The following is a 72,089-nucleotide window of genomic DNA, read 5'->3' as shown; positions in this document are numbered from 1 at the left end:
ATAGGAGGAGGTGGAGAATGAGGGAGAGGGGCAGGAAGGGAAAGCAGAGAAGGGAGAGGAGGAAAAGGGAAGAAAAAAGGAAAGAAAACATTCCTCTTTTATACATTCCCCTTTATGTTTTGCTTCATACTTATGCTTCCCTTTACAGTAAAATATCTCCAAAGAATTGTCTGTAATTCTCAGTCTTCCCCTTTTTGAGCCCATCAACACCACTGGACATAATAGATAGTTTCCTCTGTCTTGAGGCCCTTTCTTCACTGCCCCAGGGATGCTTCTCTCTTGCTTGAGTCTTCTGTCGCATGGCGTCTACTTCTCACTTTCCTTTGCTGTCTCCTCATCCCCTTTCTGAACTCCATGTGTTGCCTTGCTCCAGGCCTCAGTCCCTTACTTGTTCTCTTCTCAATCTACACTCACTCCCTGCATAAGCTTGGCTTTAAGTATCATGTATACCAGGACAACTTTCTAGTTTTATTTCCAGCACAGACCTTAATCCCAAATTCCAGAACTACCCTCTTGATTGCTCCACTTGGATGTCTGATAAGCATTTCAAACATGTTAAAACCAAACCACTGGTTTTTCCCTGAAACCTGTTCTACCTGTTGTCTTCCTCTTAATAAATGGTACAACTTTATCTTCCCAGCTGCTCAAGTCAGAACTATTGGGGTCGCCCCTGATGCTTCTCTTCCTCCTGTTCCCCATACCAAATCCATTAACAAATCTCATTAGCTCTACTTTCAAAATATGCTGCAGTATTCCTACCCTTGTCCCACCTCCACCACCACCACTCAGCACCACCATCTCTGCTCAGGACAACTGCAGTGGTCTCCTAACTGGATTCTCCCTCTCATCCTTACTCTCCTGTCATCTATTCTCCACTCAGCTGCCAGAAGGATCTTTTGAAAAAGTCAGGTCTTGTCATTCTTTTCCTCAAAATCCTTCCTACTTCACTCAGAATGGACGTGTCAGTCTTTACATGGCCTGGGGATGCTATCTGATTTGGCTCCACCCTATTCCTGTGGTCTCATCTCTTCCGTGCTCCCTTCCAGCCTCCCCTCACTCACTGTGCTTTAGCCTCACCCACTGCTAGTTCTGGAACAAGTCTTGCACTTGCCGTTCCCTCTGCCTGGAATGCTCCTTTTCCAGATATTAGCATGGCCTGCTCTCTAACTTCATTCACGTCTCTATTCAAATGTTACCACATTCTCAGAGAGACTTTTCCTGACCACTGTATTTGAAACAGCATCCTCCATTGCTTAGATGAAGGATGCTTAGATGAAACAGCATCCTCTTATCTTGATTTATTTTCTTCCTTGCACTTATTATAACCTAGCATTGTATGTTTATTGTCTATTTATTTTCTTTCCATACTAAAATAAGGGAAGGGATTTTGTCTGTTCCCAATCATGCTGTACTCCCAGTAGCTACTTGTATTTAGCACAGACTGGCACCAGATAAATATATTTTGAATAAAAGAATGAACAGGCACACAAATTGAGAGCTAAGCAAAGATTTTCATCCCAGCATTTTACATGAAAAAAAACTTGAAACAAGCTTCATGCCCTTCAATGAGAGAATGAAGAAATAAAATGCAGTCCAAGCAAAAAGAATGAAATGCTGTTCAGCTGTTCCAAGGAACAAACTAGAGTCATATATCCAGCTATCAAAATGGGTAGGTCTTAAAAACATAAAGTTGAGAGGAAAAAGTTATAAGGAAGATGAAATAAAGAGTATAATACTGAAGAACACTAGGATTGAGAAATGGGGAATAAAAGGAAGACATTTTAAAATAAAATAGATAATACAATACAAGAAAATAAAATAAAGGCTCTTCCATAACCAACAATGATAGAGTGTTATGAATTAAGTTGAACTGTATGTTTAAGGTTTAAAAATAATGTATGTGGAAAAAAATAAGAGTTGCCTTGGGAAGTACTTACTTAACTGGAAAATATGGGATGGGATTCCTAAGAGCTGTAGGTGAGAGCAGTGGGGTCTGATCCCATCAGGGAAGGCTTTGTGGAAGCAAGGAGACTTGATATGTTCCTTGAAGGATGAAAATGATTTAAACAACGTAAGCAAAGAGCAGTAGCAAGACATTCTAGTGGGCCCCAAAAGTCTGGAAGTAGGAAAGCTGGATATAGACCTATCAGCCTCAGGAGATGGCTCACAGTGTAGGGGAAGGGGTAGAAGACAAAAAGATAAAATTGAACACACTCACTAAGATCAGATGGTAGAATGCCTTGGCTAACACTAAGGAATTTGGACTTGATTCTAACATTGGTGATACTACTTTTGTGTAACACTTGCCCAGTGTCACACAACTATTAAAGTGGAAGCCAACATTTGACTTCCAGCAGTCTGATTCCAGAATTCTCACTTTTAACTGCCATGCTTAACTTCTTTCAGTGAGCAACAGGAATCCAGTCAAGGGTTTTGAGAATTGCAAGGTAATGGACAAGGGATTTTAGCAGGTGGGTTCACCAGAAGTGTGCAGAATGGCTTGTATGAGGCAAAGACTGGAGGCAAGCAGTCTGTGAGGAGGAAGGTATGACAATGTCCATGTGAGCTGATAAGACACTGACTAGCATGCTGCCAGGGAGATGGGACAGGGAGGGGCCAATGAGGTAGAACCAATAGGGTTGACTAATCAGACAGCTCACAGATTTGTTTTGTGGCCCTCCTGTGTGCTAGGCGTTGGTCTGGGCTCTGAGGACAGTGTAGTGAAAGAGAAGAACACAGATAATTGACTACTAGTAAGCATGCACACTACTGCCAGGTAAAAGGAATGCAAAGGTCCAACCTAAAGCAGAAGGAGGGTGGTCTTTGTATTTAATTAGAGCTCTTCTTATTAAAATAACAAATGTTAAGCATGAAGTAGTCTTAATGTTTCATACCCTTGAAAAAAATAATTCTGAAAAAAAAATCACTGGTTTAGAATTTCTTTCTATAACCAAAAAGGTAGAATATTTGCCTTTTAAAAATGGATTCCCTTTTCAAGTTAATTATCTTTATCTGAAAATGCAAAGAAGATGGCTTAATGGTCATCGAATTGACAGATGTAACTGGAACTCTAATCTGGTTCTGTGATGTACAATTATACAGAAATGTAAGATCTGAGTTTGTGGATATGAATGTGTTATCTTCAAGCAGGTTTTAGAAGCCAGAATGAGCAGAAATTTTAACTGGAAGGTCAAAAGTACAAATCAACAAAATTCATCCCCAGGCAGAGGTTGCACAAGACGTAGCAATTTTTTATGAATATTTATATATTCACATGAATCATACTTTACTTGCCTTATTTAGTAAGTTATTTGACCCTCTTAGGCATTCTTTCATTCATGAAATGTAATTGCACTGCCATCAAAATGACTATAATATCTGGTACCTATGCAGACATTTATCTTCAGTTTTTGTTTTTAACTTTTGTTTTAAGTTTAGGGGTGTTTTAAGTGTACACGGTGTATATGTACTGCATTTTCTTTATCCAGTCTATCATTGATGGGCATTTGGGTTGGTTCCAAGTCTTTGCTATTGTAAATAGTGCTGCAATAAACATATGTACAAAACCTGTAACATGTGCAGGTATGTTACATAGGTAAACTTGTGTCATGGGGGTTTGTTGTACAGATTATTTCATCACCCAGGTATAAAGCTTAGTACCCAATAGTTATTTTTCCTGATCCTCTCCCTTCTCCCACCCTCCACCCTTCAGTATGCCCCAGTGTGTGTTGTTCCCTTCTATGTGTCCGTGTGTTTTCATCATTTAGTTCCCATTTATAAGTAAGAACATGTGGTATTTGGTTGTCTGTTCCTGTGTTAGTTTGCTAAGGATCATGGCCTCCAGCTCCATCCATGTTCCTGCAAAGAACATGATCTTGTTCTTTTTTACTGCTGCATAGTTTTCCATGGTGTATATGTACCACATTTTCTTTATCCAGTCTATCATTCATGGGCATTTAGGTTGATTTCATGTCTTTGCTATTGTGAAGAATTCTGCAATGAACATATGCATACAGGTGTCTTTTTAAATTTTATTTTACTTTAAGTCTGGGATACATGTGCTGAACATGCAGGTTTGTTACATAGGTATACATGTGCCCATCATCTAGGTTTTAGCCCTGCATGCATTAGATATTTGTCCTAATGCTCTCCCTCCCTTTGCCCCCCACCCCAACAGGCCCCAGTGTGTGATGTTCCCCTCCCTGTGTCCATGTCTTCTCATTGTTCAACTCCCACTTATGAATGAGAACATGCAGTGTTTGCTTTTCTGTTCCTGTGTTAGTTTGCGGAGGACGATGGTTTCCAGCTTCATCCATGTCCCTGCAAAGGTCATGAACTCATTCTTTTTTATGGTTGCATAGTATTCCACGGTGTATATGTACTGCATTTTCTTTATCCAGTCTATCATTGATGGGCATTTGGGTTGGTTCCAAGTCTTTGCTATTGTAAATAGTGCTGCAATAAACATATGTACAAAAACCCTAGAAGAAAACCTAGGCAATACCATTCAGGACACAGACTTCATAGGCATAGACTTCATGACTAAAACACCAAAAGCAATCGCAACAAAAGGCAAAATTGATAAATGAGATCTAATTAAACTAAAGAGCTTCTGCTCAACAAAAGAAACTATCATCAGAGTGAACAGGCAACCTACAGAATGGGAGAAAATTTTTGCAATCTATCCATCTGACAAAGGTCAAGTATCCAGAATCTACAAGGAACTTAAACAAATTTACAAGAAAAAAACAAACAACCCCATCAAAAAGTGGGCAAAGGATATGAACAGACACTTCTCAAAAGAAGACATTTATGTGGCCAACAAACATATGAAAAAAAGCTCATCATCACTGGTCATTATAGAAATGCAAATCAAAACCACAGTAAGATGCCATCTCATGCCAGTTAAAATGGCATGTGTCTTTATAATAGAATGATTTATATTTCTTTGAGTATATACCCAGTAATGGGATTATTGAGTTGAATGGTATTTCTGTCTTTAGGTCTTTGAGGAATCACCACACTGTCTTCCACAATGGTTGAACTAATTTACACCCCCACCAACAGTGTATAAGCATTCCTTTTTCTCCACAATGTTGCCAAAATCTGTTATATTTGACTTTTTGTTAATAGCCATTTTGGCTGGTGTGAGATGGTATCTCATTGTGATTTTGATTTGCATTTCTCTAGTGATCAGTGATGTTTTGACCTTTTTGTCATCTGATTGTTGGCCACGTGTATGTCTTCTTTTGAAAAGTGTCTGATCATGTCCTTTGCCCACTTTTTAATGGGGTTGTTTTTTTCTTGTAAATTTGTTTAAGTTCCTTATAGATGATGGATATTAGGCCCTTTGTCATATACATAGTTTGCAAAAATTTTCTTCCGTCCCATAGGTTATCTATTTACTTTGTTGATAGTTTCTTTTGCTGTGCAGAAGCTCTTTAGTTTAATTAGATCTCATTTGTCAATTTTTGCTTTTGTTGCAATTGCTTTTGGTGTCTTTGTCATGAAATTTTTGCTCGTGCCTATGCCCTGAATGGTATTGCCTAGGTTGTCTTCCAGGGTTTTTATAATTTTGGGTTTTACATTTAAGTCTTTAATCCATCTTAAGTTAATTTTTGTATAGGGTGTAAGGAGGGGGTCCAGTTTCAATCTTCTGCATGGCTAGCTGGTTATTCCAGCACCATTTATTGAATAGGTAATCCTTTCCCCATTGCTTGTTTTTGTCAGGTTTGTCGAAGATCAGATAGTTGTAGGTTTATGGTCTTATTTCTGGGTTCTCTTTTCTGTTCCATTAGTTTAGATGTCTGTTTTTGTACAAGTACTATGCTGTTTTGGTTACTATAACCTGGTAGTATAGTTTGAAGTTGGGTAGTATGATGCCTCCAGCTTTGTTCTTTTTGCTTAGGATTGCCTTGGCTATTTGGGCTTTTTTTGCTTACATATGAATTTTAAATAGCTTTTTCTAGTTCTGTGAAGAATCTCAATGGTAGTTTAAAGGAATAGTATTGAATTTATAAATTGCTTTGGGCAGTATGGCCATCTTAACAATATTGTTTCTATCCATGAGCATGGAATGTTTCTCCATTTGTTTGTATCATCTCTTTTTCTTTGTGCAGTGGTTTGCAGTTCTCTTTGTAGAGATCTTTCACTCCTCTAGTTAGCTGTATTGCTAGATATTTTATTCTTTTGTGGCAGTTGTAAATGGGTGTTAGTTCCTGATTTGGCTCTTGACTTGACCATTGTTGGTGAATAAGAATGCTAGTGATTTTGGCGATTTTAGCACGTTGGTTTTGTATCCTGAGATTTTGCTGAAGGTGTTTATCAGCTTAAGAAGCTTTTGGGTGGAGACTATGAGGTTTTCTAGATATAGGAACATGCTGTCTGCTGAGATAATTTGACTCCCTCTCCTCCTATTTGGATGCCCTTTATTTCTTTCTCTTGCCTGACTGCCCTGGCCAATACTTCCAATACTATATTGCATGGGAGTGTTGAGAGAGGGCATTCTTGCCTTGCACTGGTTTTCAAAGGGAATGCCTCTAGCTTTTGCCCACTCAGTATGATGTTGACTGTGGGTTTTTCATATATGACTTTTATTATTTTGAGGTATGCTCCTTCAATACTTAGTTTATTGAGAGCTTTTAACATGAATGAATGTTGAATGTTGAATTTTGTTGAAAGCCTTTTCTGCATCTATTGAGATAATTATTTGGTTTTTGTCTTTAGGTCTGTTTATGTGATGAATCACATTTATTGATTTGCATATGCTGAGTCACCTTGCATCCTGGGGATAAAGCCTACTTGATCGTGGTGGATAAGCTTTTTGATGTACTGCTGAATTTAGTTTGCCAGTATTTTGTTGAGGATTTTTGCATTGATATTCATCAAGGATATTGGCCTGAAGTTTTCTTTTTTTGTTGTATCTCTGCCAGGGTTTTATATCAGGATGATGTGGGCCTTATAGAATGAGTTAGGGAGGAGTTCCTCCTCCTCAATTTTTGGGAATAGTTTCAGTAGGAATGGTACTAGCTCTTCTTTGTACACCTGTAGAGTTCAGCTGTGAATCTGTCTAGTCTTGGGCTTTTTTTGGTTGGTAGGCTATTTACTGCCTCAATTTGAGAGCTCATTACTGGTCTGTTCAGGGACTGAATTTCTTCCTGGTTCAGTGTTGGGAGGGTATACATGTCCAGGAAGGTAACAATTTCTTCCATATTTTCTAGTTTATATGCAAAAAGGTGTTCATAATATTTTCTGATGGTTGTTTGTATTGCTGTGGGATCAGTGCTAATATCTCCCTTGTTGTTTCTGATTGTGTTTATTTGGATCTTCTCTCTCTTCTTCTTTATTAGTCTAGCTAGTAGTATATTTTATTATTTTTTTTAAAAAAACCTAGCTCCTGGATTCATTGATCTTTTTAATGGCTTTTCATGCTTCAATCTTCTTCAGTTCAGTTCTGATTTTGGTTATTTCTTGTCTTCTGTTAGCTTTGGAATTTGTTTGCTCTGGGTCCTCTAGTTATTTTAGTTGTGATGTTAAGTTCTTAACTTGAGATCTTTCTAACTTTTTGATATGGGCATTTAGTGCCATAAATTTCCCTCTTAACACTACCTTAGCTGTGTCCCAGAGATTCTGATATGTAGTATCTTTGTTCTCATTAGTTTCAAGAAACTTCTTGATTTCTACCTTAACTTCATTATTCAAAAGTCATTCAGGAGCAGGTTATTCAATTTCCGTGTAATTGCATAGTTTTGGGTGAATTTCTTAGTCTTGATTTCTAATTTGATTCTGCTGTGGTCCAAGAAACTGTTATAATTTTAGTTCTTTTGCATTGCTGAGGAGTGTTTTACTTCCAATTATGTGATTGATTTTAGAGCATGTGGCATGTGGTAATTAGAAGAATGTATATTCTGTTGTTTTTGGGTGGAGAGCTCTGTAGATACCTATCAGGTCCATTTGATCCGGTGCTGAGTTTAGGTCCTGCATATCTATGTTAATTTTCTGTCTTGATGATCGATCATCAGTGAGGTTTTAAAATCTCCCACTATTATTGTGTGGGAATCTAAGTCTCTTTGAGGTCTTTAAGAACTTGCTTTATGAATCTGGGTGCTCCTGTGTTGGGTGTATATATATCTAGGACAGTTAGGTCTTCTTGTTGAATTGAACCCTTTACCATTATGTAATGCCCTTCTTTGTCTCTTTTGATCTTTGTTGGTTTAAAGTTTGTTTTGTCAAAAACTAGGATTGCAACTCCTACTTTTTTTCTGTTTACTATTTGCTTGGTAGATTTTTCTTCTTATTTTGAACCTATGTATTTCATTGCATGTAAGATGGATCTCTTGAAGACAGCATACCAGTGGGTCTTGGTTCTTTATCCAACTTGTCACTCTGTGTCTTTTAATTGGGGCCTTAAGCCCATTCACATTTAAGGTTAATATTGATATGTGTGGATTTGATCCTGTCATCATGATGCTAGCTGGTTATTTTGCACACTTGTTTATGGGGTTGCTTTGTAGTCTCACTGGTCTGTGTACCTCAGTGTGTTTTTGTAGTGGCTGATAACAGTCTTTCCTCTTCATATTTAGTGTTTCCTTCAGAAGCTCTTGTAAGGCAGGTCTGGTAGTAACAAATTCCAGCATTTGCTTGTCTGAAAAGATCTTATTTCTCCTTTGCTTATGAAGCTTAGTTTGGCCAGATATGAAATTCTGGCTTGGAAGTTCTTTAAAGAATGTTACTATTGATCACTGATCTCTTCTGGCTTGTGGGGTTTTAGCTGAGTGGTCTGTTGTTAGACTAATGGGCTTCACCTTGTAGGTGTCCTGGCCTTTCTCTCTAGCTTCTTTTAACATTTTTTCTTTCTTTTCAACCTTGGATATTCTGAGGATTATGAGTCTTGGAGATAATCTTCTCGTGAAGTATCTTACTGGGGTTCTCTGCATTTCCTGAATTTGCATGTTGCCCTCTCTAGCTAGGATGGGGAAATTCTCATGGATGATATTCTAACATGTTTTCCAAGTTGGTTCCATTCTTCCCATGTCTTTCAGGTACACCTCTAAGTCATAGATTCAGTCTATTTACATAATCCCATATTTCTCAGCGGTTTTGTTCATTCCTTTGCATTATTTTTTCTCTACTCTTGTCTGCCTGTCTTAGAAAGCCAGTCTTCAAGCTCTGAGATTCTTTCCTCCACTTGGTCTATTCTGCTATTAATACTTGCATTATGAAATTCTTATAGTGTGTTTTTCAGCTCTATCAGGTCAGTTACATTCTTCTCTATACTAGCTATTTTGTTTGTCAGCTTCTGCAATGTTTCATCATGATTTTTAGCTTCCTTGCATTGGGTTTCAATGTACTCCTGTAGCTCAATGAACTTATAACTCTTTATATTCTGGATTCTACTTCTGTCATTTCAGCCATCTCAGCCTCAGCCCAGTTCCAAACCCTTGCTGAAGAGGTGATGAGGTCATTTGGAGGAAAGAAGGCACTCTGGCTCTTTCAGTTTTCAGCATTCTTGTGCTGATTCTTTCTCATCTGTGAGGGCTTATCTACCCTTAATCTTTGAGGTTGCTGACCTGTGGATGGGTTTTTTTTTTCTTTTATCCTATTTGATGACCTTGAGGGTTTGATTTTTGTGTATGGTGTATTCAGCCAACTGGCTTCATTTCTGGGAGATTTTAGGGGGCCAATGCTCAGTCCCCAACTCCTGGACTGTGAGCTCTAACTCTGAGGGACTTGTATTGGGTCCTAACTTTTTCCTCTGGCTCCTCAAGGTTTGGAGTCCACTGTGCTTGGGGGTGGGCTGAGGTGCAGCAGCTTTAACAGAGTGCCAGTGGATGTGGGGGTGCCTGTCTCCCTGGGTGAATTTACCACAGTGGAGGAGGCAAGGCAGCTGGGGACTGTGTGTGCTGTTGCACTGGAGGTGGTGCTGGCTTGGGTCAAGATGCTGGCTGGCACAGGTCTGGGTGCCTTCTCTGCCCTGCAAACAGGAGTAATAGCTCAGGGAGTGGGAGAATCCCCTGTTCTCTGCACAGTGTTAGCACAAGGGCAGGGTACTGGCAGTGGTGGTGTTTCCTGGCTTGGTGCCCACCAAGGCTCTGTCTACAATGGTGGTCAGTGGAGGGTTGGGGACGCTGCACACCTGTGTGCTGGTTGGGCAAGTAAAGCAAAACCTGGCCATGCAGACGTGCATGAACGAAGTGATCTGGGGAGTAGCCATGGGCTCAGGGAAGTTCCAGTATGGGGAGGGAACATGTGGACTGGTGCACGGCTGTAGGGGCTGCCTTTCTGGAGCTCTCCAGCAAACTCTCTGTGGTCTGCCAGCATAGAAGCTATGTTGTGGGCCCCCAGGCATCCAAGACTTCCCTGTAAGCATATGTGGTCAGGCTGGGCCCTGGGAGTGGCCAACAGACCAAGGAGTGCTCAGGTCAGACCAGTCCCATCTGATGTGCAAGACCATTCTGCAGAGATCAGGTCAAATAGTTCCCCTAGGGCTAAAGTCTCTTATGGGAGCAATTTGAGCCTAGCGATATGGCTGTTCCTGGCTATGCTCCACTACAGACACTCCTGCACCAAACCACCTGTGCTCCACATCAGCTGGCTAGCTGCTCCACCACTTTGCTTGTCTCCTGGGGGCTCTACCCCAGAGAGATGTGGGCCAGCAATTGCTCAGTGCAATCAGCCCAGGTTGGAGGATCTGTGCCATGGACCTAAGCTAGGGGTTCCCTGTCTGGTGATGAGCAGTGGGGTTGTGTGGGACATGGGGGAGATGGACCAGCCTCCTTTCCTTGGGTCGACTGCAACTTGTTGGACGTGTGGATGATGCACTGATGCACTGAGGGTCTTTGATTCTTTGTTAGTCCAAGGGTAGCAAGGACAGTTCCACCACAGAGGCAGTGTCAGAGAAGCTTTCAGTTGTCCCTGGAAGCTCTGTCTGGGGAATTGCTGAGTTGCTGCTGGCTTGATAGCTCTGGTGGCGGGTGGCTAGATGCCCAGGACAAGGCCTGGAGGACCTACCTATTGAGGAGATACGGGAACAGGCACCCACATAACAGTCTGGCCACTTTTCTGTAGGGCTACTGTATGTAGTATGCTGGGAGTCCTCCCCAGTTCCTAGTCCTCTTGGAATTTCCAGTACCTGGAGGCATCACCAGTGAAGGCTATGAAACAGCAAAGATGGCAGCCTGTCCTTCCCTCTGGGAGCTCCAACCTAAGGACGTACAGACCTTTTGCCAGTCTGAACACACCTGTAGGATATGGCTGAAGACCCAGTTGGGAGGTCTCACCCAGTGAGGAGAAATGGGGTTGGGGATCTGCTTAAAAAAAGAAGTCTGGCCACATTTTCACAGAGCAGCTGTGCTGTGCTTGGGGTCTGCTTCAGGCCTCAGTCACCTTAGACATTCCAAAGCCCAAAGACTGGAATGGCCAAATTGCCCAAACAGCAAAGAAGGCAGCCCACCCCTCCCTCTGGGAGCTTTGTGCCAGGGAGGTTTGAAACCTCTGTCAGCTGGAGAACACTGGCTGGGGTGCCAGGAGGCCCCAGTCTTGAGGTCTTGTCAAGTGAGGAGGAACAGGATGGAGGACCCACTTAAAGAAGCAGTCTGGTCACGTTTTTGTAGAGCAGCTGTGCTGTGCTGGGGTACCACTTCCTCTCCTGGTTGGCTTGGACTCTCCAAAGCCCGAAGGCTGGAATGGCTAAGTCACCCAAACAGCAAAGATGGCAGCTTGCCCCTCTGCCTCTGGGAGCTCCACCCCAGGGGGTTTTCAAAACTCTGTTGGCTGGAGAACACTGGAGAGGGTGGCTGGAGATCACAAGTTGGGAAGTCTTATGTAGTGAGGAGGAACAGGATCAGGGAACCACTTTAAAAAGCAGTCTGGCCATGTTTTCATAGAGCAGCTGTTCTGCGCTGGGGGATCCCTTCTGCCTCTGGACAGCTTGGACTCTCTGAAGGCTGGAATGGCTGAGTCACCCAAAGAGCAAAGATGGCAGCCCACCCCTCCTCCAGGAAGCCCCTTCTTAGGGAGGTGCAGTGCCACTACTGGTGGCTGGCTGGAACTCCAAGCCAGTGGGACTTATCATGAGAGGAGTAGTGGAAGTGGAGCCTGCAGACTGTTGCTGCTCGGCCCACTCTTTCCTAGGAGTACAGAGGTATAACCTCCTGCTTTGCCAGAGTTGCAGCTGCTCTTGCCAGGAAGCCCAGAGAGTGCAAGTATCTAAAGCTCCCAGGTCTCCATGCATGCCCCTGACTAGAGCAGCTGCATTGCTGAGACTCCACATAGCTCTATGTGTCAGACTAAAGGCTCTGGTGGAGTGGGTTCACAATGGGATCTCCTGACCTGAGGGTTGCAAAGATCAGTGGGAGAAGCATGGGTTCCTGAGGTTGCATATTCAGTCACTGCTTCCCTGGGGAGGCGGGGTTCCCTTGGCTCCATGTTGCTCCTGGCGTGGGGCATCATCTTGTCTTGCTTTTCTCCAAGGCCCTGTATGGCATGAGAAATGGTTGGCCCTGTAAGGCATGGCCCTGTATGGCATGGGATGGTTCCCTATGCACCCAAGAAGTTCCTGGAACTCACTGAAAGGGCCAGGCTCAAAGAATCCCTTAGTCACAAATGAGGGACCCAGACAGAATAAATGTCTCCACAGATATTAGTGTGGGAGGATAATGGCTGAGACCAGATGCCTGCTTCCACCAGTATCTTGACCCAATGAAGCCTACCTTCCCCCAATGCCCCTTAGACACAGGAGGATACCCATCTGGATTGAGGAAATTAAGTTTCCACTGCCTGGCAAAATAAGGTCTCAATTAAAAATTTAAGTGAATTATAGAGAATATGGAGAAATAAACTTCGATTTGTAAATGGAAATATAATTCTAATACAGATCTATCTATATCTAAATGCTAGATACAGAGATCTATATCTCTGTATGCTGTATGCTCTGATCTATATGCTATACATAATTAATTTCTCTTTGTCCAGATGAATAGTAAGTGCCATCGGAGTAGGTATATCAGTAAAGGAATGTTTTGGCTAGAATAAAAGAAAACATAGGCTGGGTGTGGTGGCTCACACCTGTAATCCCAACACTTTGGAAGGCTGAGGTGGGCTGATTAGTTGAGTCCAGGAGTTCGAGACCAGCCTGGGCAACATGGGGAAATCCCGTCTCTACAAAAAATACAAAAATTAGCTGGGTGTTGTGGTGCATGCCTGTGGTCCCAGCTACTCAGGAGGCTGAGGCAGGAGAATCACTAAGCCCAGGAGATTGAGGCTGCAGTGAGCCAAGATCACACCACTGCACTCCAACCAGGGCGACAGAGTGAGACCCCATCTAAAAAACAAAAAACAAAAACATGACCCCTAAAACTTAAAGAATTGGAGGTTTTTATTTTTCACATGACAATAAGTTTGGTAGTGGGCAGTTGCTGACTGCTCAATGATGTCAGGGACAACGTCTTTATTGTTTTCTTCACGTCTGTATTATTTTCCCTTGTGGTTGCTCCAATGCTCCATCCATCATACCCGCATTCAAGGCAGAAAGAGAAAGGTCTGGCTGAAGCTGTACTTGTCTCCCTTTATGAGGAAAGTCATGGCTTTTCCAGAAGTCCCCCAGCAGACTTTTCTTTATATCTCATTGGCAAGTACTCAGCACCATGCACATCTCAAATGGTAATTGAGGATTTAAGGTGAAAATTGAATATAGTTAAAATTGCCCTTGAATAGTTCCTTAGGATTTTGCCATGTTGGAGAGCAGCCTGCTGGAAGCCTACACTTCTTTTAGAAGCCCACACTGTCATTTCTACCACAATGCTGGAACAGATCTTTATTTCAGCAGGTGAACTAGCTAGTATTAGGTGTTGTAGCATTTAAACAGTAGGATTTTTAAACAAAGGGATTACACTCAATGCAGCAAGATACTCTGACTCTGAGAGAAATATGGAACCCCCACCCCAAGCTCATTAAATAAACTGGCAGATAGAAATGACCTCGCTATTTAAATTGTTGTCCACATGCTATAAAGCACATGGTGTAGAGGAGTGGTTAAGAGTCTGTCCACTGGAAACAGACTGAAAGCCTGCTCCATCACTGACTAGGTTGTGCTGTGACCTTAGGCAACTTATTTAACCTCTCTGTGGCTCAGTTTCCCATCTGTGAAATGAGGAAAATAATGCAACCAACCTCATAGAGGTTATTGTGAGAAATAAATGAGTTAATAAAGGTAAAGCCCATGTGTCTGACTCATGCTAAATGCTATAGAACGTTTAGGTATTATTATTATTATTGTTCTTGTTATTCCACAGTTGCATATACTCCTGTTAAATATGCACAAGATGCTACTCTAGAGAGGAAAGCATTCAATCAAGATTTGTTGAATTAATAAATAAACTATAATATTTAAAGTATTTCACCCAATATCTGATTAATATTCAACCAACAGTTGTTACTAACACTGCCACTTCAGTGCCTTTGAACCTTAATGATCATGTCTCATGCGAAGGAATGCAGAAATGCACCACAGCTAGGGAGGAAGTACTAGATATTTAAAGGAAAATGAAATTCAATCCTTAATAATGCAAAAATTCATCACAAGGTGACCTGTGTAAATATTAAGGGTTTAAATAATTTGATTCCTCCATGCCTTGGTCAGATGAAAAAGTTGGATTAAGAGAGTTTTAAAAGTGGGTTCCCTAAGGGGTTAATAGGGTCCTTAAATAAATTTGGGAAACCTAGAGGTCAAGTTAAATGAATTACTGTTGTCTCTTTTTTTTTTCTGCTGCATTTATCAGAACCTTGAGGTAAATTTGCCTTATAAATCTCTGAAAGTGTACACAGAATGAAGTACTATACAAACTTGTTTGATGACAGAATCTTTTTTTTTCCCAATTGCTGTGAACATCCTGCAGGTCTCCTGTTCTATCAAATGCTAGATGCCTCTGAGGTACCCCATTCATTCAATTCTAAAATCTTCTGTATGACTAGTGAAGGTCAGTAGGTGGAGGATGCTTTTAACGTATAGTTATATAGTTCAAAAATCCTGAATGGTGCTTTGTAAATATCCACTCTGGGGCTGGAGCTGTTGTTGTCATCTTTGCCTGCACCTTGTAATCACCTAGGGAGATTTAAAAAATACTGATGCTCAGGTTGCATCCTCAGAGATTCTAATTTAATTGGTCTGGGTGTCACCTGGGCATTAGATTTTTCAAAAGATCCTCAAGTGATTTCTAATGTGCAGCCAGGGTTGAGAACCACTGGGCTAGGAGAAAGAATCTTTGGCTGGGACAGGTGATAACCAGGGTCAGAAATGCAAAGGACCATAGAGTTTGGGATGGGAAATAAAAGGGAAAGACAGAAAGAGGAGACATGAGGTGATGATGATGATTAAAATCTAGTGATGGTGTGGGTGTAAGCTGTGTGAGAGAAGAGATGAGACTGTCTGAGGGGATGGAGGATAGAGTGACCATGGAGAATGGAAGCTATATATAGAGGAGTACTTAGAACACCAACTGGGAAAGATCATACTCCCCTAAAGACAAACACACACAAAAATAATCTCAAAAACGAAAGCAAGCAGCCTGGTCTGAATGGATGGAAGCAGACCATATGAGCCAGAAGATCCACAGCTTCAGGATTGGAGTCACTCCAAGGAGACTTCCCTTAGGCAGAACCCCTAGTGTTAGAAGAAAGTCTTTGATTTACAGCTGAATTGACTGTCTCATGAGAGATCTTCCTTTAGATTTGCCTCCACTGAAGCCAGTGTATAACCTGTTTCCTTCCACCATAGTGAGGTTTATGGGCTGTGACAAAATTTTTCATAATTTATGTGAGTGCTTCCTGCTGGGCCTCCATTGGACCCAGTAAGAAAGGCGAGGAAGCTAGGAGGAAGTGAATGGGGACTGCATTTGCAGCACTCACTTAGCTGTAGGATAGGCTCAACAGGAAACGACCAGATATCCAAATCAGTGTCCAGAAGAGAACAGCAGCTGAAATCCCATCTAGACTGGCCTTGCTGTAAGTGAGTACATCTGATGGGGAACAACATGGCCCCAGATATTTCTAAGCCAAGAAAGGCAAATCTATGCACGCTGTCCCACATTGCCCACTCTGGCATGCGTGGCAGACATGAAGAATTGATCATGGTGCAATTTTATGATGAGGTTAAGCACAATCTCAGTGCGTTTCTCAACATGGAGCACCAAACAGCTATCACCAAGTGATCAGAGTTAGGACTCAACTCCCCTCCCCATCCTAGGCTGTATGTATGCACAGAGTGGTGTGGGTGGCAGGACTGTGGTAGGCAACAAGGTACCATTTATTTATTATTTATTTATTTATTCAATCATCCCGATATAAAAAAGATAAAACCTATGCCTAGCACTGTAGTAGACATTCGGGGATGCAACAGTAAGTAAAACAGGCGTGGTCCCTACACATTAAATAAACCGCTAAACAAACATAAATAAACATATTGTAGTGAAAGCTACTGAGAGTTTAGGAAGTTAATAATTAACATGTTCCTCTTCCCCTTATCTTGACTTAGAAACAGCTGAGACAGGCATAGGAGTTAAGGGGATGGAGGTACAATATCACTTTCATTACTAATAAGAAGAATATGGCTTAGGTCTGACCAACTGGGCTTGTTAATGTGCTACAGCTGAATTGTACTTATCACCCTTCTCTGCATAATCCCAGGCCACAGGAACTGATCTGTCCTGTCAGTCTGCTTGCAGGTGTAGAAGAGTACCGACCAGCAATTTCTTCAAGTGGGAAGGGCCAGGCCACGCATAGTCAGTTCCTTTCCCCAAACCCACCAATAAGAGAAGTGGTTGCTCCTCCGCTAGGGGCAAGGCAAGAGGTGAGGAGTGTTACATCAGTGGAGGGCCCCCTATTTGGAAACACAGGGAAAGGGGAATAAGTGATCCACCCTCCTCAACAAGGGCCGTGCCAGGAAAGTAAAGGGCACAATGAGGGATTATACGAGGGTACTTTTTTTAGGATCTAGATGTCAGGAAGGCTCCTTTGAGTGAGATATATCAAATGAGCCCTAAGCAATTTGGCTCCAGAATCCAACTTATTTGAGGTGGCTAGGTCATGCAGCGTTTGATGTTAAGAAGTTGAGTTTTTTCCTAAGAGCAATGGCACAATTTTGAAGAATTTAAGCAGGGGAGTGAAGTAATCAGCTTTGCATTTTCAAACAGCTATTAACTAGAGGAAGAATTGCCAGAATTAGAAAAAATACATATATAATATGTATTTACACACACACACACACACATATATATATGGTGCCCATACTAAAAAAAAACCTGTCCATTGTTTATCTCTAATTAAAGTTTAACTGAGTGTCCAGTATTTTATTTGGCAACCCTAGAGGAGAAGAAACAGAAAAACCAACTAAGATGTTGTCACAGGTGTTGGTGATAGAGAAGACGACATGCAGTGGGTTCCAGTTCTATATGGAAGTAGACTCTTAGAAATAGATTGATGTGGTAGGAGAGAGAGCCTGGGGTCAAGGGCCATGCAGACTCTGGAGAGCCTCTGGATGGACAGAGCTGCCAGTGCATCCAATGCCACTAAATGAAAATAAAATTAGTTTTAACATCTCAGTCTGTTGCTCTCCTCTTATAAAGTCATGCACCCTATATAGCCATCCTCATGACAACAGCTGTTTATTAACTGATTTCTATATAATGCAGCATTGAAACTAATACTGAGGGAAAGGGCCTTGTGTGCTGCCAAAAAAAGTAGCAAATAAACCATAGTTCTAGCAGTGTTGTGCCTAATATGACATTGCTTGTGACTGAGAAAATTATCGAAAGCCTCTGGGATCAGAAGACAATATAAATTAGTCCACAGATGGGAGGAATGCTGTTCTGGTCTTCTGACTGTGTCCCTTAACTTTTCGGTTATGTAAAATTTTATCAATATAACCTATCTTATCACATCACTGTTGTGAATATCATGAATTACAAATATAAAACATCTTTTATTAATATTCAGGTATTGTTGTGGACTGAATGTTTGTGTACCCCCACCCCAAATTTATATGCTAAAGCCCTAATTCCCAATGTGATATTATTTAGAGATGGGGACTTTGGGAGGTAATTAGGGTTACATAAATTCATGAGAGTGGGGCCCTCATGGTGGGATTAGTGACCTTGTAAGAAGGGGAGGAAAGATCCTTTGACTGTGCACCCTCTGTTCCCTGCACACACGGGAGAAAGGTGATATGAGGGCATAGTGAGAAGGTGGTCATCTGCAAGCCAGGAATAAACACTCCACCAGAAACCAAATTGACTAGAACCTTGATCTCGGACTTCTCGGCTCCAGAACTGTGCATAAAGAAATTTCTGTGGTTTAAGCCACTTAATCTATAGTATTTTGTTGTGGTAGCCCTAACAGAATAATATACGTACTAATTTTTTTTACAAAAATAATTAGGTATAAAGCAAGCAAGAATGTTAACACCAAAGCAAAAATCTCTTGCTTTACTTAATTGATTATTTATTTAGAGACAGATCTCTGTCTGTCACCCAGGCTGAAGTGCAATAGTGCAAGCATGGCTTACTGCACCCTGGAACTCCTGGGCCCAAGTGATCCTCCCACCTCAACCTCCTAAGTAGCTGGGGCTGCAGGCACACGCTACGATGACCAGCTTTTTTTTTTTTTTTTAATTTTTTAAATTTTAGAGGCAGGGTCTTGCTATGTTTCTTAGGCTGGTCTTAAACTTTTAACCTCAAGCAATCCTCCCACCTTGGCCTGTGAGTAGCTGGGATTACAGACCCAAGCTACTGTGCCTGGCTTCTTGCTATTTTCAGTCTGCCAGTGAATTTTCTGAATCTGTAAGCTAGGCCACCTCTAGCATATGTTCTCAAGTCTCCAGTCCTGGAGCAAATTATACTGTGTATATTTCCTTGCCTTTTCCTTTTCTACCTCCCAAACATTTACATTAAGGGCAGCCTTGAGAAGGCAATGTCACAAAAGGTGTGAGTGTGTGAGGAAGAAAGGAGCTTGGTTGCTAGGAAACCGGGGAGCCAGTACAGCCAAACAGCCACTAGGTGCTTAGGGATTATGTGGTTTGTGCTGACTGCATGTATGTGAGTAGCTGCGGCCTTTCTCTTTTAGCACCAACTAGAAATCTGCCACATCCAGACTTCTAGTCTGACTTCAGATATAAAAAGATGCTGAATAATGTAATGACTAGTGAGGCTTTCCATTGCGGTGGTCCCCCCTTATTCACAAGGAATACATTCCAAGACTCCCAATGGATGCATGTAACTGAAGGTAGTATCGAATTTAATATATACTGTTTTTTTCCTATACATATGTGTCTATGATAAAGTTTAATTTATAAATTAGACACAGTAAGAGGTTAACAACAATAACTAGTAATAAAATGGACCAATTAAAACAATATACTGTAATAAAAGTTATCTGAACATGCTTTCTCTCTCTCTCAAAATATCTTATTGCAGTGTACTCATCTATTTGCAGACTGCTATTGAACGTGGATAACTGAAACCGTGGAAAGCAAAACCACACAGATAAGGGAGGACTATTGTACAAAAGACAGAAACCCAACTACAGAAAAGAGAATTTGTTATATATAGCAACTGGGAAGTCTGGGAGTGGATACTGCTTCGGTTAGGACTGAATTCAGTAACGTGAATGTCATTAGCTCATTCTTTATCGTACCTGTTTTCCTCTGTGCAATAGTTTCATTCTTACCTATTTTATTTTTCTGACTCTAAGTGGGATCCCTTCAGGCAGTATGGAAGGGATAGTCTGGCTACAGAGCTCTAGGCTCCTATGTTTCCAGGAACCATCTCCAAGTAAAGAAAGAGCTTTTCTTTGCTAGGATTCGTATGTTAAATCCCAGAGAAGGGATCTGATTACTCGGTTGGGTCACAGGCTCTCCTATTGCACTAATTACTATGGCCAGAGTAGCTGGGTACTCTGATTTGCAGCCCCATTAAGAACTGCATGGAATACGGGAGGCAATTCTCCAAAGGAAAATGGGATGTGTTATAGGAAGATGAGAGAATTAACTGGGCAGGTCAAAACAGCAGATATCCACCGAAGTACTTGAAAAGACATCTACACAGTTAGCTCTGACTTTTATTCATATGTAACTTTAATCAAAATTACATATGAAGGATGCCCACTGATGCAGTTTTTAATAAAGAAAAAATGGAAACAACCCCAGTGTGTATTCATAGAGAAGCAGTAAATTACTGTAAATTCATATAGTATAATACTAAATAGGAATTTAATGACTGACACAGAATGTGGCTTTGATATAAATTAAGGAAAAAAAACACGTTGTAAAGCAGTGTTTAAAGTTTAAATTTTTTGTAAAAATGTTATTTCTCTGAATATTGCCCCAAATTGTTAAGAGTAGCTTTCTTGTAGGAAGTTACTATTGGATTCCCTTTTGGTGGGTTATAAACTCCTAAAATGTGATATTTTAGAATGAGCAATATTAATTTTGTAGTTAAACCAATAAAGATTAAATTTTAAAAATTCATTATAAATACTAAAAAAAAGTACAAATATTATCTCCCATTTTGTAGGTTTTCACTTTCTTGATAGTGTCCTTTAAGACACAAATATTTTACATTTCAGTGAAGTCCCATTTATCTATTTTTGCCTTTGTCACTTGTGCTTTTGGTGATGTATCTAAGAAACCTCTGCCTACTGGGAGGTCATGAAAATTTCCGCCTTTGTTTTATTCTGAATTTTATAGTTTTAGCTCTTAAATTTAGGTATTCGGCCTATTTTGAGTCAATATTTATATATGGTGTGAGGTACAGGTCTGTGTAGCAAAAAATTTGGCCTCACCCAGAGAGAGGACTAGCCTTTGCCCTCAGCTTCTGAGAGTTGATCTATGTAATACTCAATGGGAGTGTCTTTGTTTAGGGTGGCAGCTGGCCACACCAGATCTTAGGGTGAGGCTAGCTACACAAGAAAGACCAAATATGTGATTTAGGGTGGAGACTGGTCATGCTAGAAAGATCAACATGTGATTCAGAGTGTGAACTTTGGGTCACATGGTGTAAGTCAACTTAGAGACTGAATTCAATCATGTTGGCAGTCTGTCAATCATGTGTACATAATGAAACCCCAATATAAACTCTGGATACTGAAGTTCAGGTGAGCTTCTCTCACTGGCAATATTCTGCATATTGCCACACATTGATGCTGGGAAAGTATACATGCTGACTCCACAGGAAACGGGAAACAGAAGCTTCAGGTTTGGCACCTTCTCAAACTCTGCCCTGTACTTCTTCCTTTTACTAATTTGAATATGCATCCTTTCCCTATAATAAGCTGTAACAATCAGTATAACAACTTTCAGTGAAATCCTGTGAGTCCTTATGGAAAATTATGAAAACTGAAAGTGGCTTTGGGAACCTACCAGAATTTGCAGTTGCTGTCAGAAGTGAGGGCCATTTTGTGGATATTGTGCTCTCTAAACTTGTAGTTGGCTCCAAATTATGACAGTTGGTGTCAGAAGAGGGATTCATGCGAACAAACCTGACTCACTGGAGCATGTGGTTTGGGAAGAAAAAGGATGAAAGGGTAGATGTTAATGAACTTTCCATTTCTGGATGGCTACAGAGTCAGCCATGATATGTAACTATAGCTGTGCTATAATCAGTTACTGAAGGTAAAAGTTACCAATGGAATTTTAAAATTATGGACCCAACTCCAAGAAGTTGTCTCACTGGATGCATAAGGAAATGCAGAGTAACAAGAAAAAGAAAAATATACGATCTTTGGTTACTGTTATCTGTCATATCTAAAATGTGAGTAAGAGGTAATGCAAAAATTTTGGGGTAAATCCTAATGCTGGGCAAAGCTTGGATTCCATCTGGTTCAAGCTGCAGCTACTAGCCTGTAGAGCCCCTACCAATGAATATAGTTAAAATAAAAATAAAAGAAAGTGTTTGTGTGGACCCTCATCCTGGGCCTAACTTGGATTCCTTCTGTTCCAAGCTACAGCTGCTAGCCTCAGAACCCCTATGAAAGGAAAAATTATGCTGAAATAACAGATAGGGAAATAGGTTAGAATGATTTATAAGAGAATAGGTACAACAAAGGGGAAAGAAAGGGGCAAATTGGACACAAATTTGGCTAAGCAAAGTGGAAATCTTTAAATGGTCATTAAGAAATGAGGTGAACAAAGCAAATATTAATGTAGCCAAAACTAAGGCCTTAATGTGGTATTCTCAGAGCTTGGGTGGAGAATGGCAGCCCTGCTGCTCTCCCAATATTGAAAGGCCTAAACAAATCAGATATAGCAGGTGGTGGGGGTGGGCTGGGGTTTCTGGGGGAGGTGGTCAGGGAACCACCTGGTTCCAGGAGTGCCAAAGAAAACAGCACAAATCATCAAGCATCGTTGATGATAGTCGTCTAGTGACCAGTAGAAACAAGGAACCAGGTGGTTTTCAGAGGACAGCACGAAAACCTGTACATAGGCCAGCGGGCTTCTCCCCTGGAGATCATGCAATTTTCCTCCCTCTAGATGCTATCTTGGAGAAGAGAGAAAATAGCCAAGTTGGATCATTTGATTTGACTATTTGACTAGATATTTACTCTTTTTTTTTGAGAGGAAGTCTCACTCTGTCGCCCAGGCTGGAGTGCAGTGGCGAGATCTCGGCTCACTGCAACCTCCGCCTCCTGGGTTCAAGTGATTCTCCTGCCTCAGCCTCCCGAGTAGCTGGGATTACAGGCATGCACCACCACACCCAGCTAATTTTTTGTATTTTTAGTAAAGGCAGGGTTTCACCATGTTGGCCAGGCTGGTCTCGAACTCCTGACCTTATGATTCACCACCTCAGCCTCCCAAAGTGCTGGGTTTACAGGCATGAGCCACCATGCCTAGCTGATATTTACTCTTTTTACTCCATCATGTCTATACTTGTCTTCTATATCATTTGAAGAAGGTATTCTGCTGTTTACTGAAAATTGAACAAAGAAAAAACCCCATAGGTAAAAAATTTTTGGTGTTGGTAATCTGAAAAAGGCTGTTTTAAACAGGAAAATTTTGAGATAACTTTAATCAGTGAGTTTAAGATTTTACTCCCTCCACTGGAAAGAACACCTAAGAGGACAATGAGATCAATTCTAGAAACAAAGGAACACTGCATATATATAATCTAGCACATATAAATTATACTGCTTATATTTTGACCTATTTCATGTCAAATATATAAAGCATAGGTGATTTGGTGCAGGAGGGTGAAAAGTGGGCAGGCGGATTATTTGTACCCCTCACCAGAAAATCCCTGTGGCACCTCCAGAGGCAGATAGAAGTGTTTGAAACCCAGTGATCCATCTGGGGAAACTGGTTCTTCAGTCTTTAAGTGACTTTACAATAACACTGCTTAGTTAGTGCAGGAGCCCATACTGGCACCCAGGGACTTAACTTCTAGGACTTTAACAAGGAATAGACCATGTCAACCTCATTCCTTATCAGCAGGTTGGCATTTTCTTCTGAACAAATAATGTATTACATTTTCAGCCAATTGCTTTTGAAATAAGGGCTTTCTGTTGATCTAATGTTCATTATGAGGTCTAGTTCCAAGATTCTTTTTGCTCATTTTATCATGTTGCCTCTTCTCTTTCAGCTTCTAGACAGAAATTTTTTACTATGGATATACAGATCTAACGTTGTGTCTCAGGGGTTTTCAACCTTGTTACTCTTGACATTTGGACCAGATATTTCTTTGTGAGGTGAGAGGGCTGTCCTCTGCATTCTAAGATGTTTAGTAACATCCTGGCCTTTACTCACTGCATTCCAGGAGTACTATCACCCCACCTCCACCCCAGTTGAGACAAAAAAAAATCCTCTATATATTGCCAAACGTCCCCTGGGGAGACAAAATTACCCATATTTGAGAACCACTGCTCTTTCATTATGATATAAACTGATTCCAAGATACCCCTCTGGTGTACCCACTCCTGACTGATCTCCAGCCTAATCACTGTGGATGAATACTCTCCAACGATGAGGGGTACTGGAGGAAAGGACTGTGTATTCACGATTCATTACTCCCCTCCCCAACAGTGAATTAGTAACACTCTTGGTTCAGGCTGCTTCACTTCTGTAAGGATGAGTAAATTTGTTGAGAAACAAATTATTCAATGATACTTGTTAAAGCATGGTAAGGAAGACTTCAATTCAAGACCATTACAATAGGTGTGAGGACAATTAAAATGGGGTCTTGCAGTCAGGGAGAGAGATTGGACTCAACTCTGAATATGGAAAGGAGAAATTTACAGCCAAGGAGCAGGGTGAGGGTCAGTGGATGGAAAATTACTAAGGGAGATTCTGGCTAAACCGACCCAACAGGATTCTTGCTGAAGACAGGCCAGGGAGATCAGACATCACCTGGGGGATGATGGAGGATGTGTAACATAATCAGATATCAAGGATAATCAGATATTGAAGATGGAGGGTTCTGGCTAAACTCACTTAGCAGGGCCCTTTGCTAAAGCTGGATTTTACAAGTAAGTGCACAGATGGGCCCTGGGAGAAGGTCCAGAATCCTGAGTAAAGTTTGGCCGAGAGAAGACTCTTTATCACATTTCAGATGAATCTATCATGAAACAATTAGTGTCTCTGCTGATATTATACAAAATATAAAGAAAGAATATATAGAAAGAGCTGGACATCAGCCTGAGGATATTGTTGAATCTTATTGTTCAAGTCATGTTGATGTGGGTTTTTTTTTTTTTTTAAACTTGGAGTTAAAAGAATTCTTACTAATGAAATTAGGCAGCTTAAATGAATTCATTTTGAATAATTAAGGTTTTCACTACTCAATCAGGTCTAATAGCATGATTTTCCAAAGAGTGAATCATACTTAAAGATAATCAGATATGTTCTCACCAGTTCAAGACAGTCTGAGGGGTAAACTTAGCCCAGAGAAGAAGAGATGGGGTTAGAGTCCATAGGGCAAAGTCTTCTTATTCTCAATCTGTTTGTTTGTTCCCTAGATCATATTGTTAAGCTTGGAGTTCTGGAAAACACTTACTCTGAACTTACCCATCTCAAATAATTCTTCTACTGTGTCTCCCTCCTTTAATATACATTAGCTTTTATTCATTCCTTAATTAAGAAAATATTAATTGAGTGTGTGCAATGGGTCAGCCTCTGCTCTGGGGCCACAGATGCAGAGGTGAGAAAGAAACACATGGCCCCAGCCCTCACAAAGTGTGTGGATGAGAACCAAGAAGATGAAGGTGGAATGGAGGAATGACATTAACAAATTTTTTTATTGTGGTAAAATATACATAACATAAAATTTACAATTTTAACAATTTTTTCTTTTTTTAAATTATACTTTAAGTTCTGGGATACATGTGCAGAATGTGTAGGTTTGTTACACAGGTATACATGTGCCATGGTGGTTTGCTGCACCCATCAACCCATCATCTACATTAGGTATTTCTCCTAATGCTATCCTTCCCCTATTCCCCCACCTCACAACAGGCCCCGGTGTGTGATGTTCCCCTCCCTGTGCCCATGTGTTCTTGTTCAACTCCCATTTATGAGTGAGAACATGTGGTGTTTGCTTTCCTGTTCTTGTGTTAGTTTGCTGAGGATGATGGTTTCTAGCTTCATCCATGTCCCTGCAAAGGACACGAACTCATTCTTTTTTATGGCTGCATAGTATTCCATGGTGTATATGTACCACATTTTCTTTATCCAGTCTATCACTAATAGGCACTTGGATTGGTTCCAAGTCTTTGCTATTGTGAACAGTGCTGCAATAAACATATGTGTGCATGTGTCTTTATAGTAGAATGATTTATAATCCTTTGGGTATATACCGAGTAATGGGCTTGCTGGGTCAAATGGTATTTCTGGTTCTAAATCCTTGAGGAATTGCCACATTGTCTTCCACAATGGTTGAACTAATTTACACTCCCACCACTCCCTTTTTCTCTAGATTCCTCCTCCCTGGGAAGGGCATCTCTGAAAGAAAGGCAGCAGTCCCAGTCAGGGGCTTATGGATAAAACTCCCATCTCCCTGGGACAGAGCACCTGGGGGAAGGGGCGGCTGTGGGCACAGCTTCAGCTGACTTAAGTGTTCCTGCCTGCCAGCTCTGAAGAGAGCAGCGGAACTCCTAGCACAGCGTTTGAGCTCTGCAAAGGGACAGATTGCCTCCTCAAGTGGGTCCCTGACCCCTGTGCCTCCTGACTGGGAGACACCTCCCAGGAGGGGTCGAAAGACACCTCATACAGGAGAGCTCCAGCTGGCATCTGGCAGGTGCCCCTCTGGAACAAAGCTTCCAGAGGAAGGGATAGGCAGCAATCTTTGCTGTTTTGCAGCCTCCACTGGTGATACCCAGGCAAACAGGGTCTGGAATGGACCTCCAGCAAACTCTAGCAGACCGGCAGCAGAGGGGCCTGACTGTTAGAAGGAAAACTAACAAACAGAAAGGAATAGCATCAACATCAACAAAAAGGATGTTCACACAGAAACCCCATCTGAAGGTCACCAACATCAAAGACCAAAGGTAGATAAATCCACGGAGATGAGAAAAAAACGTGTAAAAAGGCTGAAAATTCCAAAAACCAGAACACCTCTTCTCCTCCAAAGGATCACAACTCCTTGCCAGCAAGGGAACAAAACTGGACAGAGAATGAGATTGACAAATTGACAGAAGTAGGCTTCAGATGGTGGGTAATAACAAATTCTTCTGAGCTAAAGGAGCATGTTCTAACCCAATGCAAGGAAGCTAAGAACCTTGAAAAAAGTTAGAGGAATTGCTAACTAGAATAACCAGTTTAGAGAAGAACAAAAATGACCTGATGGAGCTGAAAAACACAGCACAAGAACTTTGTGAAGCATACACAAGTATCAATAGCTGAATTGATGAAGCAGAAGAAGGATATCAGAGATTGAAGATCAACTTAATGAAATAAAGTGTGAAGAAAAGATTAGAGAAAAAAGAATGAAAAGTAACGAACAAAGCCTCTAAGAAATATGGGACCATGTGAAAAGACCAAACCTACATTTGATTGGTATAACTGAAAGTGACAGAGAGAATGGAGCCAAGTTGGAAAACACTCTTCAGGATATTATCCAGAACTTCCCCAACCTAGCAAGGCAGGCGAACATTCAAATTCAGGGAATACAGAGAACACCACAAAGATACTCCTTAAGAAGACCAACCTCGAGACACATAATAGTCAGATTCACCAAGGTTGAAATGAAGGAAAACATGTTAAGGGCAGACAGAGAGAAAGGTCAGGTTACTCACAAAGGGAAACCCATCAGACTAACAGTGGATCTCTCTGCAGAAACCCTACAAGTCAGAAGAGAGTGGGGGCCAATATTCAACATTCTTAAAGAAAAAAATTTTCAACCCAGAATTTCATATCCAGCCAAACTAAGCTTCATAAGTGAAGGAGAAATAAAATCCTTTACAGACAACCAAATGCTGAGAAATTTTGTCACCACCAGGCCTGCCTTCAAAGAGCTCCTGAAGGAAGCACTAAATATGGAAAGGAAAAACCGGTACCAAATTGTAAAGACCATCAACACTATGAAGAAACTGCATCAACTAATGGGCAAAATAACCAGCTAGCATCATAATGACAGAATCAAATTCACACATAACAATATTAACCTTAAATGTAAATGGGCTAAATGCCCCAATTAAAAGATAAAGACTGGCAAATTTGATAAAGAGTCAAGACCCATTGGTGTGCTGTATTCAGGAGACTCATCTCACATGCAAAGACACACATAGGCTCAAAATAAAGGGATGGAGGAATATTTACCAAGCAAATGGAAAGCAAAAAAAAAAAAAAGCAGGGATTGCAATCGTAGTCCCTGGTAAAATAGACTTTAAACTAACAAAGATCAAAAATGACAAAGAAGGGCATTATATAACGGTAAAGGAATCAATGCAGCAAGAAGAGCTAACTATCCTAAATATATATGCACCCAATGCAGGAGCACCCAGATTCACAAAGCAAGTTCTTACAGACCTACAAAGAGCCTTAGACTCCCACACAATAGTAGTGGGAGACTTTAACACCCCATTGTCAATATTAGACAGATCAATGAGACAGAAAATTAACAAGGATATTCAGGAGTTGAACTCAGCTCTGGACCAAGTGGACCTAACAGACGTCTACAGAACTCTTCACCCCAGATCAACAGAATATACATTCTTCTCAGCACCACATGGCACTTATTCTAAAATTGACCACATAATTGGAAGTAAAACACTCCTCAGCAAATGCAAAAGAACGGAGACCATAACAAACAGTCCTTGGACCATAGTGCAATCAAATTAGAACTCAGGGTTAAGAAACTCACTCAAAATCACACAACTACATGAAAACTGAACAACCTGCTTCTGAATGACAGCTGGGTAAATAATGAAATTAGGGAGGAAATAAAGAAGTTCTTTGAAGCCAATGAAAACAAAGAGACAATGTACCAGAATCTCTGGCACACAGCTAAAGCAGTATTAAGAGGGAAATTTATAGCACTAAATGCCCACATCAGAAAGTGGGAAAGATCTAAAATTGACACCTTAACATGACAATTAAAAGAACTAGAGAAGCAAGAGAAAACAAATTCAAAAACTAGCAGAAGACAAGAAATAAGATCAGAATAGAACTGAAGGAGACAGAGACACAAAAAACCCTTCAAAAAATCAATGAACCCGAGAGCTGGTTTTTTGGAAAGATTAACAAAATAGATAGACCACTAGCCAGACTAATAAAGAAGAAAAGAGAGAAGAATCAAATAGACACAATAAAAAAATGATAAAGGGGATATCACCACTGATCCCACAGAAATACAAACTACCATCAGAGAATACTATAAAAACCTCTCTGCAAATAAACTAGAAAATCTAGAAGAAATGGATAAATTCCTGGACACATACACCCTCCCAAGACTAAACAAGGAAGAAGTCAAATTCCTGAATGGACCAATAACAAGTTCTGAAATTGAGGCAGTAATTAAAAGCCTACCAACCAAAACAAAAAACAAAACAAACAAACAAACAAAAAAACAAAAAACAAACCAACAAATAAACAACCCAGGAACAGGTGGATTCACAGCCCAATTCTACTAGAGGTACAAAGAGGATCTGATACCATTCCTTCTGAAACTATTCCAAACAATAGAAAAAGAGGGACTTCTCCCTAACTCATTTTATGAGGCCAGTATCATCCTGATACCAAAACCTGGCAGAGACACAATGAAAAAAGAAAATTTCAGGCCAATAGCCCTGATGAACATTGATGCAAAAATCTTCAATAAAATGCTGGCAAACTGAATCCAGCAGCACATCAAAAAGCTTATCTACCATGATCAAGTCAGCTTCATCCTTGGGTTGCAAGGCTGGTTCAACAAATGCAAATCAATAAATGTAATCCCTCACATAAACAGAACCAACAACAAAAACCACATGATATCTCAATAGATGCAGAAAAGGCCTTTGATAAAATTCAACACCCCTTCATGCTAAAGACACTCAATAAACTAGGTATTGATAGACCATTTCTCAAAATAATAAGAGCTATTTATGACAAACCCACAGCCAATATACTGAATGGGCAAAAACTAGAAGCATTCCCTTTGAAAACCAGCACAAGACAAGGATGCCATCTCTCACCACTCCTATTCAACATAGCATTCGAAGTTCTGGCCAGGGTAATCAGGCAAGAGAAAGAAATAAAGGATATTCAAATAGGAATTGAGAAAGTCAAATTGTCTCTGTTTGCAGATGACATGATTGCATATTTAGAAAACCCCATCTTCTCAGCCCCAAAACTCTTTAAGCTGATAAGCAACTTCAACAAAGTCTCAGGATACAAAGTCAGTGTGCAAAAATCACAAGCATTCCTATACACCAATAATAGACAACCATAGAGCCAAATCATGAGTGAACTCCCATTCACCATTGCTACAAAGTAAATAAAATACCTAGGAATACAACTTACAAGGGACGTGTAGAACCTCTTCGAGGAGAACTACAAACCACTACTCAAGGAAATAAGAAAGGACACAAACAAATGGAAAAACATTCCATGCTCATGGATAGGAAGAATCAATATAGTGAAAATGGCCATACTACCCAAAGTAATTTATAGATTCAATGTTATTCTCATCAAGCTATCATTGACTTTCTTTGCAGAATTAGAAAAAACTACAAATTTCATATGGAACTAAAAAAGAACCCATAGAGCCAAGACAATCCTAAGCAAAAAGAACAAAGCTGGAAGCATCATGCTACCTGACTTCAAACTATACTACAAGGCTACAGTAACCAAAACAGCACGGTACTGGTACCAAAACATATATAGAGCAGTGGAACAGAAGAGAGACCTCAGAACTAACACCACACATCTACAACCATCTGATCTTTGACAAACCTGACAAAAACAAGCAATAGGGAAAGGATTCTCTATGTAATAAATTGTGCTGGGAAAACTGGCTAGCCATATGCAGAAAATAGAAACTGGACACCTTCCTTACACCTTATATAAAAATTAACTCAAGACTGATTAAAGACTTAAACATAAAACCTAAAACCATAAAAACCCTAGAAGAAAACCTACGGAATACCATTCAGGACATAGGCATGGGCAAAGACTTCATGACTAAAACACCAAAAGCAATTGCAACAAAAGCCAAAATTGACAAATGGGATCGAATTAAACTAAAGAGATTCTGCACAGCAAAAGAAACTATCATCAGAGTGAACAGGCAACCCACAGAGTGGGAGAAAATTTTTGCAATCTATTCATCTGACAAAGTCTAATATTCAGAATCTACAAGGAACTTAAATAAATTTACAGGAAAAAAACAACCCCACCAAAAAGTGGGCAAAGGATATGAACAGACACTTCTCAAAAAAAGACATTTATACAGCCAACAAACATATGGAAAAAAGCTCATCATCACTGGCCATCAGAGAAATGCAAATCAAAACCACAATGAGATACCATCTCACACCAGTTAGAATGGCGATCATTAAGAAGTCAGGAAACAACGGATGCTGGCAAGGATGTGGAGAAATAGAAACTCTTTTACACTGTTGGTGGGAGTGTAAATCAGTTCAACCATTGTGGAATACAGTGTGGCAATCCCTCAAGGATCTAGAACCAGAAATACCATTTGACCCAGCAAGCCCATTACTGGGTATATACCCAAACGATTATAAATCATTCCACTATAAAGACACACGCACACATATGTTTATTGCAACATTATTTACAATAGCAAAGACTTGGAACCAACCCAAATGCCCATCAATGATGGAGTGGATAAAGAATATGTGGTACATATACACCATGGAATACTATGCAGCCATAAAAAAGAATGAGTTCATGTCCTTTGCAGGGACGTGGATGAAGCTGGAAACCATCATTTTCAGCAAACTAACACAGGAACAGAAAACCAAGCGCTACTGTGTTCTCACTCATAAGTGGGAGTTGAACAACGAGAACACATGGACATAGGGAGGGGAACATCACACACTGGGGCCTGTCGTGGGGTAGGGGGCAAGGGGAGAGATAGCATTAGGATAAATACCTAATGCATGTGGGGCTTAAAACCTAGAAGATGGGTTGATAGGTGCAGCAAACCACCATGGCACATGTATAACTATATAACAAATCTGGACATTCTACACATGTATCCCAGAACTTAAAATAAAATTAAAAAAAAAAGAAATGGAATTTCTGGATTATATGGCAGTTCTTTCATTTTTTGAGGAACTACCCCACTGTTTTCCATAGCCACCGCACAATGGTTTTACATTCCCACCAGCAATGCACAAGGGCTCTAATTTCTCCACATTCTTTTCAACACTTATTTTCTGTTTTTTTACATAATAGCCATCCTGGTGGAAGTGAAGTGATATTTTATTGTGGTTTTGGTTTGCATTTCCCTGGTGAGTAGTGATATTGAGAATCTTTTTGTGTGCTTATTGGCCATTTGTATAATTTCTTTGGAGAAATGTCTATTCACATCTTTGGGAGGATCAACGTTTTAACTCATGCTTACTTTTTTTTCTTTTTATTATTATTATTATTATTATACTTTAGGCTCTATGGTACATGTGTGCAACGTGCAGGTAAGTTACATATGTATACATGTGCCATGCTGGTGCGCTGCACCCACCAACTCGTCATATAGCATTAGGTATATCTCCCAATGCTATCCCTCCCCCCTCCCCCCACCACACAACAGTCCCCGAAGTGTGATGTTCCCCTTCCTGTGTCCATGTGTTCTCATTGTTCAATTCCCACCTATGAGTGAGAATATGCGGTGTTTGGTTTTTTGTTCTTGCGATAGTTTACTGAGAATGATGATTTCCAATTTCATCCATGTCCCTACAAAGGACATGAACTCATCATTTTTTATGGCTGCATAGTATTCCATGGTGTTTGCAGATGACATGATAGTATATCTAGAAAACCCCATTGTCTCAGCCCAAAATCTCCTTAAGCTGATAAGCAACTTCAGCAAAGTCTCAGGATACAAAATCAATGTACAAAAATCACAAGCATTCTTATACATCAATAACAGACAAACAGAGAGCCAAATCATGAGTGAACTCCCATTCACAATTGCTTCAAAGAGAATAAAATACCTAGGAATCCAACTTACAAGGGATGTGAAGGACCTCTTCAAGGAGAACTACAAACCACTGCTCAAGGAAATAAAAGAGGATACAAACAAATGGAAGAACATTCCATGCTCATGGGTAGGAAGAATCAATATCATGAAAATGGCCATCCTTCCCAAGGTAATTTACAGATTCAATGCCATCCCCATCAAGTTACCAATGACTTTCTTCACAGAATTGGAAAAAACTACTTTAAAGTTCATATGGAACCAAAAAAGAGCCCGCATCGCCAAGTCAATCCTAAGCCAAAAGAACAAAGCTGGAGGCATCACGCTACCTGACTTCAAACTATACTACAAGGCTACAGTAACCAAAACAGCATGGTACTTGTACCAAAACAGAGATACAGATCAATGGAACAGAACAGAGCCATCAGAAATAATGCCACATATCTACAACTATCTGATCTTTGACAAACCTCACAAAAACAAGCAATGGGGAAAGGATTCCCTATTTAATAAATGGTGCTGGGAAAACTGGCTAGCCATATGCAGAAAGCTGAAACTGGATCCCTTCCTTACACCTTATACAAAAATCAATTCAAGATGGATTAAAGACTTAAATGTTAGACCTAAAACCATAAAAACCCTAGAAGAAAACCTAGGCATTACCATTCAGGACACAGGCATGGGCAAGGACTTCATGTCTAAAACACCAAAAGCAATGGCAACAAAAGCCAAAATTGACAAATGGGATCTAATTAAACTAAAGAGCTTCTGCACAGCAAAGGAAACTACCATCAGAGTGAACAGGCAACCTACAAAATGGGAGAAAATTTTCGCAACCTACTCATCTGACAAAGGGCTAATATCCAGAATCTACAATGAACTCCAACAAATTTACAAGAAAAAAACAAACAACCCCATCAAAAAGTGGGCGAAGGACATGAACAGACACTTCTCAAAAGAAGACATTTATGCAGCCGAAAAACACATGAAAAAATGCTCACCATCACTGGCCATCAGAGAAATGCAAATCAAAACCACAATGAGATACCATCTCACACCAGTTAGAATGGCAATCATTAAAAAGTCAGGAAACAACAGGTGCTGGAGAGGATGTGGAGAAATAGGAACACTTTTACACTGTTGGTGGGACTGTAAACTAGTTCAACCCTTGTGGAAGTCAGTGTGGCGATTCCTCAGGGATCTAGAACTAGAAATTCCATTTGACCCAGCCATCCCATTACTGGGTATATACCCAAAGGACTATAAATCATGCTGCTATAAAGACACATGCACACGTATGTTTATTGCAGCATTATTCACAATAGCAAAGACTTGGAACCAACCCAAATGTCCAACAATGATAGACTGGATTAAGAAAATGTGGCACATATACATCATGCTTACTTTTAAGCTCTATAACTTTACACACCAGCACCCTGTGTGTTAATTTTAATACAGACTTAGGTTGCCTTTTAGAAAATTTTGGTATAATAGCGAAGTTTCTCTAGCTCTGCATCCTTGATTATTACCATCTTATTCTAGGCTAAGAACAAATGTAACAAGAAATTGTCTGTGCCCACACAAGGACTCAAGTGCAATGGAAACTTTATGGGGCTGATTGTTCTTCAGTTCAGGGAGTTCTTCCAGACCAGGCCCACCTACAGCCACTCTTAACTTCCTGGACTCCTAGCTCCCCTGGGATCCTCATATGCTTGACCTTGAAGCTTACCTCCCACCTTTTGTTTGACCCATTAAGATTTATTAATCTGACTCCAAATATTTTCCTCATTTTCATTGAGGTAGAAACTCTATCAGATCCAGTTAGTGGGAAGTATTCTTGGGCTCTAAATAGCATACTGCAGCCAGGAGTTGTTGAACTCCTGTGTCCAGCATGGGGCCCTGGAAGGCCACTTGCACAGATAAAGTATGATTAAAATGGTTGGAGTGGTGGGTGGTGGATGGGACAGATTACTTAGACAGGGTTGCTGTAGACTTTTCTGTGGACTCTTACTCCATTTGGGGAGAAAGATTGAACAGAAATGTCACATCTACTCAGACTAGTCAACTACCTAGCATTTGTGGCTCAATGTTCTTTCTCTTGCCATATCTGTTCTTATTACAGCATTATGCCCAAGTATTAAAGATATTTCCAAAGCATCTCAAATTTCTTTTAATAAATTACTCGATTTTCTAAGTGCTTTTGCAATGTTGTGTTATTTTTAGCAAATATACCCTCTTGGGTGTTTTCATACATGTTGACAATATGCTTTGAAAAGAAAGATAAAAATTCCTTGCTTAATGAGCATTACATTTGTTTTTCCAGGATTGCCTCTTGGGAGAATTTTTACCCATATTTGCAATTTTCTTCAATAATAGGGAAACAGTACTTGAACTCTTCAGCTCATCTTAATGTGGGTACACTTTCTAAAAAAAAAATATTGATGGCATAAGCCATTGGATGTTTCCTTTTTCACTTTGTGAAAGCTTGTATGGCAGTCATTTAGCTTTTCTAGCTAATAGACCGAGCTGGGGTCCCAGCCTGCAGAGCCAGCATCAACTCACAGACATGAGAAAGAGCCAGCTTTCATGTGATTCCACTCCCAGGCTTTAGGCCACCCAGGTGATGACCTGAGGCAGAATTGAGGTGTTTCCATTGAACCTAGCCTTAACTGTAGATTTAGGAGCTAAATAGTGATTGTTGTTGTTTTAAGCCACTAAGTTCTGGGTACTTTGCTACGCAACAATAAATAACCAATGAAGTGACACATATGACTTCTGCTCACTGTTCATTGCCTGTGACTAGTCACATTGCCCTGCCTAATTGCAGGATTCTGAGAAGTACACATTTCTTAGTGCTTAGGGAGGAGAGGACAACCTGACATTGGTGAGCATTAGTAATGTGTGCAACAATGACTTTGTTTTCAATTATTTAGAACATTTTTTTCTGATTATAAAGACAATATGTTGTCACAATGGAAAATTTGGAAAATATAAAATGGTATAAAGAACAAAGTGCAAATCACCCAAATGCCACTATCTAGAATTGATGATCACTGCTTCCTGCCATTTTCCTCTGTTTACATTTAAAAAACAAAATCAGAATCATTCACTTTTAAATTTTGACTTTTTTACATTAAAAGCACTTACGTGTTCCTGACATTAAACATTTATTTTGTGCTAAAATATGTATAACAGCCAGGTGCAGTGGTGCATGCCTGTAGTCTCAGCTATTCAGAAGGCTGAGGTGAGACAATCACTTGAGCCCAAGAATTCAAGGCCAGCCTAGGCAACATAGTGAGACCTATTTGTTTGTTTCTTTCTTTCTCTTTTTTTTTTTTTTTTTTTCGAGACAGGGTCTTACTCTGCCACCCAGGCTGGAGTGCAGTGGCACAATTATAGCTCATTGCAACCTTGGACTCCTGGGCTCAAGTGATCCTTCCTCTTCTGCCTCCCCAGTAACTGGAATTACAGGTATACACCACCACACCTGGCTAATTTTAAAAAATTTATAGTAGAGACGAAGTCTTGCTATGTTGCCCAGGCTGGCCATCTCTTTAAAAAATAAATAAATAAATAAATAAATAAATAAATAAATAAATAAATAAAAAATTTTAAATGTACAACATAAGATTCACCATTTTAAAGTGTACAATTCAAAGCCATCTAACACACTCATAATGTTATACAACCATCATCTCTATCTACTTCCAAAACATTTTCATCACCCCTAAAGGAAATTCTGTGCCCATTAAACCTTATTCCCCAATTTTTTCCCTTTTCTCTAGCAACCACGAAACTTATTTATGTCTCTATGGATTTGCCTACGGGAGACATTTCATATGAATGAATCATATAATGTGTGGCCTTTTTGTGACTGGATTATTTCACTTAGCATAATGTTTTCAAGGGATATCTATGTCATAGCCTGTATCAGTACTTCATTCCATTTTAAGGCTGAATAATATTTCATTGTATGGTTTTACCACATTTTGTTTATCCACTCATTATTTGATGGACATTTGGGTTGTTTCTACTTTTTGACTATTGTGGATACTGCTGCTGTGAACATTCATGTGTAAGTTTTTGTCTGAACATCTGTTTTCAATTCTTTTAGGTATACGGCTAGGAGCAGAACTGCTGAATCATCTGGTAATTCTACGTTTAACTTATTGAAGAACTGCCAAATTGTTTTCTACAGTGAGTCCACCATTTTACATTTCCACTAGCAATGTGTGAGTGTTCCAATTTCTCCACATCCTTTCCACCACTTGTTATTGTCTATTTTGTTGAATATAGTTATCTTGGTAGAGATGAAATGATAACTCTTTATGGTTTTAATTTGCATTTTCCTAACCAGTAATGGCATTGAATGTCTTTCCATGTGTTTGTTGGCCATTTGTATATCTTCTTTAGAGAAATGTCAGATTCAAGTCTTGTCTTTTTTAAAATTGGGTAGTTTTGTTGTTGCTGTTGAATTTACATATTCTGGATATTAAACCCTTATCAGATATAGGATTTGTAAATATTTTCTCCTAGTCTATGGGCTGTCTTTTCACTCTCTTGACAGTGTCCTTTGATACACAAAAGCTTTTAATTTTATGAAGCCCAACTTACCTATTTTTTCTTTTGTTGCTTATCATTTGGTCTCATATCTAAGAAATCATTGCCAAATCTAAGGTCATGGAGATGTACAACTAAGTTTTCTCCTAAGAGTTTTATAGTTTTAACTGTTATATTTAGTTCTTTGATCCATTTGCAGTTGATTTTTGTATGGCATGAGGTGAGTCCAACTCCATTCCTTTGCATGTGGCAATCCCGTTGTCCCTGCATCATTTGTTGAATAATGTTAAGCGCTTTTTGAAAACATGTTTTGGGTGACTGCATATGTTACACAGTGCATCACCATTTGCTTACTTATTCCTCCTTTGTCTTGTGGTGTTCTAGAGATGGAGATAATTTACTCCTTGACCACATCTTTCTTTAGAAAACATGTTCAGCTCACAGCTTCAAAAAAGAGAACCCCTAGAGACATCATAAATATTGATTTTGGACATGGTAGACACTTGGCCAAAGCTGGGCCCATCAGATCTTTACTCTGGGAATTTAGCACTGGGATACTGATACTATGTGATCTAGATGTGTGGGAAACAAGTTTAAAGGTAACATAAAGTCTGGGTTCCATAATTTTTTTGTCTTTATGAACCATCTGGTTTACAAAGTCTGGTTATCATAATAACTGAGGTTATTATGATAATTTCTGTGTTAAAAGGACAGAAGAACCAGCTATAAAGCAGAAAAAAAAGGATGTAGACACATTTAAAATAGAAATTACAAAAAATGGAGAGATTTGCAGTTTGGTAAATTTCTAATTCTCATGAATTCCATAATAATCTCTGCTTCCTTTACTTTCCCTGGTTTTCTGGAATTAGTTTGGGTGCATGTCTTTTCCTTTGCAAACAAACTTTCCCTGACTTAGACAGACCTTATACTGGTTAGGAATCTTGATTGCAAGAGACAGAAAACCCAACTTAACTGGCTTAAGCCAAAGGACTCATACTGGCTTATATACCCAAAAGTCCAGGGTATAGCTTGATGTAGAGACTAAAAAATGTCATGTACACATGGTTCTCTGCATCTCCCAGTTCTACCTCCTGTGGTGTTCACTTAATTCCCAACCTTAGGAACTCTCATCTTCAATCATTCTGGCTACGAACAGTCTAAAAAGAAAGAACACTTTCCCATAACTCCTGAGCAAGTCTTGGATTCACTCTGATTGTGACCACATTGCGTGAGTCATGGCCCATCCTTGAACTAACCCCAAGGGGTCTTGTGCCAAGTCTGAGTCATATGTTCACTCCTGGGTAGGGAAAAACCTCATTGGAACAACATTGACTGAAAATGAGGAGGGAGATTTTCTTAAATTCTGGATTCTGTTACAAAATAGAATGGATGCTGAGTAGACAAAGAAACAATAGACGCCAACACAGGCATTTGGATACATTCTAATTTTTTATTATTGCCCGTAATACTTATGTGCAGCCTTGTCCATAAATGTTTGTTCACAACTCCCATCATGTCTTTAGGATATTGTTTAGCTCTGTTGTTGCATTGCAAATCATCCCAAACTTAGTGGCTTAAAACAAAGACAATGATTTATTTCTCACTATTCTGTGGGCTGGCTGGGCTCAGCTGGGAAGTTCTGCTCCTTGTAGTATAGTTGAGGTTGCTTACGGAGCTGCATTCAGCTGATGAGTGGCTGGGGCTGCCCCATCCAAGACAGTCTCTTCTCCTCCTGGGCCTCTCTCCTTGTGGCCTTTCATCATTCCGCAGTGTAGCCTGAGCTTATTTAGAGCATGGTGACTGGCTTCCAGGATGTAGAGAATGGAAATTCCCAGACAGTCCTCTTAAGGCTTAGGCCTGGAAGTCCCAGTGCATTACTTCTGCTTCACCTTGTCAGTCAAAGCAAGTCACGGGGCCTTCCCAGATTCAAAGGGAGAAGGATATAATTATACTCCCAGAAATAGAAATGCTAGGTGAAAGAGTATGCATATTTTAAGGTTCATGATACACGTTGTGAGATTTGTACCCCAGACAGCTTCTTCCAATGTCCAACACCCCCCCACCAGCAGTGTATAAGATCATGTGTTTCACCACACAAATGCAAACTTAGTAATTTCATAGGTTTAAAAATAACAATGTGATTGTTGTCTTATTAATATTTGAGGGGTTAAACTTTTTCATATGCTTCTTAGCCATTAAAATAATTTTAATTATTTAATAACATATGTCTATGTTATTAGATTATGATACAGCATACCAATGTATGCCATCATCTAGTTTAATAAAAAGCATCTTACTGTGAAATGTTCTGTGGGTTCCTCCCTAATTCTATTCCCTTCTCTGCCTCTCAAAGGTAACCATTATTATAAATTTTTGTTTATACTCCCATGCCCTTATTTTATCTTTTATAACAGCTTTTTTTGCAATATCATTCACATATCATATAATGGACCCATTTAAAGTGTACAATTAATGTTTTTTGTATATTAACAGAGTTGTACAACCATCACCACAATACATTTTAGAACATTTTCATTATCACCTAAAGAAACCCTGTACTCCTTAGCAGTTATATTCATTCTCCCCTTTCCCCTAACTCCCACCCTAGGCAATCACTAATCAATTTTATTTCTATTTAGATTTCCTATTTGGGGTGTTTCATAGAAATAAAATTATAGAATATGTGGTCTTTTGCGTCTGGCTCCTTCACTTGTTTTCAAGGGTCATCTATGTTGCAGACTGTATCAATATGTCATTCCTTTATATTGCTGAGTAATATTCCATTGTGTGAATATATCACATTTTATTTGTTCATTTGTCTATTGATGGACATTTAGGTTGTTTACATTTTTGACTATTATGAATAATGCTGTTATGAACATTCATGTACAAGTTTGTGTAGTCTTATATTTTCAGTTCTTTTGGAGTATTTCAATACCTTGGAGTGGAATTGCTGGGTTATATGGTAACTCTGTATTTAAACTTTTGAGTAACTGTCTTTCAGAGTGTTTCACACTTTGCCAGACTGTTTTCCAAAGTGATGACAGAATTTTACATTTCCAATAGAAGTATGAGGGTTCCAGTTTCTCCACATCCTTATCAACCCTTGGTATTATCTGTCTTTTTGATTATAGCCATCCTAGTGGGTATGAAATGGTGACTCACTGTGGTTTTCATTTACATTTCCCTAGTGACTAATGATACTGAGCATCTTTTCCTGTGCTTAATTTCCCTTCTTTTGTGATAGTTTAATCATGTGTTTGTATTTTTAGATAATATGTTAATTAGTTTTACATGTTTTAATGTAATTTTTAAATTGATATATAATAGTTGTACATATTTTGGAGGTATATGTGATATTTTGATACCTGTATGCAATGTGTAGTGATCATGTTTTGAAATTTATATTAATGGAATTCTTTATACAAGTATAATGTATACAGTTGTACATCCTTCTGTAAGATACTTATTTAACTAAATTGAACACTTCTGGGGTTCATCCATATTGAGGCATGTGACTGTAGTTTATTTCACTTATGTATATATTCCATTATGTGAATACAGCAAAATTTATTTATTCATTCTTTTATTAATGAACATTTAGGTTAGTTCCAATTTTTCATTATTATACATGAGGCTACTGTGAATATTTTTGCATACAGACACACAGGTGCAATAATTTTTCTAGGGCATAAATGGAAGTGAAATTCCTGGGTCATAAGATATACAAAAGTTCACCTCTACTAGGTAAAGCCAAATAGTCTTCCAACATGGTTGTACAAATTCACACTCCCCCAGTAGTGTGTGAGCATTTCTGTTACTCCATCATCTCTCCAACGTTAGACATTGTCAGGCCTCTGAGCCCAAGCCAAGCCATCGCATCACCTGTGACTTGCACGTATATGCCCAGATGGCCTGAAGTAACTGAAGAATCACAAAAGAAGTGAATATGCCCTGCCCTGCCTTAACTGATGACATTCCACCACTAAAGAAGTGAAAATGGCCTGTCCTTGCCTTAACTGATGATATTCCACCACAAAAGAAGTGAAAATGGCCGGTCCTTGCCTTAAGTGATGACATTACCTTGTGAAAGTCCTTTTCCTGGCTCATCCTCACTCAAAAGTTCCCCACTGAGCACCTTGTGACCCCCACTCTGCCCGCCAGAGAACAACCCCCTTTGACTGTAATTTTCCTTTATTTACCCAAATCCTATAAAATGTCCCCACCCTTATTTCCCTTTGCTGACTCTCTTTTCGGACTCAGCCCACCTGCACCCAGGTGATTAAAAGCTTTATTGCTCACACAAAGCCTGTTTGGTGGTCTCTTTACATGGACGCGCATGAGATTTGGTGCCGTGACTCGGATCAGGGGGCCTCCCTTGGGAGATCAATCCCCTGTCCTCCTGCTCTTTGCTCTGTGAGAAAGATCCACCTACAATCTCAGGTCCTCAGACCACCCAGCCCAAGAAACATCTCACCAATTTCAAATCTGGTAAGCAGCCTCTTTTTACTCTCTTCTCCAACCTCCCTCATTATCCCTCAACCTCTTTCTCCTTTCAATCTTGGCACCACACTTCAATCTCTCCCTTCTCTTAATTTCAATTCCTTTCATTTTCTGGTAGAGACAAAGGAGACACGTTTTATCCGTGGACCCAAAACTCCGGTGCCAGTCACGGACTAGGGAAGGCAGCCTTCCCTTGGTGTTTAATCATTGCAGGGACATCTTTCTGATTATTCACCCAGGTTTCAGAGTGTCAGATCATGCAGGGATGCCTGCCTTGGTCCTTCACCCTTAGCAGCAAGTCCCACTTTTCTGGGGAAGGGGCAAGTACCCCAACCCCTTCTTTCCGTGTCTCTACCCCTTCTCTGCCTTTCTGGGGGGCAAGAAACCCCCAACCCCTTCTCCTTCACCCTTAGCGGCAAGTCTCGCTTTTCTGGGGGAGGGGTAAGTACCCCAACCTCATATCTCTTTGCCCCAATCCCTTATTTCCATGCCCCAACCTCTTATCTCTGTGCCCCAATCCCTTATTTCCACGCCCCGACCTCTTATATCTCTGCGCCCTGATCCCTTATTTCCGTGCCCCAACCTCTTATATCTCTGCACCCCAATCCCTTATTTCCATGCCCTGACCTCGTATCTCTGCACCCCGACCCCTTCTCTGCTTTTCTGGAGGGCAACAACCCCCCACCCCTTCTCTGTGTCTCTACTCTTTTGTCTGGGCTTGCTTCCTTCACTATGGGCAAGCTTCCACCTTCCATTCCTCCTTCTTCTCCCTTAGCCTGTGTTCTTAAGAACTTAAAACCTCTCCAACTCTCACCTGACGTAAAATCTATAAGCATCTTATTTTCTTCTGCAATGCCACTTGACCCCAATACAAACTCAACAGTAGTTCCAAATAGCCAGAAAATGGCACTTTCAATTTTTTCATCCTACAAGATCTAAATAATTCTTGTGGTAAAATGGGCAAATAGTCTGAGGTGCCTGACTTCCAGGCATTCTTTTACACATTGGTCCCTCTCTAGTCTCTGTTCCCAATGCAACTCATCCCAAATCTTCCTTCTTTCCCTCCTACCTGTCCCCTCAGTCCCAACCCCAAGTGTTGCTGTGTCTTTCTAATCTTCCTTTTCTACAGACCCATCTGACCTCTCCCCTCCTCCCCAGGCTGCTCCTCGCCAGGCTGAGCTAGGTCCCAATTCTTCCTCAGCCTCCGCTCCTCCACCCTAATAATCCTTTCATCACCTCCCCTCCTCACACCCGGTCCGGCTTACAGTTTCATTCCATGATTAGCCCTCCCCCACCTGCCCAGCAATTTACTCTTAAAAAGGTGGCTGGAGCTAAAGGCATAGTCAAGGTTAATGCTCCTTTTTCTCTATCCCAGATCAGATAGCATTTAGGCTCTTTTTCATCAAATATAAAAATCCAGCCCAGTTCATGACTCGTTTGGTAGCAACCCTGAGACACTTTACAGCCCTAGACCCTAAAAGGTCAAAAGGCCGTCTTATTCTCAATATACATTTTATTACCCAATCTGCTCCTGACATTAAATAAAACTCCAAAAATTAAATTCTGGCCCTCAAACCCCACAAGAGGATTTAATTAACCTTGCCTTCAAGGTGTACAATAATAGAAAAAAGTTGCAATTCCTTGCCTCCACTGTGAGACAAACCCCAGCCACATCTCCAGCACACAAGAACTTCCAAATGCCTGAACCACAGCGGCCAGGCATTCCTCCAGAACCTCCTCCCCCAGGAGCTTGCTACAAGTGCCAGAAATCTGGCCACCAGGCCAAGGAATGCCTGCAGCCCAGGATTCCTCCTAAGCTGCATCCCATCTGTGCGGGACCCCACTGGAAATTGGACTGTCCAACTCACCTGGCAGCCACTCCCAGAGCCCCTGGAACTCTGGCCCAAGGCTCTCTGACTCCTTCCCAGATCTTCTTGGCTTAGCGGCTGAAGACTGACACTGCCCGATCGCCTCAGAATCCCCCTAGACCATCACGGACGCCGAGCTTCGGGTAACTCTCACAGTGGAAGGTAAGTCCGTCCCCTTCTTAATCAATATGGAGGCTACCCACTCCACATTACCTTATTTTCAAGGGCCTGTTTCCCTTGCCTCCATAACTGTTGTGGGTATTGACAGCCAGGCTTCTAAACCTCTTAAAACTCCCCAACTCTGGTGCCAACTTAGAAAATACTCTTTTAAGCACTCCTTTTAGTTATCCCCACCTGGCCAGTTCCCTTATTAGGCCGAGACACTTTAACTAAATTATCTGCTTCCCTGACTATTCCTGGACTACAGCTACATCTCATTGCTGCCCTTCTTCCCAATCCAAAGCCTCCTTTGCATCCTCCTCTTGTATTCTCCCACCTTAACCCACAAGTATAAGATACCTCTATTCCCTCCTTGGCGACCGATCATGCACCCCTTACCATCTCATTAAAACCTAATCACCCTTACTCCACTCAATGCCAACATCCCATCCTGAAGCAGGCTTTGAAAGGATTAAAGCCTGTTATCACTTGCCTGCTACAGCATGGCCTTTTAAAGCCTATAAACTCTCCTTACAATTCCCCCATTTTACCTGTCATAAAACCAGATAAGCCTTACAAGTTAGTTCAGGATCTATGCCTTATCAACCAAATTGTTTTGCCTATCCACCCCATGGTGCCAAAGCCATATACTCTCCTATCCTCAATACCTCCCTCCCTAATCCAATATTCTGTTCTGGATCTCAAACATGCTTTCTTTACTATTCTTTTGCACCTGCCATCCCAGCCTCTCTTTGCTTTCATTTGGACCGACGCTGACACCCATCAGGCTCAGCAAATTACCTGGGCTGTACTGCCACAAAGCTTCACAGACAGCCCCCATTACTTCAGTCAAGCCCAAATTTCTTCCTTAGCTGTTACCTATCTCAGCATAATTCTCATAAAAACACGAGTGCTGTCCCTGCTGATCGTGTCTGATAAATCTCCCAAACCTCAATCCCTTACAAAACAACAACTCCTTTCCTTCCTAGGCATGGTTACTGTGGTCAGAATTCTTACACAAGAGCCAGGACCGCACCCTGTAGCCTTTCTTTGCAAACAACTTGACCTTACTGTTTTAGCCTAGCCCTCATGTCTGCGTGCAGCGGCTGCCACTGCTTTAATACTTTTAGAAGCCCTAAAAATCACAAACTATGCTCAACTCACTCTCTACATTTCTCATAACTTCCAAAATCTATTTTCTTCCCCATACCTGATGCATATACTTTCTGCTCCCTGGCTCCTTCAGCTGTACTCACTCTTTGTTAAGTCCCACAATTACCATAGTTCCTGGCCCAGACTTCAATCTGGCCTCCCACATTATTCCTGATACCACACCTGACCCCCATGACTGTATCTCTCTGATCCACCTGGCATTCACCCCATTTCCCCATATTTCCTTCTTTCCTGTTCCACATCCTGATCACACTTGATTTATTGATGGCGGTTCCACCAGGCCTAATCACGACACACCAGCAAAGGCAGGCTATGCTATAGTACAAGCCACTAGCCCGCCTCTTAGGACCTCTCATTTCCTTTCCATCGTGGAAATCTATCCTCAAGGAAATAACTTCTCAGTGTTCCATCTGCTATTCTACTACTCCTCAGGGATTATTCAGGCCCCCTCCCTTCCCTACACATCAAGCTCAAGGATTTGCCCCCACCCAGGACTGGCAAATTAGCTTTACTCAACATGCCCTGAGTCAGATAAGTAAAATACCTCTTAGCCTAGGTAGACACTTTCACTGGATAGGTAGAGGCCTTTCCTACAGGGTCTGAGAAGGCCACCGCAGTCATTTCTTCCCTTCTGTCAGACATAATTCCTCAGTTTAGCCTTCCCACCTGTATGCAGTCCGATAACAGACCAGCCTTTATTAGTCAAATCAGCCAAGCAGTTTCTCAGGCTCTTAGTATTCATTGAAACCTTTATATCCCTTATGGTCCTCCATCTTCAGGAAAAGTAGAACGGATTAAAGGTCTTTTAAAAACACACCTCACTAAGCTCAGCCACCAACTTAAAAAGGACTGGACAATACTTTTACCACTTTCCCTTCTCAGAAGTCAAACCTGTCCTCAGAATGCTACAAGGTACAGCCCATTTGAGCTCCTGTATAGACGCTACTTTTTATTAGGCCCCAGTCTCATTACAGACACCAGACCAACTTAGACTGTGCCCCCAAAAAACTTGTCATCCCTACTATCTTCTGTCTAGTCATACTCCTGTTCACCATTCTCAACTACTCATACATGCCCTGCTCTTGTTTACACTGCCGGTTTACACTGTTTCTCCAAGCCATCACAGCTGATATCTCCTGGTGCTATCCCCAAACTGCCACTCATAACTCTTGAAGTAAATAAATAATCTTTGCTGGCAGGACTATGCTGAATCTCCTTAGGCACTCTCTAATTAAATGTCCTAGGTCCTCCCAATTCTTAGACCTTTTATACCTGTTTTTCTCCTTCTGTTATTCCATTTAGTTTTTTAATTCATACAAAACTGTATCCAGGCCATCACCAATAATTCTACATGACAAATGTTTCTTCTAACAACCCCACAATATCACCTCTTACCACAAAATCTCCCTTCAGCTTAATCTCTCCCACTCTATGTTCCCATGCCGCCCCTAATCCCACTTGAAGCAGCCCTGAGAAACATCACCCATTCTCTCTCTCCATACTACCCCCCAAAACATTTTTGCCGCCCCAACACTTCAACACTATTTTGTTTTATTTTTCTTATTAATATAAGAAGGCAGGAATGTCAGGCCTCTGATCCCAAGCCAAGCCATCACATCCTCTGTGACTTGCATGTATACGCCCAGATGGCCTGAAGTAACTGAAGAATCACAAAAGAAGTGAATATGCCCTGCCCCGCCTTAACTGATGACATTCCACCACAAAAGAAGTGAAAATGGCCAGTCCTTGCCTTAAGTGATGACATTACCTTGTGAAAGTCCTTTTCCTGGCTCATCCTGGCTCAAAAGCTCCCCCACTGAGCACCTTGTGACCCCCACTTTGCCCGCCAGAGAACAACCCCCTTTGACTGTAATTTTCCTTTATCTACACAAATCCTATAAAATGGCCCCACCCGTATCTCCCTTCGCTGAGTCTCTTTTCCGACTCAGCCCACCTGCACCCAGGTGATTAAAAGCTTTATTGCTCACACAAAGCCTGTTTGGTGGTCTCTTTACATGGACGCACATGAAAGACATTATCACATTTCTTAAATTAATCTAACTTGTGTGAATAAAATTGTATCTCAATCTGGTTTTAATGTACATGTCCCTGATTACTAATGAGATTGAGCACCTTTTCACATTTCTATGGACCATTCATATTTTTTCTTTTCTGAAGTGCCTGCGTGTTTCACCCATTCTTCTGTTGTGTTGTCTTTTAAAAATTGATTTGTAGTTCATTTTATAGTGTGAATACTGATACTTTGTCAGTCGTATATGTTACAAGATTTGCAAACACTGTCCTCTCTTTTTATTCTCTTTATTATATATTTTGGTGAGCAAAAGTTCTTAATTTTAATGGAACTAAGTCTGTAATCATGTTTTGAGATTTTGTGCTTTTTATTCTTAAATAAATTTTTTCCTTACTTCAAGTTCATAAAGCTATACTCTCAAATTATCTTCTAAGTGCTTTATATCTCTGCTTTTCATATTTAAAGATGTGCTTGAACTGAAATTGATTTTAATGTATGGTGTAATCTAAAGTAACCTAAAGATGTAATTGAATTGTTTGTAACTCAAAAGATAAATGCTTGAGGGGGTGGATACTCCGTTTTCTGTGATGTGCTTATTTGACATTGTATGCCTGCATCAAAGCATTTCAGGTACCCCATAAATATACATACCTATTATGTACCCACAAAATTTTTAAAAGTAATAAAACAAAAGCCTATTACAATTTTTTAAAAAATTAATTTGACTCTATAGATTAGGGAAGAATTGACATCTCTATAAAATTGAATTTCCTGACAAATCAACATAGCATATTAAGTACTCCTTTATTTTTGTCTTTTTGAATATATTTCACAGATGTATCATTCTCCCCATTCGGCTTTGTACATCTTTAGTAGATTATCTCTTTTTTTTTTCTTATAGACAGAGTCTCACTATGTTGCCCAGGCTGGCCTTGAACTCCTGGGCTCAAGTGATTGCTCCACCTCTGCCTCCTGAGTAGCTGAAACTACAGGTACATACCACTGTGTCCAACTAACACCTCATGCGTTTTATGCTATTATAAGTTACGTTTCTTTAAAATTATATATTCTGATTGTGCTAATGTTTTACTTTTATATATTGCATTTTTATCTGTCAAAATTGTTCAGCTCTTTAATTGGCTTGTATTTTTGTGTAGATTCTCTGTGAATGACTACGTAGACATCATATCAACTGTGAATAATGACTATTTTGTTTTATCATATCCCATCTATATTCTTCAACTTCCTTCTATTGTATTGGTTAAAATCTCCAGTACAAGATTAAATACAAAAGTTGATAGTAAGTGCCCTGTTTTTTTTTTTTCTCCTGAATTTAAAGGGAATTTTTTCAACATTTCACCATTTAAGTATAATATAAAATTTGCAGTAGGTTTTTAGTATATGCCATTTATCAGAAAAGGAAATGTCTTTGTATTACTAGTTTGATGAGAATGTTTATCAGGATTTCATGTTGAATTTTATACAACATGTTTTTCTGTATTTTTTTAAGATGATCGTATTATATTTATTCTTTAAATTAAGATTGTAGGTGGAGCTTGCTGTGAGCTGAGATAGCACCACTGCAGTCCTGCCTGGGCGAAAGAGCGAGACTCCATCTAAAAAAAAAAATTGTAGTTAATCATAATACTTGGTTTCTATTGTTAAGCCAAGCTCTCATTCCTGAAATGAAATTAATTTGGCCATATATTATCATCTTTTCCTACTATGTTATTAAATTTAGTTTGCTAATATTTTGTTTAGGATTTTTGTATCTGTGTTTATGATTTAAATTGGGTTTTAATTTTTGTTTCTCACATTATCCTTGTCAGTTTTTACTGTGCAATTATGCTGGCCTCATCAAATGAGTTGGGAAATGCTCTCTCTTTTTTATACTTCAGGATATCTTGCATAGTTTTAAAATGTTTGTTCTTTAATGTTTGCTATAAATCACTAAAAAAACCCACATAGGCCTGATGTGTTTTGTGGGAAGATTTTTTTGGGGTAAATTTTTAGAGACAGAGTCTTGCTATGTTGCCCAGGCTGGAATGCAGTGGCTATGTACAGACACAGTCATAGCACAATACAGCCTCAAACTCCTGGTCTCAAGGGAATCTCCTGCCTCAGCCTCCAAAGTAACTGAGGCTACAGGAGTATACCATCACACCCAGCCTATGGGAAGATTTAAAAGTTTCTGTTCAATTTACTTCATACTTTTAAGACTATTGAAGTTCTCTGGGTTTTTTCTCTTGAGTCAGTTTTGTTGGTTTATATTTTTCTAGGAATTTGCACATTTCATTTAAGTTTTCAAGTGTATTGATACTCTTTATAATATTCTCTAATTTTCTTTTGGTTTCAGAAGTATCTGAAGTTACATCTTCATTTTTATTCCTTAGATTTATTTTACGTCTTCTCTTTTTTCTTCCTTGATCAATCTAGCCAGTTTTGTTTTTGTTGATTCTTTCAATTATATTTTCATTTTATATTGACCATGAATGATATAAGTACTGTGACAATCAAGATACAGAATACTTTTATTACTGTAAAATGGCCTTATGCTGTCCTTTGTAGTCAAACCCTACCCCATCTCTAACTCCTGATATTACTACTGAGCTATTTTCTCTCCCTATAGTTTTGCCTATTTCAAAATGCTATTTATTTTTTATTATTTACTTATTTTTAAATTTTTTTCTGAGTACATAATTACTCAGTATATTTATGGGGTATTTGTGATATTTTGATACAGGCATGCAGTGCCCAATAATCACACCATGGAAAATGGGTCGTCCATCCCCTCAAGCATTATCCATTGTGTTAAAAACAATGCAACTGTACTCTTTTTGTTATTTTTAAATGTACAATTAAATTTTTATTGACTAGAGTCACCCTGATGGGCTATCAAATACTAGGCCTTATTCATTCATTCAAACTATTTTTTCTTACCCATTAATCATCTCCAAATCCTCCCCACCCTCCTACTATCCTTCCCAGCCTCTGATAACTATGCTTCTAATCTCTGTTTCCATGGGTTCAATTGTTTTAATTTTTAGCTCCCACAAATAAATGAGAACAGGTGTTATTTGTCTTTCTGTGCCTGGCATATTTCACTTGACATAATGACTTCCAGCTCTATCCATGTTGTTGCAAATGACTGAATCTCATTCTTTTTTATGGCTGAATAGTACTCCATTGTGTATAAGTATCACATTTTCTTTATCCATTAATCTGTTGATGGACCCTTAGGATGCTTCTAAATCTTGGCTATTGTGAACAGTGCTGCAACAAATATGGGAACTCAGGTATCTCTTTGATATGCTGATTTTCTTTCTTTTGAGTATATACTCAGTGGAATGCTGGATCACATGGTAGCTCTATTTTTAGTTTTTTGAGGAACCTCCAAATAGTTCTCCATAGTGGTTGTACTAATTTACATTCCCACCAAAGGTGTACAAGGGTTCCCTTTTATCCACACCCTTGCCAGCATTTGCTATTGCCTGTCTTTTGAATATAAGCCATTTAATCTGGGATGAGATGATATCTCATTGTAGTTTTGATTTGCACTTCTCTGATGATCAATGATGGTGAGCACTTTTTATATGTCTGTTGCCATCTGTATGCCTTCTTGTGAGAAATGTATATTTAAATCTTTTGCCTATTTGTAATTGGATTACTAGATTTTTTCCTATAGAGTTACTTGAACTCCTTATATGTTCTGGTTATCCCTTGTCAGTTGGTGTATTAGTCTGTTCTTGTACTGCTATAAAGAAACACCTGAGACTGGGTTATTTACAAAGAAAAGAGGTTTAATTGGCTCATGATTCTGCAGGCTGCCCAGGAAGTATGGCTGGGGAGGCCTCAGGAAACTTACAATCATGGCAGAAGGTGAAGGTGAAGCAGACACATCTTCATATGGTCATAGCTGAAGGAAGAGAGAGCGGGGAGGTGCCACACACTTTTAAGCAATCTGATCTTGTGAGAATTCCATCATGAGAACAGCAGCAAAGTGGGATATCTGCCCCCATGATCCAATAACCTCCCACTAGGCCCCACCTCCAACATTGGGGATTACAATTCAACATGAGATTTGGGCGGGGACATAAATCCAAACCACATCAGATGGGTAGTTTGCAAATGTTTTCTCCCACTGTGTGAGTTGTCTCTTCAGTTTGTTGATTGTATCCTTTGCTGTACAGGAGTTTTTTTTTTAACTTGATGTAATCCCATTTGTCCATTTTTGCTTTGGTTGCCTGTACTTGCAGCATGTTGCTCAAGAAATCTTTGTGCAGACTGATGTCCTGGAGAGTTTATCTAACATTTTCTTGTAGTAGTTTCACTGTTTGAGATCTTAGATTTAATTCCTTAATCCATTTTGATTTGATGTTTCTATATGATGAGAGATAGGGGTCTAGTTTCGTTCTTCTGCCTATGGGTATCCAGTTTTCTCAGCACTATTTATTGAAGAGACTGTCTTTTTCCCATTGCACGTACATGGTACCTGATATAGTTTGGATCTGTGTTCCTGCCCAAATCTCATGTCAAATTGTAATCCCCAGTGTTAGAGGTGGGTCCTAGTATAGCAGGAGGTGATTGGAACGTGGTGGCCAAGTTCTCTTGAATGATTTAGCACCATCTCCCTTGGTACTGTATAGTGAGTGAGTTTTCACAAGATCTGGTTGTTTAAAAGCGTGTGGTACCTTCCCTCTCTCTCTCAGTCCTGCTCCTGCCATGTAAGATGCCTGCTCCCACTTTGGCCTCCACTATGAGTAGAAGTTCCCTCAGGCCTCCCCAGTAGCAGAGGCTGCCACGCTTCCTGTACAGCCTGAAGAATTGTAAGCCAATTAAACCTCTTTTCTTTATAAGATACCAGTCTCAGGTATTTCCTTATAGCAGTGCAAGAATGAACTAATACAATACCTTTATTGAAAATGAGTTCACCATAGGTGTGTGGATTTGTTTCTGGGTTCTCTATTCTGCTCCATTGGTCTGTGTGTTTGATTTTATTCCAGTACCATGCTGTTTGGCTATTAGACCTCTGTAGTGCAATTTGAAGTCAGGTAATATGATTTTTCCAGTTTTGTTCTTTTTGCTTAGGATAGCTTTGGGTCTTTTGTTGTTCCATATAAATTTTAGGATAGTTTTTTTCTATTTCTGTGAAGAATAACATTGGTATTTTAATAGGAATTGCATTGAATCTATAAATTGCTTTGGGTAGTATAGACATTTTAACAATATTGATTCTTCCAATCCATGAACATGAAATATCTTTTCATGTTCTTTGGTATTCTCTTCAATTTCTTCCATTGGTGTTTTATAGTTTTCATTATAGAGATCTTTCACTTCTTTGGTTAATTTCTAGGTATTTAATTTTATTTGTGGCTATTGTAAATGGGATTACTTTTTAAATATCTTTTTCAGATTATTCACTGTGGGTATATAGAAATGCTACTGATTTTTTTTATGTGGATTCCGTATCCTGCAACGTTACTGAATTTATCAGTTCTGATAATTTTTTGGTGGAGTCTTTAGGTTTTTCCAAATATAAGATTATATCATCTGCAAACAAGAATAATTTGACTTCTTCCTTTCCAATTTGGATGCCTTTTATATCTTTCTCTTGCCTGATTGCTGTAGATAGGACTTCCATTAGTATGTTGAATAACAGTGGTAAAAGTGGGCATGCTTATCTTTGTTGTGTTCCAGATTTTAGAGGAAAGGCTTTCAGTTATTTCCCCATTCAGTATGATACCACCTGTGGGTCTGTTAAATATGGCTTTTAATCTGTTGAGGCATGTTCCTTCTACACAAACTTTTTGAAGGCTTTTATCATGAAGCGATGTTGAACTTTATCAAATGCTTTTTCAGGATCAGTTGAAATGATCATATGGTTTTCATCCTTCTTTCTGTTGATATGATGTATCACATTGACTGATTTGCATATGTTGCATCCCAGGGATATATCCCACTTGGTCATGATGAATGATCTTTTTAAGTGTTGTTAAATTCAGTTTGCTAGTATTTTGTTGAGGATTTTTGCATTAATGTTCATCAGGGATATTGGCCTGTAGTTTTGATTTTTGGTGTGTCTTTGTCTAGTTTTGGTATCAGAGTAATACTGGCCCTATAGAATGTGTTTGGAAGTATTCTTTCCTCTTCTATTTTTCAGAATAGTTTGAGTAGGATTGGTATTAGCTCTTCTTTAGATGGTTGGCAGAATTCAGCAGTGAAGCCTTTGGGTCCTGAGCTTTTCTTTACTGGGAGACTTTTTATTATGGCTTCAATCTCATTACTTGTTCTTGGTCTGGTCAGGGTTTAGATTTATTCATGGTTCAATCTTGGTAGGCTGTATGTGTCCAGGAATTGGTCAATTTCTTCTAGATTTTCCAATTTATTGGCATATAGTCGCTCATAGTAGCCTCAATGACCCTTGGAATTTCTGTGGTGTCAATTGTAAAGTCTCCCCTTTCATCTCAGATTTTACTTACTTGGATCTTCTCTGTTTTTTTCTTAGTCCAGCTAAAGGTTTTTCTATTTAATTTTTTTTTTTTAAAAACAACTTTTTGTGTCATTGATCTTTTGTAATTTTTTTTTTGAGATGGAGTCTCACTCTGTTGCCCAGGTTGGAGTGCAGTGGTGCGATCTTGGCTCACTGCAAGCTCCGCCTCCTGGGTTCACACCATTCTCCTGCCTCAGCCCCCTGAGTGGCTAGGACTATAGGTGCCTGCCACTACACCTGGCTAATTGTTTTTGTATTTTTAGTAGAGACGAGTTTCACTGTGTTAGCCAGGATGGTCTCGATCTCCTGACCTCGTGATCCACCTGCCTCAGCCTCCCAAAGTGCTGGGATTACAGGTGTGAGCCACCACGCCTGGCCATCTTTTGTAATTTTTAAAATTTCAATTTTACTTATATCTGCTCTGATCTTTATTATTTATTTTTTTCTACTAATTTTGGTTTGGTTTACTCTTGCTTTTCTTGTGCTTTAAGATGCATTGTTAGATTATTTATTTGAAGTTTTTCTTCTTTTTTGCTGTAGGCATTTATAGCTATAAACTTCCCTCTTAGTGCTGCTGCTCTTGCTGTGTCCCATAGCTTTTGGCATGTTGTGTTTCCATTTTCACTTGTTTCAAGAAATTTTTCAATATCTATCTTAATTTCTTCACTGAACCACTGGTCTTTCATGAGCATATTGCTTAATTCCCATGTATTTGTATAGTTTCCAAAATTTCTCTGTTATTGATTTCCAGTTTTATTCCATTGTTGTAGATAAAATGCTTGATATTATTTCAATTTTTGGAATGTTTTAAGACTTGTTTAGTGGCCAGACATATGGTCTGTCCTTGAGAATGATCTGTGTGCTCAGGCAAAGAATGTGTATACTGCATCCATTGGATGAAATGCTCTGTAAATAGCGATTAGATCTATCTGGTCTATAGTGCAGATTAAGTTTGAGGTTTCTTTGTTGATTTTCTCTCTAGAAGATCTGCCCAATGCTGAAGGTGGGATGTTGAAGTCAAGCTATTATTTTAATGGGGCCTATTCCTCTCTTTAGCTCTGATAATATATGTTTTATATATCTGGGTGCTCCACTGTTAGGTGCATATACATTTACAATGGTTTTATCCTTATGCTGAATTGACCCTTTTATCATCATATGATGATCTTCTTTGTCTCTTCTTATAGTTTTTGTCTTGAAATCTATTTTGTCTGATATATGTGTAGTGACTCCTGCTCTTTTTTGATTTCCATTGGCATGGAATATATTTTTTCATCCATTTATTTTCAGTCTATGTGTGTCATTATAGGTGAAGAGTGTTTCTTGTAGGAAACAGATCTTTGAGTCCTCTTTTTTAAATCCATTCAGGCAGTGTATGTCTTTTAGTTGGAGTGTTTAGTCCATTTACATTCAATGTTGTTATTGATAAGTAAGGACTTACTCATGCCACTTTGTTATTGGTTTTGTGGTTTTCTCTTCCTTCCTTCTTTTCTTTCTGTCTTCACTTTAGTGAAGGTGATTTTCCCTGGTGATATGATTTAGTTTCTTGCTTTTAATTTTTTGTATATCCATTGTATTTTGTTTTTGGTTTGAGGTTACCATGAGGCTTGCAAATACTATCTTATAACCTATTATTTTAAGGTGATAACAACTTAACAATGTTTGCATAAACAAACAAGCAAGCAAGCAAAAAGAAAACTAATAAAGACTTGATGGCCTTAAATTAATACTATGGGCTTTTAACTTTTTGTTGCTACTATGTATATCTTATCCCTCAGCTTTTATTTGTCTGGGAAAGTATTTATTTATCTTTCATGTTTGAAGGTTAATTTTGCCAGATATACTATCCTAGAGTAAAATATATTTTTTTGTCCTTCAGTACTTTAAATATGTCATGACACTCTCTTCTGGCCTGTAAGGTTTCCACCATAAAGTCTGCTGCTGGATGTATTGGAGCTCCATTGTATGTTATTTGTTTCTTTTCTCTTGCTGCTTTTAGGATCCTCTCTTTACCCTTGATCTTTGGAAGTCTGATTTTTAAATGCCTTGAGGTAGTCTTTGGGTTAAATCTGCTTAGTGTTCAATAACCTTCTTGTCTTTGGATACTGATATTTTACTCTAGGTTTCAGAAGTTCTCTGTTATTCATTTGAATAAACTTTCTACCCCTACCCTATCTCTTTATCTTCTCTTTAAGGCCAATAATTCCTAGATTTGCCTTTTGAGACTATTTTCTATATCCTGTAGGCATGCTTTATTGTTTTTCATTCTTTTTTTGTCTCCTCTGACTGTGTATTTTCAAATAGTTTGTCTTCAAGCTCACTAATTCCTTCTTCTGCTTGATCAATTCTTCTTTTAAAATACTCTGATGCATTCTTCAGTATGCCAATTGCACTTTTTCAGCTCCAGAATTTCTGATTGATTTTTAAAAATTATTTCAATCTCTTTGTTAAATTTATCTGATAGGATTCTGAATTCCTTTGTTGTATTATCTTGAATTTATTTTAGTGTCCTTAAAACAACTATTTTGAATTCTCTGTCTGAAAGGTTGCATATCTCTGTCTCTCCAGGATTGGTCCCTGGTGCCTTACTTAGTTTGTTTGGTGAGGTCATGTTTTCCTGGATAGTATTGATGCTTATAGATGTTTGTCTGTGTCTGGGTATTGAAAAGTTAGGTATTATTTAGGTCTTTGTAGTTGGATTTATTTGTACCCATCTTCCTTGGAAGGCTTTCCAGATATTTGAAAGGACCTGAGTGTTGTGATCTAAGCTGTAACTGCCTTAGGAAGAACCTCAAGACCAGTAGCACTGTAGTTCTTGCAGATTTGCAGAAGTATTGCCCTTATGGTCTTGGGCAAGATCCTGAAGAATTCCCTGGATTACTAGACAGAGACTCTTGTTCTCTTCACTTACTTTCTACCAAACAAATCAATTTTCTCCCTCTGTTACAAGCCTCCTGGAGCCGGGAGTGGAGTGACACAAACACATCTATAGCCACCACCCTTAGGACTGCACTGGGTTTCTCCCAAAACCTGTTGCAACCACTCCCTGACTACTGCCTATGTTTGCTCAAAGCCCTGAGGCTCTACAATCATCAAGTGGCAAAGCCAGCCAGGCTTATGTCCTTCCCTAGGGCCTGGGCAGTCCAGAGGTGCCAACTGGGAGCCAGGAACTAGGGTCAAAAACCTTAGATGTGTACCTGATGTTCCATTGTACCGCAGCTGAGCTGACTTTTAACCACTCTTCCCTCTTCTTTTCAATGGCAGAGAAGCCTCACCTTGTGGCCGCCACCACCTCAGGCCCACAAGGAGTACTACCAGACTATTGCTTATGTTCCCTTAAGGCTAAGGACTCTTCAGTCAGCTTGTGGTGAATGCTGCCTGATCTGAGACTCACCCTTCAGAGGAATGGGCTCCCGTATGGCCCAGGGCAGGTCTGGAAATGCTGAACCAGAGCCAAGTCTTAGAATTGTGGACCCCAAGAGCCCACTTTTTGCTCTACCCACCTCTGACCAAGGTGCTACCTAAGGTGCAAGACAAAGTCCCTTAACTTTTTTCTCCACTTTTCTCAAGCAGAAAGTGTCTCACCCCACAGCCACCACTGCTGGAAATTTGCTGTGTCTCATCTGAAGCTAGCAAGTCTGAGTCTCATTCAAAGCCCTTGACATAGTACTTGGGTATTGCTGCTGGGTATTCAGGGGCCAAGCGCTCTTCAGTTAGCAGGTGATGAATTTTGCCATGACTGGGTCCTTCCATTCAAGGCAGTGGAGAGCCTCGTGGCCCAGAGTGTGTCTAGAAATGTCTGGGAGCTGGGGCCTGGAAAGGGGATTTCATGACTCTGACTGGTACCCTATCCTGCTGTGGCTCAGCTGGTATCCAAGATGCAAGACAAAGTCCTCCCCACTCTTCCATCTCTCCTCCTCAAGTGGAAGGAAGAAGTCTCCTTTGAAGCCATGAGCTGCGCAGCCTGGCATTAGGGGAGGGTTGATGCCAGCACTCCCTTAGTTGCCCTGGCTGGTGTCTTAGTAGGTCATGTAGATCCCTAGTCCACTGTCTCTGGACCCAGTTCAGCACTAGAGCTCACCTAGGTATTACAGTCCTTATGGCCTAGACTGCCTTTCAAGTTTAGTTGTAGCCCTAGAGCACTTTAGCCTGTGGCGGTGAAGCTTATGGTTCCAACTGCTGGGATTGGTGATTCCAATCCCAATTCCAACTGCTGGGATTGGTGATTCCACCCCTGGCTAGGGCTGATTTAAATGCTCCCTCCATGTGCAGGTGTCAGCTGAGTTTGGTCCAGTTTTGCTTTCTGCTGTAACAAGGGCAGCACTGAGTTCATTGCTGGCTCGCTTTCTCCCCAGGACACAGAAACACTCTCAGCATTAAGCCACTGCTGCTGGGTGATGGGGATGATGTGGTGTTGGTGATTCAAGACTGTTTTTCCTACCTCTTCAATGCCTCTTTCAGTGCTATGAAGTAAAACCAGGTACTGTAAGTGCTCACCTGATTTTCTGGTTCTTATGAAGGTGCTTGGCTGTGTATAGATAATTGTTACATTGGTGTCATTGTGGGGAAGACAATTGGTGGAGACTTCTATTCTGCCATCTTGCTCCACTCCTCTCACCAGAATGCTATTTAATTTAAATTATACAGTATATAGCCTTTTGAGTTTGGCTTCTTTCACTAACAAATCTTATCCTGAATTTTACTCCATTTTAATTCTTCTTGACTTCTGAAATCATACTTGTATTTAGAAACAAATCATTACAGAAGAAATATAAGAATAATTGGTAATTTGCTGGTGTACACTCTCAAGTACAATTTTAAAAATATTTCACTACATTTCTACCTAATTTTTTGATCCACTTTTTTCTTTTCTTTTTCTTTCTTTTTTTTTTTTTTTTTTTTGAGATGGAGTCTGTCTCTGTTGCCTAGGCTGGAGTGCAATGGTGCCATCTCACCTCACTGCAACCTCCACCTCCTGTCCTGGGTTCAAGCGATTCTCCTGCCTCAGCCTCCTGAGTAGCTGGGATTACAGGCACCCACCACCATGTCCAGCTAATTTTTGTATTTTAGTAGAGACAGGGTTTCACCATGTTGGCCAGGTGAGTCTCAAACTCCTGACCTCAGGTCATCTGCCCACCTGGGCTTCCCAAAGTACTGAGATTACAGGTGTGAGCCACTGTGCCTGGCCTTGATCCACTTTTTAAGTTAATTGTATAAATTTTCAAATTCTAATTTTGAAATCATAAAATCAATATGTGCTCATGTTGACAATTTAATTTGAAGAATTTTATGGCCAAAAACTGCTAATAATTATCTGAGCCTTCAGCTAGTTGTAATCTCTTTGCTAGTGGAAGATCTTGTGTTAGCAGGCAGGAAAACAACATTAATATCCTTGTACATCTCCATTAAAACTCTTGGGTAACAAGGTACATTGTCAATAAACAATAATATTTTGTAAGGAATCTTTTTTTTTAAGCTGTAGGTCTCAACAGTAGGCTTAAAATATTCAATCATGTGCAAAGATATATGCTGTCATCCAGCCTTTTTTGTCCATTTATAGAGCATAGGCAGAGTATATTTAGCATGATTCTTAAGGGTCATAGGATTTTCAAACTGGCAAATGAGCATTGGCTTCTACTTAAAATCACCAGCTGCCTTAGCCACTACCAAGAGAGTCAGCCTGACCTTTGAAGTTTTGAAGCCTGGCATTGACTTCTCCTCTTGAGCTATGAAACTTCTAGATGCCATATTCTTCCAAAAGAAGGCTGTTTCAGCTACACTGAAAATCTGTTGTTTAGTATAGCCACCTTCATCAATGATTTTAGCTTGATCTTCTGAATGACTTACTGCAGCTTCTACATCAGAACTTGCTGCTTCCCCTCGCACTTTTATGTTATGGAGATAACTACTTTCCTTAAACCTCATGAACTGATTTCTGCAGCTTCTCCAACTTTTCTTCTGCAGCTTTCCCACCTCTCTCAGCCTGCATAGAATTTAAGAGAGTTTAGGGCCTTGCTTTGGATTAGGTTTTGGCTTAAGGGAATGTTGTGATTGGTTTGATCTTCTGTATAAACCACACAGACTTTCTCCAAATCAGCAGTAAGGGTATTTCAGAAAGGCCTTATTCATGTGTTCACTGGAGTAGCACTTTTAATTTCCTTCAAGAACTTTTTTTTTGCATTCACAACTTAGCTAACTTTTTGGCACCAGAGGCCTGGCTTTTGGCCTGTCTCAGCTTTCAATATGCCTTCCTCACTAAGCTTCATCATTCTAGTTTTTTATTTCAAGCGGGAGACTTGTGACTCTTCCTTTCACTTGAGCACTTAGAGGCCATTGCAGGGTTATTAACTGGGCTAATTTCAATGTTGTCTCAGGGAATAGAGAGGCCTAAGGAGGGAGAAAGAGAGACACACACACAGGGGAAATGGCCCGTGGGTGTGTGGCAGGCCAGGTCTTCATTAGCAACCAGAACAGTCAGTTTCCACTAATCCTTTACTATAATTCTGATGAATGTATAAGTTAAATATTAGGAACTAGGGAAACTGCTGCCTTAGTACAAGGGCTGAAATGTAAAAACAAACCCATCAAGACCCCATCTGGGCTTTCTCAGACCTTAATGACTGATAAAATGGTGAAGGCATTTGTCTTGTTTTTGTTTTTGTTTTTGAGATAGAGTTTCGCTCTTGTTGCTCAGGCTGGAGTGCAATGGCGTGATCTCAGCTCACTGCAAACTATGTCTCCTGGATTCAAGCGATTCTCCTGTCTCAGCTTCCTGAGTAGCTTGGATTACAGGCATGCATCACCATGCCCAGCTAATTTTGTATTTTTAGTAGAGACGGGGTTTCTCCATGTTAGGCTGGTCTCGAACTCCCGACCTCAGGTGACCCGCCCGCCTTGGCATCCCAAAGTGCTGGGATTACAGGCGTGAGCCTCCACTCCTGGCTGATGAAGGTATTCTTACACACACCTTGTACCACGGCCCACTTAAGATTAAGTAAGTTTTCCAGGGCTCTAAAGAAAGTTTCCAGTCACTAGAACATAGTTAAAGATTAGATTGAATGAAACACTCTTGCTGGTAGGTGCACACCCACACATAGACATATAACTTGAATGTATATAAGCACTGAAAAAAAAACTTGTAACTCTGAGTTGATCTGATGAACTTCTCTGAACTTCTCCCTGTGGCTGCTTACAGAAATAAACTCTCTTATTTCCAGGTCATCTGTATCACATTAATTGGACCATAAGACCAAGCAGCCAGACCTCAGTTTTATCTGGGTACAAAATCTGGCGGCTCCACTGAAACAGAGCTGCCCTCAGGAGCTAGAGGCTTGTGACCTGACGGTCTTTAGGAGACTCCCAGCAGCTGCTAGGTACAGTTTGCCCTGAGGACCCTTCTGAGAACTTTCCCCGGGCAAAAGGACCACCCATCCCTTTGTTACTGGGGTAGAACAGGGGCTAGGACACTGAAGGGGTGAGTAAAACTGAATCATAAGCAGGGAGTCTATTGTCTTCCTTATCGGGGCTTGCAAAGCCATTCATTTTGGTACCATTAAGGAGACAATAGGGCTAATTTATACATCTACTTTGCATTTGTTTGAAATATATTTACATCTGGCTGTGAGAATCTGTTTTTGTGTGTCTGTTATGTGTTAAGTTTTGAGCACTCAGGATGGGATACACTGTCTCTGTTCCTGCCCATCGCCCCCTAGGGAGAATTCCGGCAGGTTGGAAACAATATGGTTATCCACCCATGACTAAAAAGAAATTAATCTTTTACTGTAACATAGCTTGGCCAATGTATGTTTTAGAGTCTGAAGAAAGGTGGCCAGTTTGTGGGACCTCGAACTTTCACACCATCTCTCAGTTAGAACTATTCTGCCAAAGGTCGGGAAAATGGGGGGAAATGCCATATGTCCTGGCATTCATGTTACTGTATGATTAGGATGTTAAGAAAGAAGGGAATAAATTAATGGTACAATACACTGCTAAGGTTTGTCCTGACTCCCAAGGGGAGGAAGAAAGGACTCAGAAACCCAACAGTTAATAAATGCTCTTAACCCCTATAGTAGCTACTGCTCCAGTGCTAAGGCAAGGAAAAGAAGAGTTACTGCCCCCAGAATATAAGGAAGCCGCAGAGTTAGTGTCTCCCTCTTGAACTAGGCAAGGTACTAATTTGGGGAGGTCACCGACCCTGGAGCAGGGCAATTTCCACTATGACAATACCCAGTAGGGGTTAATCAGCAAGGAGCTCTGGCTGGATATTATTGGGCCTACAATCCTTTTTCCACATCCAACTTGTTAAATTGGAAAAACATCCTTCATATAGATAGGATCCCCAGAAAATGACTGAATTATTTACTACTATATTTGCTACTCATTGTAGCACATGGGCAGGTGTGTAAGCCTTCCTGAATATTATGCTCACGGCAGATGAGTGGCAGCTAGTTTTAGACAAAGCAAAGGAGGAAGTGCAACACCTTTATGATGAGGACCTAGATGATACTCCGGATTCTGATAGGGCAATCCTCTCTGTGGACCCAAATTGGTACCCTAATGAGGCCAACGCTGCTGGCATGGTTCACTTGGAACACTACAGGAGATACATACTAAAAGGCATGAAATCAGCTGGGCATGGTGGCTCATGCCTGTAACCCCAGCACTTTGGGAGGCCAAGGTGGGTGGATCACCTGAGGTCAGGAGTTTGAGATCAGCCTAACCAACATGGAGAAACCTTGTTTCTACTAAAAACACAAAATTAGCTGGGCATGGTGGTGCATGCCTATAATCCCAGCTATTCAGGAGGCTGAGGCAGGAGAATCACTTGAACCTGGGATGCGGAGGTTGCAGTGAGCCGAGATCGTGCCATTGCACTCCAGCCTGGGCAACAAGAGCAAAACTCCATCTCAAACAAAAAAAAAGGCATGATATCCGGGATGCCTAAACCTAAGAGCTTGAATAATGTACAGCAGCTCCAACAAAAACCTAATGAGGAACCCTCTGAGTTCATGGAACATATTTGTCAGATGTTCAGAAAATATAGAGACCCCTACAAGATCCTGAAAACGTCAATATGGTTAATATGACTTTCACAGGGCAAAGTGCCCCTGATATCAGGAAAAAGTTCCAAAAGATAGAAGGGGCTTTGGGATGAATGCCTCCCAATTGATTGATATTGCATTAAAGGTTTATAACAGCAGAGAAACCAGGGAAGTTAAAAACCTGAGACAGGCAACAATACTTCTAGCCACAGCAGGAGAAAATCCAAAAGGAAAGGGACTCCAAAAATGGAGAGGAAAAATAGAAAAGGATCAATGTGCTTGCTGAAACAGGACATTGGAACAAGGTTGTCCAAAATTAAGCCAGAGTGAACCAAAATCACTGATGGCAGTTAAGCCTGGAAATGAATTTGAGGAAGATTGAAAGTGCCAAAGGCCCCTAGAAGCTCCAACCCTAACTGATATTAAAATCTCCCCACAGGAGCCTGGGGTAAAATTGACAGTACAGAAACAAAAAGTGGATTTCTTAATCAACGTTGGCACTACTTATTCAGTGGTTAACACCCCAATAACTGGACTTTCTAATACTTCTGTTAATGTGGTTGGGATAAGCAGAGAACTAAGATCGGAGTGGTTCCTGTGTCCCCTCTCTTGTAAAGTGGGCAATGAATTAATACTCATAAATTCCTTTGTGTGCCAGAGTTCCCAGTCCCTTTACTTGGCAGAGACCTGCTATGTAAGCTGCAAGCTCAGATTGTCTGTAATCCCAAGAAACACCAGATGTGTCTCCCAAGTGCCTCTGGAACATGGGTTTCAGCTGCAGGTGCTCCTAACAGACTCAGAAGCTTCCAACTCTAGAACAGGGACTATTCCACAGGAAATCCTTGACAAGGTAAGCTCAGAGATTTGGGCTTCACATCGGCCCAGGAAGGCCATCAGTGTGGACCCAGTGAAAATTAAACTTAAGGAAGGAGCCTAGCCAGTCCAGAAGAAACAATACACTTTAAAAAGAGAAGCATTAGAAGGCATTCAACCAGTCTTGGTCCAGTTCTTGTAGTGTGGCCTAATAGTACCCCATCAGTCTCCTAACAACACTCCAATTTTGCTGGTGAAAAAGCCTCACTCACACAAATTTTAATTTGTACAAGATTTAAGGGCAATTAATGACATTGTAGAAGATGTACAGCCCACTGTAGCTAACCCATGTATTGTGTTTATTTCTCTTCCTGGAAATCATGAATGGTTTACAGTATTGGATTTAAAGGATGCTTTCTTTTGCATAAAAAGCAATAGAAAGTCAATTGACATAGAAAGTCAATTGCAGTATGTCTTTGAATGGACAGATCCTGAAGCCACAACTCAGTTTCAGTGTTATTGGATTGTGTTCCCACTTGGGTTTAAAAACTCTCCAACTAAATTCAGAGAAGGCTTGGCTCAAGACTGAAGAAGTTCACAATTGGAAAATGAGGTGTTGTTACAATACATGGATGATTTACTGATATCTAGCCCCTGTGAATGGGGATGTCAAAATAATACCATTAAAACTCCAAATCACCTAGCAACCCGTGGGTACAAGGTTTCAAGTAAAAAGGCTCAAGTATGCAGAAAAACTTTGGGGTACTTAGGGTTTCTCTTGCAGAAGGGAACCAGAGCCTTGATGGTGGAAACATGAAACGCAATTGCTTCCATCACCACACCCTCTACTAGAAGACAGCTGAGAGGAATTCTGGGTATGGCAGGGTTTTGTTGCATTTGGATTCCTAACTATGGACTGCCAGCAAAGCCACTATATGAGCTGTTGAATGGGGCTGACAATGATCCCTTCAACTGGGAAGTGAAACACCAGCACGCATTCAAACAACTGAATGTAAGTTAATTTCTGCACCAGTCTTGGGGCTTCCAAATCCTCACAAGCTCTTTCAACTGTATAATCATGAGAGACTGGGTCTGGCACTCAGGGTCCTCTCCCAAAAGTTAGGAGAAATATTACAGCCAGTAGCTTACTTTTCTAAGCAGCTGGTGACTGTGGCCAAAGGCTCCGCACCCCCTTGTTTAAGGGCAGTCTCTGCCACCTGCCTGCTGTTAAAGGAAGCTGAGAAGCTAACTTTGGGACAGCCTGTCATAGTCTGTGTGTCTTGCTAAGTGCTGGTGCTACTGGAACAAAAGGGATACTATTGGCTGACAGTGGCAGGTTAGGCAAATGCCAGGCCATTTTTAAATGACCCCACGTGAAATTACAAACCACCAGAGCCCTGAACCCAGCTACTTTACTTCCTCCTACCAAAGAACCAAAATAACCTATGCATAATTATTTAGAAGTTATTGTTCAAGTATTTTCCAGCCATCCTGATTTAAAGAATATAGCCACGCTGCATGTAGATTGAACATTGTTCATAGATGGGAGCAGCCTGGTAATCAATGGAAGGAAGAATGCTGTATATGCTATGGTGACCTCTTAAGAGGTAGTAGAGGCAAGGACTTTACATAGGAACCTCTGCACAGAAGGCAGAGCAAATCACCCTTATAAGAGCCCTGCAGTTGTCCCAAGGTAAAAACACCAACATCTATGCTGACTCTAACTCTAAATATGCATTCATGATAGTCCATGCTCATGGGGACATTTGGAAGGAGAGGGGACTACTGAAGGCTGTCAATACTGAAATTGAATATGCCACACAAGTACTGGAATTACTAGAAGCAATAAAGTCTCCACAGGTGGTTGCCGTAATGCATTGTCTTGGCCATCAACACAGCAATTCCAAAATAGCAAAGGGAATGCCTTTGCAGACCACACTGCCTGGCACTTAGCCAGCATTGAATTCCAGACACCTCTAATTCCTCAAATAGATTTAACAGCCTTTAGGCCCCAATATAGTCCTCGAATGAGAAAAGTGCAGAAAGCAAAGGAGTTGCTTTAAATAAGGAAGGCTGGAAAGTAAATAACAAGGGCCTAATTTGGATACCGGCTCATCTTGTCCACCCAATGTTAAAGTATATCCATGATAGCACACACTATGGGCGAGAGTGTTCATTAGCCTTCATTCAGTGGTATTAGAGAGGGAAAGGGCTAAAAGCTAATTTGGAAAATACAGTCCAGCGCTGTTATCTGTGTGCTAGAAATGAACCTAACAATCACAGTTGAAGACAACCCAGACATCAAAACAGAGGAAAATACCCACTGGAAAACTGGAAAATAGATTTTCCTCAAATGCCACCCTCCCGTGGAGGATACAAATACCTCTTAGTTCTAGTAGACACCTTCTCTGGCTGGATAGAGGCTCACAGAATGAGCAACTGAAGTAATTAAAGTTTTCTTAAAGGAAATCATACCTCAGTACGGGCTTCTGGACATAATTCAAAGCGATAATGGGCCCTTATTCACATCTGACATAACTCAATAAGTAAATAAGGCACTTGGAATAAAATGGAAACTACATTCAGTGTGGAGACCTCAATCTTCCGGACAGACAGAAAGAATGAATCTAACACTGAAAACAATCATTGCCAAACTGTGCTGGGAAATCCAGTTAAAGTGAATTCAGGTACTCGGCATTGCACTGCTCTGGGTAAGGGTAACTCCCAAAGCGGGATTAAGTTAAGTCTCTACAAAATTATATTTGGGTTACTGAGGCACCCCTTAACAGGGAGTTAACTATTAAAAACTGTGTTACTCACTTGGGACAAACTCTTAACCTTTTGCATAAATTTGCTTTCAACAGGAGCATTGTGAACTCTGCAGAACTGTGCCACACATTCCAGCCCAGTGATCAAGTGCTATTAAAAGAATGGAAAGAAACAGACCCTGCTCCCCAGCTGCAGGAGAAATACAAAGGGCCCTACGATGTGCTGCTAAGCACCAATTCGGCACTGAAACTGGTGGACATCAAGCCATGTATCTACTACACATGAGTGAAAAAGTTCCTGCAAGAAGAAACATCCCTGACAGAGGACACCAAGGCCACCTAATGGGAGATGGAACCCCTGGAAGGCCTAAGATTTCTGTTCAGCAAATGACAAGATTTTCCCTTGTAATATTTTTCCTTTCTGCTCCTTTTGTTGTTAATGCCTCTACCTCTAACATTTTCCTACAACGGGCACACAGTTATTCAGATGGATTACAACAAGGAGACCCTTGCTGGGTCTGTGGTTTGTTACCCGTTGCTAAAACCATGGAGCTACCTTGGTGGGTCTCCCCGCTACAAGGGAAAGACTGAGTATTTTTACAAAGCTTTATAGGGGATCTTAAACAATGGACAGGGGCACAGATGACTGAGGTAACTAGAAAAAACATTTCAGAATGGCCTATAAATAAAACTTTAAATGAGCCGGGGCATGATAAACCATTCTCAGTAAATGAGACAAGGGATAAAGTAATAGCCTTTGCCACCCCCTTGTTGGATACCAAGGTCTTTGTCCAGACTTTCAGACCTCAGAACACTCGATATAGAAATGGGTTTCCCCAGATATGGGATGGGTTCATTTGGCTGACAGCCACTAAGGGACACTTAAGCCAGATAGCTCCCTTATGCTGGGAGCAAAGAAATCACTCCCTTGATAACTGGCCAAACACAACTCGTGTTATGGGATGGATTCCACCTGGACAGTGCTGACATACTATACTGTTACAACAAAGGGACCTATTTGCCACAGACTGGTCTCAGCGACCTGGCTTGAATTGGTATGCTCCCAACGGAACCCAGTGGCTCTGCGGCCCAAACTTATGGCCTTGGCTTCCCTCAGGTTAGTTAGGACGCTGCACTCTAGGTATTCCCTGGGCACAAGGACGCTGGGTAAAAACCATGGAAGTCTATCCTTATCTTCCACATATGGTTAACCAAGGGACTAGGGCCATTGTTCACAGGAATGGTCACCTACCCACAATCTTTATGCCCTCAGTAGGTTTAGGAACTGTAATACAGCACATAGAGGCTCTAGCCAATTTTACCCAACAGGCCCTAAATGACAGCCTCCAAAGTATTTCTCTCATGAATGCTGAAGTGTATTATATGCACAAGGCCATCTTACAAAACCGAATGGCCCTAGATATTTTAACTGTGGCTGAAGGAGGAATCTGTGCCCTCGTCAAAACTGAATGTTGTGTGTATATTCCCAATAACTCTGGAAACATTTCCTTGGCCTTAGAGGATATGTGTTGGCAAATCCAAGCCATCTCCAGCTCTGCCCTGTCACTCCATGACTGGATAGCATCTCAGTTTAGTGGGAGACCTTCCTGGTGGCAGAAAATCTTCATTGTCCTTGCCATCCTCTGGGGCATAGGCATAGCACTGTGTTGTGGACTGTATTTTTGTCGCATGTTTTTCCAACACATTCCCCAAACTCATTTGATTATATTTCAACAGGAACTGCCCTTGAGCCCCCCAAGTCAGGAGCATTACCAGCGCCAAAGAGACATCTTCCACTCTAATGCCCCCTGACAACGACCCTATTCAGCAGGAAGTAGCCAGAGAGACTACGTCGCCCATTTCTCTTTAGTCTATGTTATAGTTTACACTTTTGTACTAATCTTTAATGAATTAAAGCTTAAAAAAAGTAACTGACACGATCGGAATCATGCACAAATTGTGGGCACAAATTGCAGGCCAGGTCTCCGTTAGCAACCAAAACAGTCAGTTTCCACTAACCCTTTACTATAATTCTGATGAATGTGTAAATTAAACATTAGTAGTTGGAGAAACTTATGCCTTAATACAAGGGCTGAAATGTGAAGACAAACCCATTAAGACCCCACCTGGGTTTTCTCAGAACTTAAACCCTGATAAAATAATGAAGGCATTTTTACACACACCTTGTACAAGGCCCACTTAAGATTAAGTAATCTTTTCAAGTCTCTAAAGAAACTTTCCAGACCCCAGACCCTACTTAAAGATTAGATTGAGTGAAACACGCCTAATGGCAGGTGCACATCCACATGTAGGCATATAGCTTGAATGTATATAAGGCCTGAAGAAAAACTTGTAATTTTGAGGGATTTGGTGAACTTCCCTGACCTTCTCCCTGTGGCCGGTTACAGAAGTAAACCCTCTTCTTTGCCAGTCTGTCCACATCTCATTAATTAGACCATGAGACCAAGCAGCCGGACCCGTTTTGTCCAGGTACAGGTGGAGCAGTCGGAACATACACATTTATCGATTAAGTTCACCATCCTGTATAGACATGATTCGTGGTGTCCCAAAACAATTATGATAGTAACATGAAAGATCACTGATTACAGATCATCATAATAGGTGTAACAATAAGGAAAGCTTGGAATAGTAGGAAGCACCAAAACATGACAGAGACAGGAAGTGAGCACATGCTGTTAGAAAAATGGTGCCGAATGCAGGGTTGCCACAAACCACCCATTTTTTTTTTTAAATGCAGTGTCTGTGAAGTGCAATATAGCAAAGTGCAATAAAAAAGGCATGCCTGCATATATATCCTCTTCTTCACATGTAACATGATAGTATACAAACTTCACTGTCCCTTTTTTACTTACTGGCAGAGACTGCTGGTTATTACCAGTATCTATTCTCTACTTCTTCCTTCATAATAAAGCCTCAGACTTATAGCAGAGTATATGGCTGCCCAGAATAAAGAATATATTTCATAGTTTGTGTTGCAGGAACACTTGGTCCTGTGACTGAATTCTGGCCAATGAGATGTAAACACCAGTACAATGTGGCTGCTGGTACACGTTCTTTTCCTCTTCTTTTCTGTCATCCTCATGCCTGGGATGCAGATATTGTTTGTGAAGTTCTATTCCCTATCTTTGCCTGTGAAGACAAGGGCCACATCACAGGGAAGATAGAGCACTGACCTAGGTGGGTCTGAGGCCCTCAAGAGCTTCATGGAGCAGAGCTGCTACACTAACTCCCTACATCCACAGTTATAAACGAGAGAAATGACTCATCATCAAATAAAACCATGGAATCAAAAATTGTAAGTGTTGATCTTGTAATTTTTTCATTTTGTTCTTTTTTATAAAGTGTGCAACATTGTGTTTGAGAGTCTCAGTTTCCATATATCTTAAGGTGTTTTCAAATCACATGAAGAATAGCTATAAAGACAGTTGGTTTATTATACTAAATTTGTAAATTTAGTACAAAGGAAAGAGTGTACTATTACTGGGACTGGAAGTTTCCCCCAAGACATACACAGCAACGGGTTTGTTGGCTGTCAGGTAGAGACCCATAGCTTGGCTTTTATGAGGGAAATACTCTTGGAGACCATCGGCTAACACCCCTCACCTCCAATTTACAGATGAAGACACCGTCTCCCACAGAGTTTCAGGTAGCCTGCCTTAAAAGGCAGAACCTGTTTTACAGTCTAGCTGCGGCTTCCTTTCATGATTGGGTCAAATCATGTCTTCTTTAGCCTCAGTTTCTTTACCTGTGATAGGAGATAGGTGAGAATCTTACAGAGATGTTATAAATATTAAATAGGCATTTTTATATCCCTACACAATCCCTAGCACAGAGGTGCTCAAAAATAGCCCTTTCCTCTCTTGACTGCTGCTGCCCCAAGATTTTGTGGCACCCAAACTTCCACATGCCTCCTCCTTCAGCTGTTATGTCCTCCTAAACGGTCTCAAAGGATTGTTTGCTGAGGCATTTGGCTCTTCAACTGTACTTCTAGACACAGGATCAAATTCCTCCTATGTAAATCTTCAGCATTAATTCTTAAGTAAGATCTCCACAAATGTGATAAACTCATGATTAAGGACTAGCTTCGGCAACAACAGAGGTAAAGCTGATTTCATCAGCAGGTGTTTGAAGCCCAGTGCTTGGCTGAGTGTTCTTCGTTAATCCCTGATTTCAAAGAAAGAAATGATCTTTGCCTATTTACTTTGCCCGAGTGGGTTGCTCAGGTCAGCAGAATCCTATTAATTATAGAATTGGACAAATATTAGCGCTCTCTAAAGTTTCTTGCTGTGCTGAAACTTTATGTCTTAGAGTGTTAGTTTAGATAGTTTCTGAATTGGATTGGAGGCATTATACAGGCTTAGGCTATATGGTAGTTTTATACGCTCTCTTAAACTCAATGTATTATGGTTTATTACCTCCATAAATTTTCCTGACATCAGCTTTTCCTTAACCATCTTCTTTGGCCATTTGCATCTTCCTAATGACTACTTTCTTTGTTTCTAAATAGTGAATCCGTTTAGGGCAGGCCTCAAATTGTGAGCTTTGTCCTCTGCGATACTTAAAACAAATGCTTTACTTATAGTAGGTGCTGAATGAATAAGTGATTGGACAAAGGAACAAATTAACAACACATGGACACAGGGAGGGGAACAACACACACTGGGGCCTGTCAGGGGAGGGTGGGGGAAGAGAGAAGAGGATTAGGGAAAAGAGCTAATGCATGCTGGGCTTAATATCTAGGTGATGGGTGATAGGTGCAGCAAACCACCATGGCACACGTTTACCTATGTAACAAACCCGCACATCCTGCATATGTACCCCAGAACTTAAAAAAATAAAATAAAATATAAGCACATAAATATTCAAAAAAGGAACACTGAAAATAAATATCCATTAAATCTTAAAAAGAAACAAATGAACAAGCAAATGGGTTTTTCTCAGAGTTTTGTTTCATATATTAAATATATTCAGCCATGTCACAAAAGAAATTTGTGGATTTAAGAGATCATAATCCCATCATGAAAGACCTTTCTTTAAACTCTATTTTTAAGAACTGAGTTCAATATTACTTAAGAATAAGCTTAGCAGAGACTGAGAGGAAGCTTAAAATAATAGTGACTTGAACAAAAGTGTAATTCAGTATAATTTTTTCTCATATTGAGGAAGCCCAGAGGTCTATCTCCGGGACCGGTATGGCCCCATGATGACAGGCATTGAGGCTTCTTTCACCTTCTAGCACTGCTATCCTCAAAATGTGGCTCTACCTCATGGTCTAAGGTGGTGGCTCAAACTCCTGCCATCATGTCAGAATTCTCACCTGATGGAAAAATAAAGAATACACTCTCTTCTTTAAAAATACTTCCTAGAAGTTGCTTCCACTATTTCTGCTTGCATCATTGGCCAGAACTCATTCACATGGGAGTCCAGGAAATGTCATTTTTATCTTGGGCGCCGTGTGCCTGCCTAGAATCAGGGGTCCTATTGCCAAAGGAAGAAGGATAGAATCAATATTGGGGGATGAAGAAGAGTTTCAGGCAGTTTTCCATTGCTGTTTGGATAAAGTATGAACTCACTGTTATGCTCCACAAGGCTCTGATGATTTACTCACTGCTTGGTCTCTGGGCTCATCTCTGCTTTCTCATTTATATTGTTTTATCTCTGTTTTCCTACTTTCGTTTTCTCTAAAGGGTGGGCTCTATCCCACCCCAATGCCTTTGCACAAGCTCTCACTGCTGAGATTTAAGAATCTTAGATTAAGCTCTCTGTCCACATAATATTTTTTCATAACATCTCATACTTTCTCTTTGTAGCACCTACCACAATTACAACTATAAATTATTTATGTAATGATTTACTTTATATCTATCTCTCTGATTACTCTATAAGTTGTATAAGTGCAGGGACTTCGTTTTGTTCATGCCCATATTTCCAGTGTCAAACATAGTATTTGGCACAAATTAGACGCTTAATAACTCTTTGCTGGGTAAATGAGTGAACTTTCTAATATAACTCTCTCATTTTACAAATGAGGTAATAGTTTAACCAG

The 72,089-nt window shown here is 40.3% G+C and overlaps 1 long non-coding RNA gene across 1 annotated transcript; it reads left to right on the top strand.

Moving 5' to 3' along the window:
- The first annotated feature begins 19,085 nt into the window (after positions 1–19,085).
- Positions 19,086–67,880, top strand: LOC129058630 (uncharacterized). Its single transcript, XR_008523887.2, has 3 exons — positions 19,086–19,272; positions 36,730–36,847; positions 67,760–67,880. It is a non-coding gene; the product is annotated as an uncharacterized LOC129058630 (long non-coding RNA).
- Positions 67,881–72,089: the final 4,209 nt, after the last annotated feature.

The sequence above is a fragment of the Pongo abelii genome, chromosome 2 (assembly GCF_028885655.2).
Source record: "Pongo abelii isolate AG06213 chromosome 2, NHGRI_mPonAbe1-v2.0_pri, whole genome shotgun sequence".
In the NCBI taxonomy this organism is placed as follows: Eukaryota; Metazoa; Chordata; class Mammalia; order Primates; family Hominidae; genus Pongo; species Pongo abelii.
This window is presented reverse-complemented; position numbering and strand designations above follow the sequence as displayed.